Below are 72,089 nucleotides of genomic sequence, written 5' to 3'. Positions count from 1 at the left end.
CCCAGTGATCCATCCCATATACCATTACACAACCCAGTTACTATTGTGGATGCCCACAAGAGCTGGCTGACCAGAGACAGATATAGCTATAACTTGGGAGGCTCTGCTAGTGCATAAAAAATACAGAGGGTGACACAGTCAACCAACCATTAAATGGAGCACATCCAGAATGGGGGATCTAGAGAAAGGACGCAAGGAGCTGAAGGGGTTTGCAGTGGTTTTTGGCTCCTATACATTTCTTCCTGTTTCTTATAATTCTTTTACTTAGAATCATAATAGTATTCCCAGAATTATTAGAGGGCTAAATTAAAAATTGATTTTCACTGATAGAACCATTGATTCATTACTAGTATTTAAAAGAATTTAACAAATAACTTTATGGATAGATATTTATCTCTATCTTTCAGGAGAGCACAGCTTTAATTGTGTTCTAATTAGTTTGCTCTAAGCTCTTTCATTTAATGAGGAGAAATATTATCAAAAATATATTAGAAAGTTTGCAGTTCCCTCTATAGTGTTTCTTCAAACTTATTGACTTTTATTTTAATTTAGATATCTTCAACACATAGTCATCAACATATCATTTTATTATAGTGACTTCTAAATATGATCACTCTTCTGAAATTTTATTTACAAAGTTGTGTATCTATCTGGCAATCTCCTTCATTTTAGTATCATTGTGCAACTCTAGAAATAATCATCATTTCTTAGATAACACAGTCACAAAATCATATATGTTGCATTTCTTCTTATATGTGTTTATTAACCTTTAAGCTTTATACACATATTTTATATTTGTTTTGTCTTGAGATAGAGCCCTTACTGTCCTGGAATTCACTTTGTAGACCAGGCTGACCTCAAACTCAGAGATATTCTTGTCTCCACCTCCCAAGTTCTGGGATTAAAGGTGTGGTCTTACCACTACCTAAAAATATACACATATTTTTAATATCAGAATAACCACAACAATTATGTAGCTGTTAAGGGACCACTGTGAAAGATGAGGTATAGATATTCTGTGGAAGGAGAAATCAAGTTTAGTATTATTAAGGGATAAACCAGAAAACAGAAAGAAATAGGAATGTGTCAACAGATTAAAGGAGGGAATGTGAAGGACAGTTAACATTAAAAGCATTTATAAAGTCAAATAGAAAGCAGATATTATAGACTATTTCTAATGTGTGTGTGAGTGTGTGTGTGTGTGTGTGTATGTACATGAAAGTAATTGAAATGTAATGACCACACAGAAATGACAATGCCCTAACTTGACATCAACTGCCTCCCAATTAAACTTACAGTGCTAGGAATGGTTTGGATGTATCTAAGAAGACCTGTTGGAAACCAGAGTTCACAAGATATTGTCATTTTATTGTTACCATCTAAAATCTGACACCATTGCCCTATTCACTAAGGGAAACACACTTGATGAAGTTAAGTTGATAACCAAAGAGAAAGTCTACTTTTACTGACTAGCATTAATAGGACTGGAAGCCAATTTGAATATTAATATGGAAGAAAAGTAAACATAAGTATCACACAGCTACAAATATTGTGACATACAAAGTAATCCATCGGATAGATCTAATGTAAAAAAAAAAATATGAGGAAACAAGTTTTTGAATTGTCTACAGTATTTGATATTATACTCTCATTACTTTCCTTTTCCTATCCTCCCTCAAAAATCTTCCCATACATCTATTCTTGATTTTTGTTCAAATCAATAGTTATTTTTATAATTCGCTACTTTATACTACTGTTTGTATGTGTGTGTATTTAAAATTTTAATTAAGATAGATTTTTCTCATATATCTTAGTTATGGTTTCCCCTACCTCTACTCTTCCAAGTTCATCTCAATATACACTCTCATCTAGACCTGGGTTTTCTTAGAAAACAGACTTCTAAGGAATATTTATAGCACTAAAATATTATAAATATAATATAATAAAAACTAACACCTTGGAATTGGACAAAGAAAACAAAGAGAAATAGCCAACAAAAGAAACAAGAATCAGAGATAGGATGTAGAAAATTATAGTTTTATTGGAAAATTAGTAATATAAAATGCTTTAGTCTTTTTATGTTTGCAGGAGTGGTCTGTGTTATGCCCCTCTGATAAAGGAACTCACCCTGTGTCCTAGGAGAGTCTCTCGAATATTCATGCTCTACTGACGTGTTCACCAGACTGAATCCCTATGATCAAGAGAGCTTAGGAGCTTCTCTTTCTTTTCATAGCTGACTCTGTTCTACCATCTAACTAGGAGACATAAGAGATTCTCCCTTAGACCTCATTAATTAGAAATTCACTTTTATCAGCAAAAATAGACCCTCAGAGAACTCTGAATTCTAGTCCAAGGACAATGGGTAAATCCTCAGCCAGGTTCAAAGATTATCTATCCTTAAGCTACTCATAAGAAAGGTACCTGTTCTTCATTTTCCTATACCTGTAGCTTACTGTAAGTTTAAGTAGGGAAAGATTCTGGGAGTTTGACCAGTCTTTCAGAAGAAACATCAGATGGATGTCCAGCCTGAAGTGGAATACACAGAGATAAGTGTTGTCTAGAAGTATATGCCATCATCGAGGCATGGAGTACCTAGACTGTGCTCCTTTACAGAAAGTAAACAGGGATATTTCCCTTCTGTCCAACAGGGTCTAGGACATATCTCTTTTCCACAACGTTGGTAGTTTTCTTCCTCTGAATACTTAGTCAAAGCTTTAAAAGTTACTCCGTTGACCCAATGGACTCCCACGACATCCCCTTCTGGGCAAGGGCACATGGTATATTTTACCTCTGACCAAAGAGCATGGCTCCATCTGGTTAGAATTGAAAGAATTCAAGAAGAACAAGTAAATCCTGGAACCTAGTGCTGCTTTTCTTGGGTATAGTCACTGGATATGGTATAAAAATCATCCATCTGGCTCATTTCTGGTTGGTTGAACAGAATTCTTAGGATGCGATCATGCTGGGGATACCCACCCAATATGCACATGCATCTTGATATTTATACTTGACTCTTTCAAATTTGTGTAAATATGTGGATATTATATACTGTGAAGAAGAATGAGAATGTGGGGCAGTGGTAGGACCTCATGAGCCAGGTAGTCAATATAACTTTTACTCAGAGTGTTATGGAAATTTTTACACCCTCAGTCTCTCCTGTCACATGGACCTCAGAACCTTTTCTCTTCATAGAGGTACTCACATCTTCTATCTGACTATGTAGACATCAGATGTTTCCACTGACACAAAGGGAGCCTGTAATCATTTCAGTTTGTAAAAAGGAGGCCTAGACATTCATTTAATGTGAACAGACCCATACAACATCCTGATATTATGCAATGAGACTCAGACATTCCTTAATAAATGTTTCCCTGATGTTTTCGTCAGTCCACAGTAAATCTTAGGCTAAATATTGATGCCATGAAGAATAATTGACATACGTACTCTGTCAAGGAATGTGGCTATATTCTACATTGGTGTTCCCCCAGAAAGCTCCCCCTTCAAGAAAGCCTCAAGTCTCTGGATGATTAAGCACATCTCCCTCTGAGTCAAGACCAAGCAGTCCTCTGCTACTTATGAACCAGTGGCCTTTGACCAGTTCATGTATGCTGCCTGGTTGGTGGCTCAATCTCTGGGAACTCCATAGGTTCTGGGTTGGTTGTGTCTTATGACATTGCCATATGCTTCATTTCCTTCAATCCTTTCCCTAATAGACCCCATAGTTGTCTCAGACTTTAGTAAAGTGGGTGGGAATAAGGGTATGTATCTTTTCCAGTTAGCTGCTACTAGGGCCTCTCAGAGTACAACCATGCTAAGCTCTTGTCTATAAGCACATCAGAGTATCAGTAATAGTGTCAGGACTTGGTGCTCTCCCATGAGAAGGATCCCAATTTAGACCACATTTCCTTCAGTTCCTTCTCTGTTTTGTCCCTCCATTTTCTTTACAATGGTATAATTCTGGATCAGAAATTTTGATTGTGGCTTGGTAACCATGTTCCTACATTTGCAGCCCTGTCTATCTATTAGAGGTCTACTGTCTCCACTGTTGGGCATTCCTTCTCCTGATGCCTATAATGACTTCATGTTTCTTCATGTATTGAGATGATTAAGAGAAAATCATATGAATCTTTCAATTTATTTTGAGATTGGCAAAATGCAACAAAATTAACAGGAAATGAGAAAATGATGAAATAGTGTTGGTATGCTGCATGGTACCTTCAGAGATTTCCTTTTTTGTATGGGGGTGCTACAGATATCTGTATTTAATTATATAAAAATATGTTAAAGAATATAGAAGAAGGTACCCTGTACTATGAAGAAAATAAAGCTGAAATATATATTTGAATATACAGACTGGGTCCAGTAATGCACAGTTTGTGGTTATATTAATGGTTGAAGTAAAATGTGTATTTCCTACTCATTCTACTCTGATGCCCATTTGTGGCCTCAGAAAATGGAGAACTCAACATAGGATTTGTTTCAACATAGTGATTTCGGTCCTCTATACATTTGCTATCTCCTATTGTGTTATCTATCTATCTATCTATCTATCTATCTATCTATCTATCTATCTATCTATCTATCTATCTATCTATCTCTATCTCTATCTCTATCTCTATCTCTATCTCTATCTCTATCTCTATATCTATCTATCTATCTCTATCTCTATCACTATCTCTATCTCTATCCCTATCCCTATCTCTATCTCTATCTCTATCTATCTATATCTATATCTATCTATATCATCTATATCTATATCTATATCTATATCTATATCTATATCTATATCTATATCTATATCTATATCTATATCTATATCTATATCTATATCTATATCTATATCTATCATCTATATCTATATCTATATCTATATCTATCTATATACCTATACCTATACCTATACCTATACCTATACCTATACCTATACCTATATCTATATCTATATCTATATCTATATCTATATCTATATCTATATCTATATCTATATCTATATCTATATCTATATCTATATCTATATACCTATACCTATACCTATACCTATACCTATACCTATACCTATACCTATACCTATACCTATACCTATACCTATATCTATATCTATATATCTATATCTATATCTATTTCTATATCTATATCTATATCTATATCTATATCTATATCTATCTATCTATATCTATCTATATCTATATCTATCTATATCTATCTATATCTATATCTAATCTATATCTATATCTGTCTATATCTATCTATATCTATCTATCTATCTATCTATATCTATATCTATATCTATATCTATATCTATATCTATATCTATATCTATATCTATATCTATATCTATATCTATATCTATATCTATATCTATATCTATATCTATATCTATATCTATCTATCTATATCTATATCTATATCTATCTATATCTATATCTATCTTTATCTATACACCTATATCTATATCTATATCTATATCTTTATCTATACATCTATATCTATATCTATATCTATATCTATATCTATATCTATATCTATATCTATATCTATATCTAATCTATATCTATCTATTTCTCTATCTCTCTATCTCTCTATCTCTCTATCTCTCTATCTATCTATCTATCTATCTATCTATCTATCTATCTATCTATCTATCTATTTATCTATCTATATATATCCATTGTTTCTCCAAGTCCCTATATTGATAAGTGTTTTTTCTCTTGTACCAACTGCCCACTTTCTTCTCTGTCCAATTCATTCCTTGCAGAAAATAGGTGTATATATGAAGATGTGGGTTCAGGCAGTCTTCAACCTTAATCTTGGTAATAGAATAGCTATACAATGTCTAAAACCCAAAGGAGGACTGAGCACACTATGGCAATTATCCTCAACGTTCTTAATGCTAAAACCCATTAAAATAGCTCTTCATTTTGTGGTGAAACCCAACCACAAATTTATTTTATTCTTACTTTGTAAATTTTATTTAAATACTGTTATGAATTGTAATGTAAAGTATATGATATTCAAGGTATTGGATACATGTCCTCTGTGAAAGGGTACTTCAACTCTCAAAGGGTTTATGTTGTGAACCATTGCTCTATGGGTTATCCTTACAATCAGTATAAAGTGTTGTCTTTGTTTTTGCAAAACTAACTTTATTTAGGGTTTTAAAGGCTTCAACCTACCTTTTATCCTTAAACAAGTGGTAATTCAGAAGGAAAGATAATAGAAGAGTGGGTTGTGGACCTGCATAGAAGTAACTTGTGGGGGAAATTTAATTTTCTTTTTTTCTTTTTTTCTTTTTTCTTTATTTTTATTTTTATTTATTTATTTATTTATTTTGGGGGGGGTCAGGATACTAGTCCTATACAAAAACAATCACAAAACCCAAATCAGTGTTAGAATAGCACTAGTAAACATCAAACACAAATCACTACATGATCATGGTTCAGCAGAAAGTACAAGGCCCATCTAAATCAACATCAGTCAGTGAAATGGGCAGAATCAGCCAGAATACCACAAGTAGCATTTCTTTCTATGAAATGAAGACCTGTATTCTTTGTATATATTCGATATTAGCTCTCTATAGGATGTAGGGTTTGTGAAGATATTTTCCCAATTTGTTGGTTGCCATTTTGTCCTTTTGATGGTGTCCTTTGCCTTACAGAAACTTTGTAATTTTGTGAGATCCCATTTGTCAATTCTTGATCTTAGAGCATAAGCTATTGTTGTTCTGTTCAGGAACTTTCCCCCTGTGCCCATGTCCTCAAGGGTCTTCCCCAGTATCTTTTCTAATAGGTTCAGTGTGTCTGGTTTTATGTGGAGGTCCTTGATCAACTTGGACTTGAGCTTAGTACAAGGAGATAAGAATTGATCAATTCCATTCTCTCCTGCATGCTGAACTCCAATTCTTCCAGCACCATTTGTTGAAAAGACTATCTTTTTTTACACTGGATATTTTCAGCTCCTTTGTCGAAGATCAAGTGACCATACGTGTGTGGATTCATTTCTGGGTCTTCAGTTCTTTTCCATTGGTCCACTTGCCCGTCTCTGTGCCAATAGCATGCAGGTTTTAACCCTATTGCTCTGTACTATTGTGTTAAGTTTGGGATACTAATAACCCCAGTAGTTCTATTACTGTTGAGAATAGTTTTAGCTATCCTGGGTTTTTTTTTTTTTTTTTTTTTTTTTTTTTTTTTTTTTTTATTCCAGATAAATCTGGGAATTGTTTTTTCTAACTCTGTGAAGTACTGAGCTAGGATTTTGATGGGGATTGCATTGAATCTGTATATTGCTTTTGGAAAGATGGCCATTTCAACTATATTTATCCTGAAAATACATGAGCCTGGCAGATTTGGGAACCAAAGAACCCTATTAAAAATGAGGTACAGACCTAAAGAAAGAATTTTCCCCTGAAGAATTTCATATGGCTGAGAAGCACCTTAAGAAATGCTCTACATCATTAGTCATCAGGGAAATGCAGATCAAAACAACCCTGAGATTTAACCTCAAACCAGTCAGAATGGCTAAGGTTAAAACTCAGGAGACAGCAGTTGTTGGCGAGGATGTGGAGAAAGAGGAACACTCCTTCACTGCTGGTGGGGCTGTAAAATGGTACAACCACTTTGGAAATCAGTCTGGCGGTTCCTCAGAAAACTGGAAATGACACTTCCGGAGAACTCTGCTATACCTCCCCTGGGCATATACCCAGAGGATTCCCCAGCATGCAATAAGGACACATGCTCCACTCTGTTCATAGCAGCCTTATTTATAACAGCTAGATGCTGGAAAGAGCCCAGATATCCCTCAGTGAAGGAATGGATACAGAAAACATGGTATATATACACAATGGAGTACTATTCAGCAATTAAAAACAATGAATTCATGATTTCTTTAAGCAAATGGATGGAAATGGAAAATATCATCCTAATCGTGGTAACTCAATCACAAAAGAATACACATGGATTGCAATCATTGATAAGTGGATATTAATTAGCCCTGAAACTCTGAATACTGAAGATACAATTAGCATATAAAATGATTACCATGAAGAAGGAAGAAGAGGGCCCTAATCCTGGAAAGGATTGATCCAACATTGTAGGGGAGTACCAGGGCAGAAAAAAGGAAGGGGGAAAGATAGGAGAATGATTGGAGATAAAATGACTTATGGGACGTATGTGGGAGGACTGGGAAAGGGAAAACTTTTAGAATGTAAACAAAGAATATAGAAAATGTAAAAAAATGAAAAAAAAAACTAACTAAAAAATGAAGATCTGCAAAGAACTACAAAATGCAGCAAAGAATTGCATGCAGAACAAGAAAGAACAGCAAAACTTTCAAAGATAAAGCCATGCAAGTGCACCTTTCATTGTCTGTAGGGTTCTATTTGTATGCTTTACAAATATAACACACCCTCTCAAGTAAGTGTGTTCAGCAAAATAACACAAGAATTCTCTCAATACTAGCTTCTTGTAAAACATCACAGGACCTTTCAAAAGCATGCTTCCAAAAAAAAAAAAAACATTCTCTCTCAAAGTTTGATTCCTCTGGATTTTAGCAAACCCAGGAATAGAAGTACTAAGGAACAGATTTGTTGTTTGCAGGAGGCTGTGAAGACTGTGTAAGAGCATGAGGAATGATGCTTTTGAACAGAATTGGGAAAGCAAGCAAGAAGCACCTTAGTCTGAACAAGTGAGGAAGCTGAGAGAGTCTCATGAGAACCCTGCTGAGGTCTACAACAGCATTTGTATACATTGCTAATACAGCGAGGTAGCATTGATGATGTGAGCCAAAAACTGCTGACTTTTGTAAATTTAATTCTTTCTTGCATTTCTCGGGCTAAAAGTTGAGGGTGTTTGTGAATGTATGTCTGCTGCTATCCAGGTGCCAAAAGCTGATATCTACTGGCAAATAACTCCTGTGGACTACAACAGGAAAAAGAAACTTAGTTACCCTGGATTTAAAAAAAAATACTTACAATCTAGACTTTATCCATTGTTGTCAAGGTTTGCTGTGCAAACATTATATAGATACCAAGTTGGATCAGTCACTGATAACCTTTTTTTTTTCAGACTCTACTCCATTTTTGTAACTGCATTTACATTAGTTAGGAAATATTCTAGTTTGTAAATTTTGAAGATGGTTGGTTAGCTCCATGCCTTGACTGTAGGCCATGTCTATCTAGTAGAGATAGTCACTACAGGGTCCTCCTTCCATTTGTTGGGCATTTTGGATAGGATCAGTCCCACTGAGTCCTATGTCTCTCACATCCCATATTTCTGGGACTTTCTAGTGTTTCGACCCACCTCCCAATCCAAGGGCCTGTATATTTGGATCTTGTCTCTAGGTCCACTGGGCTTCTTTGCAGTTTCCGTCCCCCATTCCCAAACTTATTTCCTTTTTTCCACCTCTCTCACAGAGGCTCCCTGCTCTCCCCCCTCTCATTATTTTGTTCCCACTTCTAAGAAGAATTGAAGCATCCTCAATTGGGCCTTTCTGCTTGTTAAACTTCTTAAGGTTTGTGGGCTGTATTCTAGGTATTCTGCACTTTTGGCTAATAAGCACTTATCAGTGAGTATATAGCATGTGTCTTTTTGGGTCTGGTTTACCTCACTTAGTATATTTTCTTGTTGCTTCAATTTGCCTGCAAAATTCCTGATGTCCTCATTTTTAATAGCTAAATACTGTCCCAAAAGGTAAATGAACCACATATTCAGTGTCCATTCTTCAGTTCAATGATATCTGGACTGTCTCTAGCGTCTCGGTATTAAAAATAAGGCTTCTATGAACATGGTAGAGTACCTGTCCTTGTAATATGGTATAGAATCTTTTGGATAAATACCCAGGAGTGTTATAGCTGGTTCTTCAGGTATAACTATTTTCATTTTTCTGAGGAACCACCAGTTTGATTTCCGGAGTTGTTGTACCAGTTTGCAATCCCATCAGTATGGACGAATGTTCCTCTTTCTCCATACCTTTTCCAGGTCTGCTGTCACCTGAGTTATTTATTTTACCCATTCTGATTCCTATAAGGTGGAATCTCAAGGTCATTTTTATCTGCATTGCCATGAGGACAAAGGACTTTGAATTTTGCTTTAAGGGCTTCTTCGCCATTCCATGTCTTCTGTTGTGAATTTAGCTCTTTTCCTGATTTTTAAATTGGGAAATTTGGATTTTTAGAGATTAGGTTCTTGAGTTCTTTATATATTTTGTTTATTAACTCTCTGGAGGATGCAGGCTTAGTGAAAATCTTTTGCCATTCTGATGTTTGCTGAATTGTTCTATAAAGATTATCTTTTGCATTACAGAAGCTTTCTGGTTTCATCAGATCCCATTTATCCTTTGTTTGCCTTATAGCCTGGAACATTAGTGTCCTGCTAAGGAAATTTTTTCATTTGTCAATGAGTTCAAGGTTCTTTTCCAATTTATCTTTTATTAGACTCAGTGTATCTGGTTTTCCATTGAGGTCAATGATCCACTTGCACTTGATATTTGTGCAAGATGACAAATATGGATCTATTTTCATTCTTCTATCTGAAGACTAACACTTAGATGAGCACCATTTAATAATAATTATTTCTTTTTTCCATTATCATTATTGAGCTTTGTCCATAAGTGTGTGGGTTAAATTCTGAGTCATTGGTATTATTCCATTGATTGACCTCTCAGTCTTTATACAAAAACCATGCGGTCTTCATCGCTACCTCTTTGTAGTATAGCTTGTGTTCAGGGATAGTGATTCTCTGAGTTATTTTACTATTGGGAATTATTTTGGGTATCATAGATTTTTTGCTTTCCCATATAATATTGAGAATTGAACATTTTGTATCTGTGAAGTATTATGTTGCAATTTTTATGGGGTAGCATTTAACCTGAAGATTGCTTTTGTCAATATGGTCATTTTCATTATATAAATCCTACCAATCCATGAGCATGGGACATCTTTACATTTTCTGAAGTCTTCTTCAATTTATTTATTCATGGATTTGAGTTCTTGTCATACAGATCATTCACTTGGTTGGTAAGAGTAACACCAAAAGTTTTACACTGTTTATGGCGATTGTGAAGGGTGATTTTCCCTAATTTCTTCTTCAGTCTGATAATCATTTGTATAAAGAAAGGCTACTGATTTTTGAGTTAATGTTGTATTCTGACACATTGCTGAAGAAGTTTATTAGCTGTACATGTTTTCTGTTTGAACTTGTTGGGTAGCTTATGTACATTGTCATATCTTCTGCAAATAGTGATACTTTAATTTCTTCTTTTCCAATTTGTATGCCCTTGATCTTCATTTGTTGTCAAATTGCTCTAGAAGTACTACATTGGATATATAGGTAAAGATGGAGCAACTTACTCATGTCCATGATTTTAGTGGGATTGCTTCTAGTTACCCTCCATTTGATTAGATGTTGGCCATTGGTTTACTATGTATTGTTTTATTATATGTACATATGTGACATGAATTTCTGATCTCTCCAACACTTTTAACATGAAGTAATGTTGTATACTTCAAAGGCATTTTGAGCATCTAATGTGATGAACATGTGACTTTTTCCTTCAGTTTGTAGATATTGAGTAGTATATTGATGGATTTTCATGTATTTAGTTTTTCCTGCATGTCTAGTGTGAAGCCTACTTAATCTAAGTTAATGGAGGTCTTAATATGTTTTTTATTTTGGTTTGCAAGATTTTATTTATTATGTGTGCATTGATATTCATTAGGAGATTTGACCTAAACTTTTGTCTCTCTCTTGTGTTATTTGTCTGTTTGTTTATTTATTTATTTATTTATTTATTTATTTATTACTGGCATCTTGGTTGAAATATTAGAGTAATTGTGGCTTCAAATAGTGAAATACATGGTATTCCTCCTGTTTATATTTTGGGAAATAATTTGAGGAATATTGGTACTAGCACTTCTTTGAAGTTCTGGTAGAATTCTACATTAAATCCATTTTGCCCTGACCTCTTTTTTGGTTGAGGATTTTTAATGAATTATGCTATTTTCTGAATGGATAAAGGACTGTTTAATTTACCTCTTCTTGATTTAACATTTGTATATGTTATCTTTCTAGAAATCACCTATTTCATCTAGATTTTCCAGGTTTCCTGAGTATAGGCTTTTGAAGTAGGTTCTGATGATTCTTTGGATTTCCACAGTATATGTTTTTATATCCCACATTTTATTTTGCATTTTCTTAATTTGGATATGGCCTCTTTGTCCTTTAGTTAATTTGGCTTAGGGTTTATCTATCCTGTTGATTTTCTCAACCAGCTCTTAGTTTTGTTGGTTCTTTGTATAGTTCTCCTTGTTTATACTTGGTAGAGTTCAGCCATGAGTTTGACTATGTCCAGCAATATACTTGTCTATGTTTGCTTCTTTCTTTCTAGAGCTTTCAGGTGTACTATTAAGTAGCTAGTATGGGATCTTTTCAATTTATTTATTGTTTTCATTTTATGACATAACTTTGGGTATGATGATATTCATTTACACTGACACCAACAAAGTAGTTAATTTTTTTCCTGACCAAGTTATAATTGACTACAGAGATATCCAGCTTATTTGAGTATTTGAGCTTTCTATTATTTTTAATGTTATTGAAGACTAGCCTTATGCCATGGTGATCTGTGTGAAAAAAAATGGGATTATCTCAATCATCTTTGAGAGAATTGTAGAGAATCGGTTGAAACTTCTTTTGTATTCGATTATATGGTTAATTTTGAAGAAAGCACCATGAGGTGCTTACAAGATGGTATTTTCTTGTGGTGAAATATTCTTTTGGTATTTTTTGATCTATTTAGTATATAACTTGTGTTAGTTTCACTTTGTCTCTATTTAATTTCTGTTTCAATGTCCTGTCCATTGTCAAAAGTGAGGTGTTGAAGTTTCCCACTTCTATTGTGCGAATTTCAATGTGTGCTTTGAGCTTTAGTAAAGTTACTTTTAAAAAAGTGGATGTCCCTGCATTTGGGTTGAGACTTGAGACTTCTTCTCAGTAGATATTTCATAAGATGAATATGAAGTGTCTTTCACATCTTTTCTGATAACTTTTGATTGAAAGTCTGTATATTGGATATTAAAATGGCTACTCTGGCTTGTTTCTTGGGATCATTTGCTTGAAGGGCATTTTTCCAGACCTTTAGTCTGAGTTAATGACTGTCTTTGTCACTGATATGTGTTTCTTCTATGCAGCAAAATCCTGTATTCTCTTTATGTATCCAGTCGATTAGTCTGGGTTTTTAATTGGGGAATTGATATTAAAGGCAGAAGATTGTTCCTGTTATTTTCATTGTTGTAGATAGTAGTGTGTGTGTGTGTGTGTGTGTGTGTGTGTGTGCATGTGTGTATTTGTGATTTTCTTCTTTTGGATTTGTTGTGAAATACTTAACTTTTCCCATTATATTTGTAAATGGTTACACTTCTTGGGTTGGAGTTTTTACCAGAATGCTCTTTAGGGCTGGATTAGTATAAAGATATTATTTAAATTTGCATTTATCATGGTATATCATGGTTTATACATCTATAGTTATTGAAATTTCTGCTAAATATAGTAGCTGGGCTGGCAGTTGTGTTCTCTGAAGTTCTGAATGATAGGTGTACAGGATTGTTTAGCTTTTAGTGTCTCTGTTGAAACGTTGGGTTTAATTCTGATAGGTCAGCTTTGTATTGTTGCTAACCCTAACCCTAACCCTAACCCTAACCCTAACCCTAACCCTAAACCTAACCCTAACCCTAACCCTAACCCTAACCCTAACCCTAACCCTAACCCTAACCCTAACCCCCTAACCCTAACCCTAACCCTAACCTATTGTATAGTCTTTTTCCCTTAGAATTGTTGGTATTCTTCCTTCATCCTGTGCATTTAGTGTTTTGATTTTTATATGAGAGGACTTTCCTTTCTGGTCCTATATATTTGGTGTTCTGTAGGCTTCTTGGACATTTTCGGTCATCTCTTTCTTTAGGTTAGTGAAGTTTCCTTCTATGATGTTGAAATTGCTTTCTGACTTTTGAGCTTGGAATTTTCACCCTCTTTTTTACAATTTTTCTTATGTAAATTTTCTTATGTTTGGTCACTTCATTTTATCTGGAATTTTCTAGATGTTTTGGGTTAGGAGCATTTTACACTTTTCTTTGACTAATGTTTCAATATCTTCTACGGTATCTTCTATGCATGAAATTATCTCTTTTCTATCTCTTGTATTCTGTTGGTGAATGTAGCATCTGTAAATTCTGATCTCTTTCCTAAGCTATTCATTCAGGGTTACCGCCATTTGTTTTTTTTTTTTTTTTTTTTTTTTATTCTTATTGTTTCTATTTCCATTTTTAAGTCTTTTCTGTTTTGTTTAATTCCTTTTCTGGCTTGATTATAATTTTTTATACTTCTAAGAAATTTATTTGTTTCCTCGTTAAGGGCTTCTACCTGTTTGTCTGTATTTTCCTATATTTCTTTAAGGGATTTATTAATATCATCCTTAAAGACTTTTATCATTTTTATTAAATGGTATTTTAGTTCATAATCTTGCTTTTCAGGTGTGTTAGAATCCAGTGCTTACTGTGGTCATATGGAAGAACTGGCTTCTAATACTGCATAATTGAATTGCCTTCTGCTACTTATGTTATTGAGCTTGCCTGTTGCCATATGGTTATCTGTGTTATTAACTGCAGTGTGTATGTCTTACTAGAGCTTGTCTGCATAGAGGCATGCAACTTGGGTTACAGGCAGCCTCTTGAGTGGTAGGCAGAGCTGTCTGGGTTTAGGAGGGGCCTACTTTCTCTGGTTAGTGCAGTCATGCTGTGTAACTATTTAGGGAAGACATCCTGTGTTCCTGGTTGTGAAGAACATCCTGGTGTTTGACTTTGGGTTTCAGGGCCAGAATCTGCCACAAACAAAGAAGGGGGTGCAAGCCAGAAGTAATGTGTGCCTAGTTATAGCAGAACTTTTGTGTTCCTGGATATCAGTGACCTCTGGAAGGCAGGCAGGCTTTGGTTTGTGGAGCTTATTTGACACACAGATCTGGCCAGGGTGGAGAATTACTCATAACTTTGCTTGTTTAATTTAGTGATCCCTAGATGGCCAAATAAGAGACTCAAATTATTTACTGTCCGTGAACCATAGAAAAAAGAAAAGACAAGAAAAATAAAGAAAAAAAAAAAAAGAAATGAAAAAAGGAAGAAAAGTGAGGAAAGGAGAGGAGAGAGGACTAGATGAGAGGAGAGAGTAGGATATGAGAAGAGAAGGGAAGAGAGAAGAGGAAAGAGAAGAGAGAAGAGAAGAGAGGAAAATTCAGATAATCCAACAACATGCACAATGGATGAACCTGAGGAAGGCTTCACTGCTATGTTATTATTGTTCTTAGTTATATACTTTTTCAGGATAAATGGTCAGATGGTTTACTATTAATGCATATATTCCATAAGTTTATAGTATCTTTATAAGGCAATGTCTTAAGCCACTTATCTCAAATACTTGAGTTATATTAGAATTATTTACATGTCTTTCCATTAAGACTAATATCCTACTAAAATTTTATTATCTGTTCAATAGCCACAGCAAGTTCATCATAATTTTGAATTATGATTTTATCAGGGACAAATTGTAGCCGCCAGCGGCTACATGTGAACCAGGTTACCTGTTGAGAGAATCTTGGGGTACAGGGACACAGACAAGGGATTTGAGTCAAGCCTAGGATTCTGGTCAAGACTGCTTTTAATAAATTGAAGACAGGTTTTATAGACATTTGGGGGATCGGCCAACCCCCCCAGAAGTCGGTAGCTTCAAAGGCGGTGCTGTGAATCTTCTGGCTCCAAGTCTCAGCGGGTCGTCTGTCTACTGCCTGGGAGCTCAGGTGAACGCCGGCCTGGGGGCGGTGTCGATAGCCGAGGTGTGGAGCCCCTTTGTTTGCAGAACAAAGGCCTGAGGTAGCCATCGGAAGAGTTGGGTGCCCGCTAGCCAACTAGTTGCAGGGGGGGAAGGGTACAATTCCCCCTTAATTATTAAATTTAAAACCACTCAGTGGAAATGATTAAGTTTATCTAATGGATGACGAGCATTCATCAGTGAGTGAAAGCATTGGCCGCAGCCCCCTTAAGTGTTATCGACATCTTTTTTCAGGGGGTAGGGCTAGACCGCCTTTTTCAGGACGGTCTTACGATGTCAAACCCCCATGTAGCTGGGCGTGCTTTTTAGGGAAACTCGGAGCCAGGAATTTTTTCCCTTTCCCTTGTAGTGTCTCGCCTCGCACCTCAACTGATGCCCATGTTTGTTGTGACAACAAACACACATGATTCCGAGTATCAAGCAGCCTCATCTCTGAGGATTTCTACTGGCAGAGTAAATTCTCTGCGGCTAAGCGTTGGCTAGCTGAAAAGGCAACCTATCCTCCACCTAGGGCCATTGCTGAAGGAATTTCGTCTTCTGAGTGTTATCTGCTTCAAATATAAAAGGAGATTAAGAGAACCTGTCTGGTTAGTCTTGGGAGGTCAAACCGGTTTTTGGTTTAATTGAAATTCAGTGGCCTCAGGGAAGAGCCCTGGCCGGCAACTTAGTTTGCATGAACACAAAGGACCTATGCCTCCCCAAGCAACTGGGAGGTGGCTTGAAAAACAGCCTTTGAATTAATTATACTTACCTACAGTTTGGGGGTGGAATCCACTCAGGCAAAAGGCCTGGCTTGTAACTTAATTTGCAAGAAGACAAAGGAACTATATCTCCCCAAATGAATGGGGGGGGGCGGCTTGGAAAACAGCCTTCTGACCTAAATATACTTACCAACCGTTTTTGGGGTCGAATCCACTTGTCTTACCAATCTCTCTGGCAACCAACGCGCTTCGTCCTGTTCTTGTGAAAAAACGCATACCGCGCCTCTTCCCCATATCAAAACGGGGTCTGGGCCTTTCCAAGAATTATTTAAAGGATCCCGCCACTTAACCATGGCGTAGGAATTGGAAGTAGCCGGATGCCAATGTCTGTCAGCGGCAGACTGGCCTTCTGCATCCGTTTGGAGAAAATTTAAAACGAATAGAACAAAGGCAAGATGTGACTTTGGGGACCGAGGGGGATATAAATTTCCCTTCTTAGTTTTAATAAGCCAATTTTTTAGCGTGCGATGGGCGCGCTCCACTATTCCTTGCCCCATTGGATTATAAGGAATTCTAGTTTTAAGTTTTATATTAAATTCTTTACAAAATGAGATAAAGTTCTTACCAGTGTAGGCTGGTCTATTGTCTGTCTTAATGACCTTGGGTACTCCCATGGTATTAAAGGCTTGTAAACAATGATCAATTACATTTTTAGAGGCTTCTCCGGTATGTAGGGAAGCGAAAATAAGTCCTGAGCACGTATCAATGTAAACATGTATAAATTTTAATTTCCCAAACTCCGCATAGTGAGTTACATCTATTTGCCAAATTTGATTGGGCACCAGGCCACGTGGATTAACCCCTAAATGGGGCACTGGTGCTAAAGTGAGACAATTAGGGCATTGTTTTACGATCATTCTAGCTTGCTCCTTTGTGATTTTATGACGGAGCCTCAACGTATGACTAGAAAGATGAAATTTATCATGATCACGTTTTGTCAATTCTATGGGTGTGAGTGTCAAGACTTGACCAATTAGTGCTTTGTCAATGTACTCATTGCCCTGAGCCAGAGGTCTAGGGAGACCCGAGTGAGATCTAATATGTCCTATATAAAAAGGATTTTTTCTAGCAAGAATGATACCTTGTAATTGTGAAAACAAGGATCCAGCTGGCGTATTAAAATTAAACATGCCACAGGTTTCTAGTTGTGGTATCGAAAATGTAACATAAGCACTGTCAGTAAAGAGATTAAACGTACTATTTACAGTTTGAAAAACACACAGCACTGCTGTAAGCTCTGATAACTGAGCAGATAACCCAGGCGTTTCTACGACCACCTGTTGATTGTTAACACGATATCCGGCTTTTCTTTTTGATGAACCATCTGTGAACACTAGGCCTTCCCCCAACAACATCTCCGCATTCCATTCTGGATGGCCTGCTTGAGTGTTAGTGGCGGCGGTTCTTTTGCAAGCCTCACGCCATTCAGAACTCCAGAGCAAGAAATCTCCCCCCGACAACGTAGCTTTACACAGCGTTTTTTAATCTTGTGGAGTTAGATTTGACTCAATCACAGTATCCAACAACGCCTGTGTAAAGGGAGCTGTCGGGCCGTACTGGGCTACGGCTAGCTTTAACTCTTTTATCACCTTAAATTCTAAGGTCTGATATTGTCTGACCACATTGTCCTGGTCTTCTATCTCAAGGACTGGAAAAGCTAAGATTTCTGACGTATCTTGCCCCTCTCCGCGGGCCTGGTTTATAACTCTTTCTAATGGCGACTGGCGGGTCTCCGAGTTATTGTTCTCTCTAGTATTAGAGACCCTTTTTAGCTCCTGTAACTCATTAGTCAATTTCTGTAATTTAATTTCAAACTCTAACTTTTGTAATTGTATATCTTTCTGGATTTTGGCCTCTGCCATCAAGGTCACAGGCGGCGCGGATGGCGCTACAGGGGGCCAAGTTTCTCTATGAACTTTAATTGCTCCTTTCTCAGGATGAGCTATTTTTGTCTTAACCACAGACTCATCAGAACTGTCTCTTTGTTTACGAGACTCAGGTTGTGGAGAATTTTCTATAACAGGGATCTTCTCTACATGGCCTTTTACTTGAAAATCTTTACTTTTATGAATAACACCTAATTCTTTTAAACTCCCTTCATCTATGATGTCCTTAATCAGAGTCTAAAGGCAGAGGGTGATATTGTCTGTCTTGGCTGTCTTTAGCGAATTACCAATTCTCAGCCAAGTTCTCTCATTTAACGTTCGTTTTTCTCGGAACCAAGGACAACAGGAATATATCTGGTCTAAGAAATCTTTTAATCTTTCCTCTTCAAACCTAATCTCTTTTGCCTGAAGCAACTCTTGAATGTTGTGTGTGCAGATCTCGCGCGAACTTTCTTGTCTCATTTTTTCTTATCTTTTTAACCCAAGCAACTCTTGTGTCGGGTGTACACAGTATGTTTGAAAAACTGTATCTCTTCTTTGTACTCACAACAATAGACACGAATTCACTAGCGCTAGTTTTGACTTCTATGTTGTTTACCTTGTAGATACCATTAATTTTCACCTTTTTCTGTGAAGCTTCGCTGGATAGGGCCACCTCAGGAATTCTCTCGTGCCAGGTGCCCCACGTTGGGCGCCAGTATGTAGCCGCCAGTGGCTACATGTGAACCAGGTTACCTGTTGAGAGAATCTTGGGGTACAGGGACACAGACAAGGGATTTGAGTCAAGCCTAGGATTCTGGTCAAGACTGCTTTTAATAAATTGAAGACAGGTTTTATAGACATTTGGGGGATCGGCCAACCCCCCAGAAGTCGGTAGCTTCAAAGGCGGTGCTGTGAATCTTCTGGCTCCAAGTCTCAGCGGGTCGTCTGCCTACTGCCTGGGAGCTCAGGTGAACGCCGGCCTGGGGGCGGTGTCGATAGCCGAGGTGTGGAGCCCCTTTGTTTGCAGAACAAAGGCCGGAGGTAGCCATCGGAACAGTTGGGTGCCCGCTAGCCAACTAGTTGCAGGGGGGGAAGGGTACAACAAATCATCTGTCTTATGTCTTTTTATTTTGATGTCCAATATAGATATATTATTCCATCACTTATTTTTGTGCATTTATTTTGCACCTATAATAAGTTGCCCATTACCAGTTTATGATCATTAATTACGAAATAGTGGACTCATACCTAACCAAAACTTTAAATTTGTTCCCATTTTGATTATTTTTCTGAATGCAATTGTCCATGTATACACATGAAGGTTTACAGAGCACTATTTGTACCTTTTATTCTATATTGGCTTGAGATTACTTTAATCAATTTAGGAATTCTATAAATCGTCATTGGGAATTATGAAATCATCAATTGTTCTACAAAGAACTAATAAATGGAAGTATATCTTCATATTGATTCTGAAGGAGATTTGCCCAATATGCTTGGTTGATACCTAAGGATCATCAAGCTCTGTACTAGAGGTAGGAAGGGCATCTTAGATGCAAGTAGCACTCATGGGCTGAAGTCTATGAGGACCTAGTATTTTAGAGCACACCCATCACAACAGTGTAAAAGGGTAGGCCATCTCTAGAAAACTCACTTACCGGAGCCTTTCCTACATGACTTCTGAAAGAAGAAGTTATGCATAACATATAAATGTTTCTCTCTTACCTCAAGCAAGTAATGAAGCTGAGATGAGACAAGATGGATTGGACTCTCTGATGGTTTCCCAATTACATGAAAACAGAACAAACTTACAGTGGTAACAGTATAGTGGCTGTCATTGAATAAGGTAACATGGAGTAGGTAAAAACAAGCACCTTCAATATGGCCCAGTGGTCACCCATTGGAAGAAGACCTGCAAGAAATGTCCTTTGGTGCTCCTAGGGCACCCAGGGTTTTGGAGACATAGTTTAATTTGGAATATACAAATATATACCCTAATATATATTATTTAGCATATGAAATTACATACCCTATTATATAGGAAGATCAATGTATTATAAATATGGCAAAATTGCCAATAAACTGTGATGTAACTTGTGTGAGGGTATTAAATATGATTAAATACTAGATGACTACCATGAGATGCTGAAACAGGGCCCCTGAGTGGAATTATTTGGTAGGCAAATTTGGTTCCTGGACCCAAAATTGGGATGGTAAAGATGGAGGAACACATTATTAAGGGTCCAATTTACACTATTTAGCCTCTTCTTGACTGTTTCATTCATTTTTATCACATTAGTGGTGCATCAACTACCCGGTAGGGAAAAAGAAGGGTAAACTCTATGGTATGAAGGATGAATCCAGGTGAAGTTCCCCAGGATATTTTGAATGGAGGCTAATTCATCTGTCATACAGATCTCAATTTGAAGGCTTTGAGGTTTAATGCATTGTTGAGTGGTCACAAAATAGGAATCAGTGCCCACTATTGATCCTAACAGCTATGTTTGCTAGTCATGCAGTTAATGGTTATTTCAATTATTGAGCCAAGGTATTTAAGCGACTAGAGTCCCCGTGGCCTATTAGTATCCTGTCCATGTAATGGACAATATATCACTTGGGGGTAAGGTGTTTGAAACATTCCCCTATGAACATGTGGCAATTGCCAGGGCTATTTTTCATGCCCTGTGGCAGAAACTTCCATAGCTATGCTGGACAGGCACAATGATATTGACTGATGGTAATAAGAAGACAAACACCAATGATTATCCACAAAGTGACAGGTGACATAACACAAACTATAATTCCCTCATAAAAAACGCCTATACATATGTGTTGGGATACAGAAAAAAAAAACTAAATGAGAGGAAAAGTATTAGGTTATGGGCAAAAAAATCAAAGAACAAAGTGCTCATATTATTCAAGCCACACAAGTATAAAATACCCAGTGCCAGAGACAGAGGTCACTAGATTACAGAAGAGAACACAGAGGCAATGTAATTAGAGATGCAGTGAGAGAGATACATATCTGCCTCAATCAGGGATACAACAGCAATGGAAAACACATTACTTGAAATGATGTCTGAATAGACTTTTTTTTTTTTTAGTCATCTGATTAAAGTTGTCATTAAATTTTAAGAAAAACAACATTTCTAAGGTTAAAATAAGGCATTGCTCAACAAAACTTTCTGGTTTTATATGTAGGTAGATTTTTCCTTTTATTTCTTTGAAATTGAAATGTGTCATGAAATGCAGTCTGATGTCAACAGCTATGGCTCCAGATGTCTTGGTACACTTCCCCCTAAGACATCATGTTCTTGCACTCCATGGAACAAAAAACCATTCCTTCGACAGGCATGAACTTCTGCCCGATAAGACACTTGCTGCAGCAGGAGCATAGGAAGCATGCTGTGGATGCATGCCAGCTGAATTTTTTGTAGGTTACTCTCTGCTCTTCTGGGTTGATGGCATTGTGGCATCCTTGACACACCACAGCATGGTACTTCATGTAGCAGGGCTTGCACACAGGCTTGGATCTGACCATCACATATATTTTTCCTGCCAAGACTTTGTTGCACTTTAAGCAGCAGAAGTGTTTCAGATGCCAATTCTTGTTTTCTGCTTGGGTGTATTCATTGCTGAATATCAGCTCATCACAGCCAGCACAGCGTGGTTTCTCACTGTCGCAGTAATGTCTGCCACAGTACAGCTTTCCATTCTTCCAGAAGTATATCATGTCGACCAGAATTTCGCCACAGATGCTGCAGATAAAACAAGCTGGATGCCAGAGTTTAGTGTAGCCAGCCCTTTCAGCATAGATAGCTGGCTCTCCTTCTTTCATGGGGTGTTTGCAGCAGTAACAGGAATATTGGGACTTCTTAGACTCAGTGGACTTGTTCTTGAAACCAGCTGCTGCTGTGGTGTTTCCTATTCCAGCAGGGTTGGGCACCTTTTCACCTTGAAAATTCATCTCAGAAGGTAGCTTCACGTTACCCACTCCCAGAGCCTCACTCTTGTATTTCTTCACAAACTGCCTCATCTCCTTTACCTCTTTGGGAGACAACTGAAGGCACTTAGAAGGGTCCTGGTCATGTGCAGGGAACTGCTTTGCCAGCTGCTTCTTCCGGTATTGTGCCTCCTCTGAACATGACACTGACTGTTTCTCCTTAGGCAGCATTTGCCTGTGTTGCCTGGCGCGTGCTTTGTTCTGGACCGAGGGAGTCAGAAGAGCATCAACGGAATCATTCTCTTTTGCAAACCCTGGATTGCTTAATACCATTTCATCACTTTGCTGCTTGGGAATTCCCTCTGATTTCAGCTTGGAGATTAGGTTGGTGTACTTTGCATCTTCATAGAGTCTCCCAACTTTCCTAGTCCCCTCAGTACTCAGGCATATGCCATGCTCTTCTTGTCCACATTTGCAATTACGGCATGTTTTCTTCCAGAAGTGTAGCTCAAACCCTTCACAGTTATCTTTGCATTTTCGACAGGGGGCTCCAATTCCTTGATCATGGCCTGAGCCCAACTGTTACAGAAGGGAACAAAAGTTAACCTAATATTATAATATTTTTTTGTAATTATAAAATACCATTCTCTTAGTTTCACTCAATGTTCTTTTGATCTAACTCTAAAACAAATTTCCTATGAGCTTCAAATTATTTGGCTAACTGTGACAACAGGTATGTAAATTGAAGCTGCAAGTACTATTTTGCCCATTTTTTATTCACATTATTTTATCACGAAAGGAAAAAAAGCAAAATGAAATTTTACAGGAAACTACAAATATTGAACATTACAGAACTCACAAATTCATGTATTTGGCCTTTATGTGCACTGTATACATGTACAAGGAGAACACAGACAACAGAGACTGAAAAGCAAATAAATGTATGAAAAGGCATACAAATTATAAAAAAAGATTACTTTGTATTCTAGTAGTAGAACCACAGCAATGAAACTTATTTATTAAATACCAAAACAGTATTCTATTATACTTACTATATAAATCTTGCAAAACCTCATGCACCATTTAGGAATCAGGTACTATTTCCCTCTGTACTTTACAAACGATTTAACTGAAACTCTACAGATTTATAATTTACTCAGGAACAAAATGTTAATACATTCTATTCATGTTCTGTTCCTTAAATGTCATTACCTGAATCCAGATTCTTGAAGTGTAGCTCTTATGGAACCTAAAGAAGTTATGAATGATGACAAGGAAGAAAAGCAATGTACAGGCTTCTTCAGCCTTTAAATCTAGATTTTATAAAATATCCAGTATCATATAATACTGAAAACTTTATTTTATATGTAATAAACTTATAATTGAATATTGGGACTAAAGGCCTTTCCATGAATGGAGATTTATTCCTCTATTTCATGTTTACTGAAAACAAAACAATTATCTACAGTTAAGTGTTAAAGGAGAACCTACTGCTACTTTCATAAACCAGTAGACTGAGTCATAATACATAATCTTATAACCATAGACAAAGTATCTCTCTCTCCTCATCAAAGAAGTATCTTTGGCAGTAGATGTTATCTCTTGTTTGAAATCACAACTGGTCAAAATTCAGAGCACACCTGACTATGGCATACTCAAACCCTATGATATACCTCCAAAAGACCCACGGACAATAGTAGGAGGGACACTGTAAAAGACAGAGAACTAGTTGCCTGCTACTAGATAGTACCTTCTGTATGTGTCAAGGGAGCTGTACCCAACTAAAAATCTCTCATCTTATGTCACTTGATTGGGTAAGAATTTCTTTAATCAAACCCACCTTTCAACCTCCGTTATGACAAACACATATCTAAAAAGGAAATTTGTGATTTATGCTTCATTTCTTGTTCAGTATATGTGCCCCCTTCCATAATGAGTTATATATATAATATGGAATACAGTTCAAAAACTAGATAAAGTTGTCTAGAGATGAGACATGTGTAATTAAAATTGCTTCTCATCTGGTGTCCCTGAGGGTACTGGAAGTGCCATTCTAATTCTCACAAGTCTGATGAAGAAAAATGTACTCATTCTAATTTGTAGAACAAGAATCTTTCACATCAAAAACCTTTAGCTATTAAAGATTCATTCCATACCTTTTAAGACACAGTCCAACAGTATATGATCTGTCCCAACTCTTTTCGTTTTCCATTCAAGAGCCCTATTTTTTCAATGTGCTCTGCAATTTCTCTCTCCAGTTTACTCTATGTTCGAGATTTCCTGAAATATATAGGACCTAGTATCCTTGCCTCATATCTTTGCTTTCTTTGTCCTCCACACAGTCTACCACATTTGTGTAGACTCCTCTTTTTTATAAAAAAGTGATGATTTTTATGTTTGGACACACATGCCTCACAGACTAGCTTCTGCTAGGCCGTCTGCGCTTAAGAAAATTTGGTGAGGACTAATAGGGATGGTTTCAGGAAATTATATTCAGGATGCTTTCAGGGATATGTAGGATTTGGTGGAAGAGTGAGGAGGGGGGCTTTTCCAGCTAATTTAAATTACAAAATGTAATATATGAAATATTTAAATACACAAGCAGGCTAACAGAGTAGATGTGAAAACTAAATCCATCCTTCTGCAGCATACAAAAAGGATATCCCAACATCAAAGATAGGTATTACCTCAGAGTTAGGGTTTGTAAAATATTTTCCAAGCAAATGGACCTAAAATGTATACTGTTGTAGTAACTGTATTATCACTGAAAATTGATTTCAACCAAAATTAATTATAAGATACAGGTAAGGACTCTTTATGTTCATAAAGGTCTACCAAGATAACATTTCTATGTTTCTATGTTTCTTTTTCTATGAAACAGAAATCTTTCTATTTCAAGTCTACAAATCTATTCCCTAAATACAAGGATACTTATGTTTGTAAAAGAACATTATTTATCGTGGTAGTTTTCAATACTACTCTATTATCAATGGACAGGTCATCCAGCTAAGAATTAAACAGAAATACTGGTGCTAACAACGTGATATACCATATGGACACAACAAATATCTGCAGAATATTTCTGAAAAACCCAAAATAATACACATTCTCTTCAACTCCTGAAACTTTTCTCTGAATAGACTAAGCATCTCGACACATACAAAAAAATTGAAAGAATCCCCAGTATCCTATAATACCACTATGGATTAATATTGGATTTCCTCCTCCTCATCACCCTGATTTACCTCCTCCTCCTGCTCTTCTTCCTCCTCAACTTTATCATCATCATCATCATCATCATCATCATCATCATCATCATCATCATCAACAACAACAACAATGACAACAATAACTATTACTACTACTACTACTAAACCAACACAACAAATTATAGAGCCTTATCGAGGTGTCATTCCACTGGCAGGAACTTGATATCCACTATATGTGAACCTCGACTCCCAGACTTAAGAGTGGGAACTCCTGGGTCAGACAGAATCCACTGAACCTATGGTGGAGTGCTAAGACAAAGGTGAAGGCTATGTTTCTTCAAGAACCTGCAGTCTCCTGAGAAGCACTAGCAACCTGTGAGGTAACTGAACAGATTGAGATTAGAAGCTTTCAAATTTTCCCCCTGCCTATATATATTGGATATATTGGGGGTTATTCATTAAAAATCATAACCTTTAATTGCAGGTGTTATCTTGGACTCCATCTCTTTTTACTGCCTTCCCATACATCCTCCACTTCCCTTCCAGTTAACCCATTCCACTTAACTGTGCATGACAACAACAACAACAAAAACAACAGTAACAACAGGTGCTGACCTATTCATGGAAAATGAAAAACTTGCTTCTTAATGACTGCTGGGTCAAGGAAGACATAAAGTATTTAGATACTTTCTAGAATTCAATGAAAGTAAATACACAACATACCCAAAGTTAAGGAAAACAATGAAAGAAGATTATAAGTAGAGTACTTGGAAATTAATGCCAATATTAAAAAGGATAATGACATTTTTAGTATTAATATTATTACTTTAAAATTAAATGTCAATATTCAAAAAGATAAATGTAATCCTAGCAATTTAACAACTTACCTGAAAGCTCTACAACAAAAACCAAAAAATAGATAAGAGTAGTAAATGGAAAGAAATAATCAAAATGAAGTATGAAATGAGCAAGCTAGACAGGTGGTCCTTGCTGTAATATAACAAGATAGAGAAACTCTTTTCAAAACTAAAGGACACAAGAATATATAAAAATAAAAACAGGAATAAATGAAGCAAAAGAACAGAAGACACTGAGGAAACCCAGAGAATCTTTAGATCATACATTGAAAACCTGTTCTCCACAATATTAAAAAAAAAAAAAAACTATAACAAATGGTGATTTCTTGTTAGACAACTCTTATGAAATTTAAACCAACATAAGTTAAACAACTAAAACACCTAAGAAATTTGAGACAAAAAAATCTAGTCAGATGATTTTCCTGCAGAATTATTCCAAAATTTCAAAGAATATTTAATACCAGTATGCCTCAAATCATTCCATATTTAAGAACAGAAGAGGCATCATCAATTTCTTTTTATTATGCAACAATCAGGTGTATATTACAGCCACACAAATCTTTAACAATGAAAGTGAATTATAGCTAATTTTGATTATGAACATAGAAAAATTTTCAATAAAATACCTGCAAATGATATCACCTATCACATAAAAAAGATCATCCACCATATCTAAATTGGCTTTATCCCAGATATCCAAGGCTAGTTAAACATATCAAAATCAGTCTTTGAGTTTTACCATATAAATAAAGGCAATAAATGCACATGTTAATCTCATTAGATACAGAAAAAAGGCCTTGTAAAAATTTAACATGTCATCGTGCTGAAACGACTCGGGGAGGGTAAGGAAACAAAGAACATGTCTAAAAACAATAAATTCAACAGACCTCAAGTCTATAGTCAACATCAAATTAAATGGAGAAACACTTAAAGCAAGATCACTAAAATCAGGAAAAAGACAAGGATGCAAATCCTCTCCATGCCATTTCAATAAGAAAACTGAAGGAAATCAAGGGGATATAAATAGGGGGTGAAAAAGTATAAAGATTATCACTAATCACAGGAGGTATAATAATACACATAAGTGATCCCAGTGAATCAGGGAGTATACATTAGCAATCCCAAAATTTCAACCTAATAAACAGTTTTATTTATTTGGTGGGTGACAAGGAATATCAGAAAAAAAAAAAAAGAAATCCTTATATATGCAAACAACAAATAGATTGAGAAAGACATAGTGGAAACAATACAGTTCACAATAGCCATAAAGCATATAAAATATCTTGGGTAATTCTAACTAAGCAAATAAAAGCTGAGTATGAATAACATATTTGAAGTCTTTAAAGAAAATAGATGAGGAAAGAAAAGAGGAAATGATCTCCCAAGTTCATGGAATGGTAGAATTAACAGAATAAACATGGAAAAAGAAAATGCAGCTTGAACACAATTGCTATCAAAACTCTTATACATCCATTAAAGTGGTTGAAAGGACAATACTCAAGAGCATACTGAAAAACATTATTCCCTAAATGTGAAAAACAATGCTGAATAAAGGAAATTCAAAGGCATAAGCATCCCAGATTTCAAGTTGTAATGTGGAACTATGGTGATAATACAGGAAGATGCTGTCATGAAAACAGACAAGTTGATCAATGTAACAGATTCAAAGACTCAGAAGTTAGTTAATACATATACTTATGGACAACTATATACATATACATATATACATATATGTATATGTGTATATATATATATATATATATATATACATACATACATACACACATACACACACATACCTATATATGTATATAAACATATTCAAATACATACACACATGTATACACATATACAAAAATACACACATATACATACACACACACACACACACACACACACACACACACACACACACACACATATATATATATATATATATATATATATATATATATATATATATATATATATATATATATATATATATATATTCTGGATGCCTTTCTGTAGAATAACGAAAGAATACCTATAGTTATTACTCTTCACAAAACTGAAGTCTAAGTAGATGAAGGATCTGAACATAAAACTAGGTACACTAAATCTGCAAGTAGAGATATTAGGAAATAGCCTTGAATGGATTAGCACTGTACCCAATAAAAACATTAATTATAGCACAGGTCCTAAGATTGACAATAAATGAGAGACCATGAAATTGAAAAGCATCTGTAAGGCAAAGGGCATCGCAAATAGGAAAAAAACAAAAAACAACAACAAAAAAACCCACCAGTGTACAGAATGAGAAAACATTTTCTTTAACCACATTTATTAGAAGTCTAATATTCAAAAGATATGAGAACACAAGAAATTAGAAGGAAAGCAATTAAAAATGGGTTATGGGTCTAAATAGAGAATTCTCATTAGAATTATCTCAGATATCTGATAAACCCTTAAAGAAATTTGCAACATAGTCCTAAGTGAAATGCAAATAAAGACTATTTGGAAAAATTCCTGAATAGAACACCAGTAGCTTATGCTCTAAGATCAAGAATTGACAAATGGGACCTCATAAAACTACAAAGTTTTTGTAAGGCAAAGGACACCGTCAAAAAGACATAACATCAACCAACAGACTGAAAAAGGATCTTCACCAACCCTAAATCCGACAGAGGGCTAAAATCTAATATATACAAAGAACTCTAGAAAATAGAACCCAGAGAAACAAATAACCCCATTAAAAAGTGGGGTACGAAGCTAAACAAAGAATTTTCACATGAAGAACTTCAGAGAGCTGAGAAACACCTTAAGAAATGTTCAACATCATTAATCATTAGGAAAATGCAAATCAAAACAACCCTGAGATTTCACCTCACACCATTCAGAATGGCTAAGGTCAAAAACTCAGGGGACAGCAGGTGATGGCGACGATGTGGAGAAAGAAGAACACTCCTCCTCTGCTGGTGGGATTGAATGATGGTGCAACCACTTTGGAAATCAGTCTGGCGGTTCCTCAGAAAACTGGGCATGTCACTTCCTGAGGACCCTGTTATACCACTCCTGGGCATATATCCAGAGGATTCGTAAATATGCAATAAGGACACATGCTCCACTATGTTCATAGCAGCCCTATTTGTAGTAGCCAGAAGCTGGAAAGAACCCAGGTGTCCTTCAATGGACGAATGGATACAAAAAATGTGGTCTATTTACACAATGGAGTACTATTCAGCCATTAGAAACAATGAATTCATAAAGTTCTTAGACAAATGGATGGAGCTGGAGAACATCATACTAAGTGAGGTAACCCAGTCTCAAAAGATCAATCATGGTATGCACTCACTGATAAGTGGATATTAGCCTAGAAACTTTGAATACCCAAGACATAATCCACAAATTAAATGATGTCCAAAAAGAATGGAGAAGTGGCCCCTGGTTCTGGAAAGACTCAGTGCAAGAGTATAGAGGAACTTCAGAACAGGGAAGTGGGAAGGGGTGGATGGAAGAATAAGGGAACAGAAGAGGGCTTATGGGACTTGCGGGGACTGGGGTCCCAGAAAAGGGGAAATCATTTGATATGTAAATAAAAAATATATCAATAAAAAGAAGAAAAAAAAACAGATTTCATCTTACACTTGTCAGACTAGGTAAGATTAATCAAACATATAACAATACATTTTGGTAAGGACACATGTTCCACTATGTACATTGCTGCCTAATTTATAATAGCCAGAAGCTGGAAATGACCCAGATGTCCCTCATGATAGAAATGGAAAAAAAATATAGTGCATTTGCACAATGGAGTACTACAAATCTATTAAAAACAATGAATTGACGAAATTGTTAGGCAAATGGAAGGAGCTAGAAACTATCATCCTGAATTAGGTAACCCAATCACAAAAGAACACACAAATTATGCACTCACTGATAAGTGGATATTAGCCCAGAAGCTCAGATTTCCCAAGATACAACTCACAGACCACAGGATGAAGGAAGACTAAAGTGTGGATAGTATGATCCTTACTGGAAAGTAGATCAAAACTCCCTTGGCTCATGGCCATCCTATAGAATGACAATAGTGTCCCCAGTGGAGTAGCTAGGGAGATGACCTAAGGAACTGAAAAGTTTGTAGCACTGCAGGAGGAGCAATAATATGTACCAACCAGTACCCCCAGAGGTCCCAGGGACTAAACCACCAACAAAAGAGTACACATGGCAGGGCACTCGGATCCAACTTCATATGGAGCTGAAAATGACTATTTCAGACCCGATGAGTGGAGAGTCCATTGGTCTTGTGAAGGCTCAATTCCCCAGATAGGAAAATCAAAATCAAAACATGAGGGGAGGTGGTGAGAATTGGGATAGGGATAGAATAGTGGGTAGCATGGAATGGGGTTAAGATTTAAAATGTGAATAAAGCAAATATCTGATAAAAAAATAAAATATTCACAGGAGGATATACAGAGAAAAAATGTGGAGCAGAGATTGAAGGAAATACCATCCAGAGACTGCCCCACCTGGGGATATATCTGATATACATTTACAAAATGTAGATACAATTGTGGATTCCCACAAATGCTTACTGACAGGAGCCTAATATAGGTGTCACCTGGGAGATTCTGCTAGAGCATGAAAAATTCAGAGGGGGACACTCTTCAACAACAACTTATCTGAACACAGGGTCCCAATCAGAGGAGCTGGAGAAAAAACTGAAGCCGCTGAAGGGGTTTGCTGTGCCATAGGAGGAAAAACAATATGAACCATACAGTACCTCCAGAGTTCTCAGGAACTAAACCATTGCAAAAAGAAATCACATGGAGGGACCCATGGCTCTAGATGCATATGAAGCTGAAGATTGCCTTATTGGACATTAACGCTGTTCTTACAAACTATGACATCATAAATTTTGCAGACAAATATATGGAACTATATAAAAAAAAAAAATCAGCATGTGGCAAACCAGCCCCAAAGTAGAGCAAGATACACATTCACTTGTAAACAAATGTTAGGTATTAAGTAAAGTATAAACTTAATAAAAATCTCCATTCCCAATGAGGATAAATAAAGACGAGTGGTCTATAGAATTTCTATGAGATTCTCTATGCGAACAGGAATTAAAATAGTTTTTGTGGGTGGAATAGCACTATTTGGGAATAGGAAAAGGGAAAAACATGTTAGCCAGGGAGTGATGAAGGGAAATAGTTTGGAGTAAGACATTGTAGGTGTTGTTACTAGGCCCTTTACATTCATATTGTGGTTGTTTTGCTTGTGCTTATTGTTGGATCCTAACAGTGCGAGTGGGGATGTCTCTGCTTTCCAGTTTGTGGGATCATATTCGTAATAGTAGATTGCCTCATCCTTCCTTGATAGGAATGTATATGTCTAGTCTTATTATGTGATGTTATGTCATGCTACGTTCTTGCGGGTGGGCTCTTCATTTTTGAAGGGACACAGAAGAGCAATGGTTCTGAAGGAGATGGCAGGTAAGGGAGTAACTAGCACAAGGATGAAGGATATTCTGCAGTCAGCTAATGGTATATGATAAAAATAAAGAAAACGAAATCAATGTAGCTTTAAAAGTTCCTACCTGTTCATGGATAAGTGTGACCAATGTCCTTGACCAAAATTGAATACACATTTCTTTTATTCCCAAGGTGGCATTCCATATGCTCTTTTGAATAATAATGTCTCGTACCTTGCAAAATTATTTGAGATATCCTCAATTTATTCCTTTATGCATTAGGGCAAATCAGACCTATGCTATTATAAATAATAGAAACTTAAACCTTCAACCTTCAACCTTCAACCTGTGTGGCCATAAAGTCATTCTTATGACACAAGGGACCTTTTACCACACTGATTCATGGTACAGAGCCCAAAAACATATGTTATGTGTCTTCATAGTCATCTTCAGAAACAGTCAAAAATCGACACTTCATGCCTACCCCTATGAGATTACAAAAAGAATTTCTATCCGACTAGTAGAATTATTCCAATATTCTGTGGTCAGTTTGTGATGGAGTCTCTAAAAATATAGCAATTCTTGACTATGAGGAAGAAATAAACTTGAGTGGGGTTGGTGATATCCATGGCCACAAGGCATTATTGCCTAATACTTCCTCACTGGATAAGTTAATCTGAAACTTTTTCATTTTTTCATGAGTGTTTGCTGCTTCCTGTATGATCTTGGTCTGACACTACCCTTGTGGTGCTGGCGCAAGAGACTTTACACTTCAACTAAAAAAAAAAAAGTCTTCAGTTCTATACCCTGTAACACAAGAGGACAAACACAGTCAAGTCAAATGCATGTACCCTTGAAAAATTCCCATTTCACCAAGGGTATTCAATCTGGTTAGAGATCTTAAAGTCCAAGGATATAAACTCAGCCAGAAAATCAGGTATACCTTTCAATCATTTTTCCAGCGATAGTGTGGTTTTATTAACATAAATATTTGTGTAACTAAACACAAAAATGAAGAGGTAGTCTAGATTGGCATAGCTATTCAATCCACATACAAATAATAGAGCTGTTTCCTGTTTCTCTAAAGATCCTACTAATAATATGGACATATTAATCTGTAAATAAGTTCAAGCTGAGAGGACAGTGTTCACACTACTTCATTAAAGAATATATAAAACAGTATGACTTCTACATAAAGTGGTGTGAGATACTACCCATGCCAAACTAAACAGTCCACCATTCATGTTTTAAAATGACAACTCTAGATTCACATTTACCTTTTCACCTCATATTTCCCTTTTCCAAAAATGGTCTTATATGTCATATTCTGATGATAGGGGTATCTGACCATTCTTCCTTGACCGAATATAGACTTTTTCATAAGGAAAACTTAGGATTAGTCATCTAGTATTTATGCAGCACTCTCTAATCTCCTTTTTTAGTTAAGGTGGCATTCGGCCTTCATTATATATATTTAAAAAATACAGTTCATCTCTTGTCAATATCTACCATGTAGAACTCAGTCTAAAGTGCCCAAGACATTTTCATCCTATTCCAAACTCAGTACTACAGTATACAACTCAGGTACAGCTCAGTTCTCAATTTCCTTATCTCTTAAATTAGCTTAAAGCTAAACATTCAAATGAAGGGTATTATAGACAAAGATGATCTGCGATTCCCATGAAATTCTTAAAGAGCTCTTCATACAAACCTCTGATGCTTAGGACCTAAATTTCTTATAACTCAAATTACCTAACTCCTAATCTCTATGAACCTAGGTGGCCAGGTGTATATCTTTGCAACCCAAGAAAATATAGACAACTATGATTAGGGTTTTCTGGCAGAAGAGTAAAAAATATTAGCCCAAATTCTTCACCCCAAGCTTCAAGTTGGCCATGAAGAAAAGAAAATGTCCTTTTCTCCATGCCTACAATTGTGCAGTTGAGTCTATATTTAAGGAGGACAATGGACTAGGGGCCACTCTCTAACCTGTTAGAATAGTGATCAGACTGATGTCAATAAGAGCCATGGGAGGAATGATTATTATAGACTGGCGTGAAGAGCTGTGCCCAATGTGATATTTCCCATGTGTTTCCCCTATGCACAGCTTAGATTGGGACATTTATTGGTGTCTAGTTGGTATTTGTCCCTAACCTACCTGGTGACATAACACTTAACTCCTTTCTCCAAAGAAGGATCTTGTTAGATATGCATGTATACAAGGTGTACATTAGTTCAATATAATTGTGCGTCACTGAAACCAAAGACTGTAGATTAAACAGACTGTGTCCAGTCAACTCATCAGTTTTGGAAATGTCCCATAATTCCTGCCCAGGCACAATCAACTTAATACAAATGTAAAGAAAGTTTTACAAATTCAAATTTTTATGACAAGAAAAGAAACATTCCATTGCATAGCATGCTCAAGGCTTCAAGAATACAATCAAGAAAAAATATAACTTTAGTGCAACAAGGGAAAATACTGAATGCAAAGGTAGAAACATCAAGTACTACCATATATCTCATTGGAATCTCTTGCAGAATTCTGTTAAAAAAGTGCAGAATGCCATTTTTAAAGTTTTGAGAGTGAGGGTGTTATAAACCATGATAGCAATATACTGTAGATGTAACTTTTTTTTATTTATCAAGTAATAATAACATGTCAAGACAAATACATAAAGAATGGCAGAATAAGTTTTATTGGAGGCTTACGTGAATAGAAAACCAATAATTTATCAAGTACAGTACAGTAAATCTAACAACAATATAGCATAAGATATAATAAGCACGAAGCAATAATTTCAAAATAAACTAAAAAAAATCAATAAAAAACAAAAAAATTTAAAGAATTTCTAATGTTTACTTTAAAGATAAATGACTTTTACTCACTAATAAATAAATGAAGGCTAGCTCATAGGGCAGAAAATAGGAAGAACTCTCCTGGCGTCTGAAAGACACATGACTGATAGGAACAACCACTTATTGTCAAAGAACAAAAGTAGGATTTTTGTTCACAATCTAAAAAGTGAATATATGTGGAAACTAAGACAATATAACTATTGTGATATATGGTAACAGATTTCATATGAAAGTTATTGAAAATAGATAAAGATTTTAGCTAAATTTTATTTAAAGTAAATTTCACTAATCTATTGAGAACATTTTACTTTTAGAGGTATAAAATTACTAAATATTTAGGCACCCAAATTTATATAACAAACACTCATAGAAAAAGCCTATAGGTCCTGGCTTAATAATAATCAGTAATTTCAATAACAATTTCAATATTAGTAATAATAATTTATTTTCATTAGCTGTGCTGTTTACTGGTCTGATATATCTACTAAAGTACTCTAACAGAATCAACATTAAAAATGAAGGGTTAAAAATAATGAATGTTTTATATTGACTCACCATTTCAAAGTATGGTACATCACATCAGAAAGTCATGGTAGCAGGTGCTTTAGGCAGCTAGCAATTCTGCATATACAATCAGAAAGCAGAGGGAAATTAATCTTGCTATTCAGGGACTCTTTCCCTTTTTAATTCAGTCCAGAAACTTTGGCTATAATGTGTGCCTTCCACACTTAGAGTAAGTTTGCCTATTTCAGTTAAACCAAGTAAAAAGAAAGCAATTCCTGACAGGAACTCCAGAGGCTAATATAGTCTAAATAATCCCTCAAAGGCTTGTCCATGTGCTCCTTTTCCTCAGCATTATAGGTCCTTTTGACAAATGAAATAAATATTACATCATCCAAATTAAAACTAATAAACATGAGAGCAAGATTAGACCATAATTAGAATGGAATTAATAGATCCATATGATTTATTTTATTAATAGATATGGCAGATCCATATTTCTTGGTAACTCATTGAATCACCACTAAAGTGTACCACATTTTATTTTGCACATTAAGTATTAACAATTCAACAATAAACATAGTTTATTTTTCAAAATATACTAGAACTGAAACAGAAATCAATAATGGGAAAACACTGAAAATATACAAATACACAGATGCTGATGGATACACATATTTCACTTGGCTTTAAAGTTAGCTTACAAACAGAGATACATTGAGCCATTTTATTCATCTCTATATAATTAGAATCTCTTTCCTTTTTTATTTATTTATTTATATGCTTATATATATGTAAATATATATATATGCACATATATATATATATATATATATATATATATATATATATGTATTTATTTATTTGATCTGCTTATATCTGTGCACAACATACATGTTTGTTACCTGAAGAATTCATAAGAGGGTGTTAGATCCCATTGGGACAGGAGTTACACAAAGTCGTTATCTAGCATACGGGTCTGAAAATTGGACACAGGTCCTCTTGAAGAACAGCAGGTTCCTTTCACTGCTAAGACATCTCTTCAGCCTCCCCGCTTCTATATTGTTCATCCTCATGTACTCACATCAAAGATCCCATGACTTTCACCTACAGGCCTCCTCTTTCCTTCAGTAGTTATCAAGGGGTGGTTTGAATGAGATGTCTCCCCTGTTCTCAAGCATTTTGATATGTGTTTCCCTGTTGGTGGATGTTTTTGGGAGTCTTAGGAATATGGCCTTGTGAAAGGAAGTATCTCATTATGGATATGTGTTAAAATTTTTAAGATTCAACATTTCAAATGTATTCTTTCAACTTGTTGCTTGTGCTAAGACATGGGAGATCAGAGCACCATGCATACTGTTTGCTGCCATAGGTTCTTTCTCATCGTGATGAACTCTTGTTTTTCTGGAGGTATAAAATAGAATGATCCCTGTTCTATCACTTGTCTTTGTAATGGTGTTTGCTCACAGCAATAATACTGTAATTACTGTGCACCCTTTTATGATATTAAATGATTTTCATTTCATTATGCTTTTATTTTTCCCCTTAAAGTTTCTTTTCTCTTACGCCTAATTTTCTAGTTTGATGAATAACCCAAACACGTCCACTCTCAAGTATGCAAATATTAAACTATCTCATATCCACATTTGAGAGAAAATTTATGTTAATTCCAATCTTCCAAATCTGTGTTACTTTGCATAACATAATAATACAACAATGTACAGTGTCTCTTCAGTTGACTAAAACTCCAGTCTACATATATAGGATTTTATCTATTCATCTCATAATGGAATGAAATATTCCCATTTGTTAGCTAGTGTGAACACTGAAGTAAAAAACATGGATTGCAAGTATGCTAAGACTTAGTTTTTTTTTTTTTTTTTTTGAGTATTTTTCCAGGAGTACTAATGCTAGGCCATACAATGATTTTACTTTTTGAAAACCTATCTACAGAATTACACAGTGCTGTACCAGTTTACATCACACCAGGGATATGAATAGTAGAGGAAGTAAACATGTTCTTTAATATCTTCAGCAGAAAAGTCATATAAATACTTTCAGTAAAGTGGCATGTCATTATATCACAATTTAAAAGTGAGTAGCTCTTCTATATGCAACAAAGAATTTGCTGAGAAAGTAATAAATGAAATGAAACTCAATTCCTAAAAACATTTCAAAATCAGGGCTATGATATATTTCAATAGAGATCTCTAGTACGCAACGGTGAATGAGTTTGGCTGCTCACCGATTCTCTGAAAAGATGGAGAGTGAACACCTCAGGGAGAAGCCAGTTAACTAATGAATCCGAACCATGCTTCAGTAAATAAAGTTTTTAAAGTAATCAAGGACAAGCAGCATTAACATATGATATCTATATACACAAACACAAATGACCATATAACCACACAAATGAGCATCTATATAAGTGTTACCATATTGTGCATAAAAGTCATTAAACCACGCACAACACACTTATACACTCAAACCTACCCACAAACCAGCACATTCACACACACAGAAATAAACACACATATATACACACAGATAAACACACACATGAGATAGGGTTAGAAGAACGTAAGTGGGGAGGGAAAAATAAGGCAGTCTCCCTAATATAGTGTCTTCTTGTTCCTAGAATATCATGCCAGTAGAAACAGTAGAAAAGTACATGAGTGGACACCTAAACAGGGCTGATACAGGAAAGGAGTGGAAAGGATCCTAGAGCCCTAGTAAATATACATTTCCACATCAGTTTAATTGGCTTCCAGTCTCAAGCCTCTCCCATTAAAATGTATAAGGTTATTTATTTAGAGCTCTATAATGCTTGATATGTCTTACCTTATCAACAACTTGTTTGTTCACACCAGGGAATAAGCTTGGAGATCATCTAGCCAATAGTGGTCATTTACATTATATACATGCACATAAAATAAATCAATTAAAATATATGTATGACAGTGATAAAATGAAATGTATTTCTAAGTATTCTGGAAATAATAAGTGCGTTTTGAAAACATGAGAAAAGAGAATTAATTAATAAACTAAATGCTATGAAATATACTATATGTTTATTGTAATTATTAAATTTAATCTACATAAAAGTTATTTTATCTGAACAGCTTCATAACATAGATTTAGCAAGCAATCCTGCATATGTAGAATTTACATACTTCTTAGCCAATCACAGATTAATTAATCATCTTCAAATTTTAAGTTCAAGGTGGAAAATTGACAGTTCTTTTAAGTATTATAATTTTATAGAAGTCATTTGTACATGTAAAATTAATACTCAATATGTATTAATCAATTATCTTAAATAAATTTAGTCATTGCACCTTAAATGAAGAATGCTTCTTTGTGCTGATATTGAAATTGCCAAGCTTATTCTGAAAAGGTGTATATAATCTGAATTCATACCAATAATTTCCTGTCTACTTTTCCCTGTTGTCTTTCAGGCCTATCAGGATTTCTCTGTTCTAGGGGCCATTCAGGTGTCTGTTCTTTCTTTTACAGTTCTTCTTGAGGCAGCAGGGAGTGAAAGCTTCCGTGAGAATAATGCTTGGTTTTACTAGATATTTAGGTTTGCTGTATAATAATAAAATGTTTACCTGCTCTAAGTTTAGGTCACTTTGCTGTGGTAGCTGACCTGCCTGTCTTGAGATCTTCTGACACCGTAAACTGTTTAACACCTTAATAAAAAACAGCAGGAATACGAGAAAAGTTTTGGTGCTTGTGCTCCTTTCTCTTGTAAATCAGACATAAACCTCTCTAAAAAGGCTAATGCTTTTGAAACTAGAGATGAAGGAAAAGAAAATAATTAAGATGCTGTATACAGGAAAATATGCACAGAAACATATACATTCAAACCTTCATACACCTATACTCTGAACAGTACTGATCATGTATCACAGTCAACTCCACAAGCATTCATGTATGCTTATATGAATACACTTATACTTATACACAAGCATATAGCCATAAACAATTGGATGGATAGCTGTGTGGATAGTTTAAATCTGCCCAATCCCAGTGATTTAACCAAAAACTTGATATCATTCTTGTGCTCTTGTTTTTTTTTTTTGTTTGTTTGTTTGTTTTTTTACCTTCTTATACAAAAAAATTCTTTAGAAAATTACTTCAGAGATAAAATGTTATATCACATAGGAGTTACAGAAAGATGTTGCTATTAAGGTCAAGGTAGGGTTTCATTACACTATACTCATTAAGTTCAAATCTATAGTTTGTACATGAACTTGCCTTATCATCATGCATACCTTTTATTTTTCCCTTAGATCTAAATGTTTTTACTCTGATGCAAAATTGTCCTAAGTCTACTTCTCTTTTTAGTGTAATTTTGAAAGCTCATTATATTTACTATTATGTAGCTTTTACTTTCTATTCAGAGGATTTTGATTCTAAATTTATTACATCTTTCTAGCATCTAAGAGAATTTCTAAAACATTCCTCCTAAATTTATTTGAATCCAATCAGGAATTTTATAGAATTATTATCTATTTATCCATAGGGGTTCATCAAGAACAAATCTATCTTGTTCTGGGGAGACCTGCTTGAAAGTGTATCCTAATATATAGTGATAGTTACATATTTAATAATAACTGGAAATTCATATTGCTAGCAGGACTCATTCCTAAAATGAATTTCTCCTGAGCCATGCCTATTGGAGCAAATCAGTATTTAATTTTAATCCAAAGCAGACTCATCTAAGAAAGATAATCTGCTAGTTATTATCCTCTTCTATGATGGCTCATGACAATTCTGGTATGCAAAATAAACACTTTCAAAAATTGCACAAGACCAACGAAATTCTGATAATAGAGCCAAACATTCTTTATTTGGTTGGTTTTTTGTGTGTTTACTGATGTGTATTGGTATGGAGAATAAGCACAAAGAACAATAAATTAGCCAAAAAGAGTATATCCACAGTTATAAGAAAAGAATGGATTTCCTGGCAGTAGATAGCATTAAAATTGAAATTATTGTGATAAATTGGAGTTAAACCAAAGAAGGATATAATGAATCATTCTAGGGGATTCAAAGGAGAAACAACATGTGTCACAGCACTAATGCAATGAAACTGGGAAATAGATGATATGAAAATAGCCCCATCCTTCTGAATGATGATTATTGTCTGTGTTTCCAGCAGTAAAAAAAAATTCATGACAACAATCACATTTCATCCATTCAGAACAAAAACTTTTCTCAGGAAACCAGCAATGTATGGAACAATCAAAAATAGTTTCTCTGTAAGTAAAATAATATCTTCATACATATTCTCAATTTTACATGGTTTTAGTGTATCAAGTGTGGTAGAATATGACATTTCAAAGGATCAACCTGAATAAACTTCTAAAAAGCATTCTGTGCAAATATCCTACAGCTACTTCATTAGAATTAATTTGAATAACCCATGGAGACCCACTAATATTCGCAATTAATCATACTGTTCCCTCAGGAGAAATATATGTCCATACAAAAAACCAATCCAAATCTTGTTATAGGGACACAAAATGTAAATTGATAGACAAAGCAATTGTTTAAAGCCAAACTGCTATGTTCTAGAGATCAAACTTGTGTGTGTCCTTACTCAGTGTACTTAATGAAGCACAGATAAAAGTATTTGAAACACAAATTTCATCTGTAGGATAAAGAAATTATTACTTTGTTCTTAATCTCTGAGTGTTACCAATAATAGAATAATTTTTACATGATAATTTCTTTGCAGTAAGTATTACATAGTAATTTAGAGATGTCTTTCTTTAATCTAGGTGGATGTTCATAGTTGTCACAATTTTATCTAGAATAAATTTGATTCAGATAGGTAATCTTTAAATAACAGGTAAAATATGTGCAAAATCAATTCCATGAATTTTATTCTTCATTTAATATTGTCACTTGTTCTTTCCCTATCAAATTATGCAAAGATTACAAAACCCCAACAGTCTCTGAGGAACAAGTGTCTAAATCATCCTTTCCCATTCCCTTATGAGATTCCAACAAACATCATCTCACCACCTATGGCCTTTTGACACAGAGTCCTATCCTGATACATAAGGGACTTGGGAACACAGACTCAAAAGCATCACTTGTCCTTTACAATCATGCTGTCCCTTCAACAATTATTTTCTAGATAATTGTTCACTGGCACCTGGGAGTAGGAACAAGACTAGGTAGCACTCTGAACCTTAAGGAAGATGCCCTAGTCATCCCCACACATTCAGAAAGCTTAGATGATTGTCCTGCTACTGCAAGCAGAACTGACACTTGGGACAACTCCCAACTGACCGATTCAGGCCTGACGATAACCATTCACAGTGCCCCTCTAGAGCTTTGCTTGATTCCTGAGGTCAATGTTCATATTAATTTTGTGCACTTTGCCTTCTTTGCATATTCTCTGGAAAGTAGAACAGTTCTAAAAGTCTATGGCTTTACTGATGCTTGTGATAAGTATACAATGACAATTATGTTCCTCGCTCCTACAATTGGTAGTTGGCCTATTCTTCATTTGTACTTTAATTGCCATATTGACAAAGCATCCAAATGAATGGAAATAGGCCAATGAGTTCATATTGGACTTTACCTTTTGGTGTTTGACCACAAGTTTCCCAGCCTCCACAGCCTGGCACCCCATTAAATACCACCCTGACAAGTTTTGACACCCTACACCAATGGAGAAATCACATAGAAAGTTGAAAATCTCCATGGACTGTGACTGCTTCAGTTTCCCCAAACCAGATTATGACACCCTATCCCAATGGAGGAAAACCTTATCCACCAAAAACCTGAGGGACCTTGTGCCTCCAGGTCTCCTTTCACTGATTTGGCATAAGATCGGTTGCCCAAAGTTTATGAAGACTAGAGCTTCAAATATTATAATGCTCATATTGCAGAAAACCTGCAGAAATTCACAGCTCTTATAAAGGATTCAGACAATAAGAGGACACTAGATCCTGTTAGCAAACTGACAGAGTACAAGAAATGGACATTTATATTTCCTCTGAAGGTTCCTTAGTTCTTAAGTAACACATTGTCCAAAGAAATCAGACCATTTAATTTACACCCTGTAACAAGAAAAAGAGTAGCCTCATTTTTTATGCCCATACCTGGGAAGTTGAAAAAAAGCCAGCCTAAGTCTACTGGGTTTGAAGAATCCAGATATTTTGAACAGCTGGGTACAAAGGCAACAGCAATATCTTCAATACAAAATATTGGACATTCCACTGAAAAGAAATCAAAGATCACAATGTGTCTGGACAATCTTCCGTTGACTATGACCCACTGACAAACATGGAGAGGTAATTCTCTCATATATTCAAGGACTCCTACTGACTTCCCGCTATAGCCACAGAAAACTGCAGTCTTCCATTTCTTTCCAAAATTAGCAGTAACTGTTCTATCCACCCAAGATATTCTTGGATTGACCAAATGATTTTAAAGGGTCTATGAGACATCCCACATCAACTCAAGAATCTCAAGAAGCCCTCACTGTGCTGAAAGAAAACCATACCTTAGTTCTCTTCCAGAAGGAAGTTCAAAAGTTCATAGTCTTCCCAAGGGGTCTCTAAACTTTTCAATTGGTGAAGACACCTCTGGTCTAGGGGACCTAAAACAAGTTCCATAACACAAATAGGGCCCCAAACCTATTATTTCAAAAGTGGCACAAAGTGGTTTTTCATTTCCTGCAAATTAAGTCCTACCACCTCTCTCCAGGAGACTTTTACAACTTTGACAGTTGTAAAACATCTTTTGTTGCCTCTCAGGAAGACAACAAAAGATGTTCCTGATCTCCCCAAAAGGGACCAGTGGAATCCATATTAAAGTTTAATTGCTGATCCTACTGGTCAGGGTTATTACAGAATATCCCCGAATAATCCTGGATTGGGGTTGACAGTACTCCAGCATTAGAAAATGGACTTATATAATCCATTATAGTCCTAAGGGACTAAAACTAAATCATGATTACCCAAATTACACACACAACACTCATACTTCCCAAGAACAAAAACAACGTCCACATCTACAGCACTGACTTAAGGAACCTTCAAAGGGATTCTAATGAGTTCCATACATATCCAAGAAGTAAAATCACCTGATTTCAACCAAGGGAGTCTTGTTCCTTCTCTACAAATACAAAATATTCTAGTACTTTTGCCACTTTTTTCAGGGGTTCTAAGACATTAGCAATCTGTCAGGAGATGGTAGGATTGTTCATATCTACACAGGAAGGTCAAAGACATATTCTGAAATGAATTCTCACTCAGAAAAGAAGATTCAATCATTCTCTAGTATGAAAAGGAACACTGAATATCACCATTCTAACACAAGACTGAAAGATGCTCCCTATGAATAAAGGGACTTCACAACATCCCTACTATACCAAGAGGACTTCAAATATTCAGTCCTAGAATAAAAGTCCCTCCTGAGTTGCCATCAGGTACAAAAAAGCCAACATTATGCCACTACACTACAAATGAGTCATTAGAGCTGCACAGGGCAATGAAGTAGTTCAACCATTCATACCTGCTCATGGATCTCTAGAACATTCTGCTCTTGAAATGTGTACATATACATCAGAGATACTAGGGCATCCTGAACCTGTCCAACATTCTCTGTATGTTATCTTATCTCGTAAAGGAATTGAGGTCCTTTATGTTAAAGCAAAATCTCCACTAAATAAATGGCTCTTAGATGTGAAACATTTATAAAGATGTTCTAGGATATATTCTATCTGCACCCTGATTTCTGTATCCAACTGTATGTGAACAAGGATCTATGGGACATAGAATGCTTACAAAAAGTCTATAGCATCCTGTCCATTTAAACCTATGGATTCCTTGTATTCCACTTGCATGCATAAGTCCATAAGATCTTCTTAAATTTCGTGGGTTATGTGATATCCTCAAAAGTATCAGTGAATTATCACAAAAACAGAAGATGCAACTAAAACTTTCCCATCTGCACAAAGGTCTGTTAGTACTTTTGTACACACACATGTGTCTCCAGCACATGCTTCACATACCTCAGGTACTCTATGTTCTACTTTATTTTCCAAGTGATCCTTAGAACATTTTTTTGCTATCCAGCTGGCTATGAAAACAGGTATAAATAGGAAAAAGTTGTTTCCCTTCTCAAGATGAAGAAAGTTTTCAGGAGACTTCTACTAGCACACACAGTTTCGCTAACTTCCCTATATGCCTATAAGTATCAAAGTCTTCCCACATATTTCTATGATGCTTTAAGAGTGGGCCTATCCACACAGCGAGCTCAAGTAACTTCTCCTTCTGGAGTGATAGTCAAGTATCCTACATGTACACAAGGCATATTGAATATCTGAAAATGGTGATTCACAATTGTCACAATCTACCCAAGATTGTTTCTTCAGTATCTCTTCTCATTAGACATCTTCCCTGTTCCCAAATATTCCTCTGGCATCCAGTTTCTACAAAAATGGGCTTAAGTGTTGATCTTTCTCATGAAGGAAATTTCAGAACTTTTAAAACTGAAGAAGAGAGTTTCAACCCAAGCCTTCTGCCAAAAGTTAGAGTGCATAATGTCCTGCTTCAAAAGAATCATCAACACCTACAATTACTCCTCAGGGGATTGACACTATATATATAAATAAATATATATATATATATATATATATATCCAAAAAACTTGGAATGGTCCACATCTGACCAAGAAACTGGGACAATATCCCATGCTAAGCAATCATTGCAGCAAGAAACTCAGAGGCCTTCTCTGTCTACCCAAAGTCATGTTCCACATTTTCCCCAGGTCTTAAGGTCTTCATCTCTCTAAACATCTCCAGAACATTTTCTCCATGTTCAGGGTAATATTTATCTTTCCAGTTCAGAAGTAAATTCTAAAAAAAAAAAAAAAAAAAAAAAAAAAAAAAAAACTTTTGCTATTTGCCCAAGACTCTGAGGTAAGCTCTACAAATGTGAAAAAAAATCTAGGAGTGCTATTACAAGCTCAAGAGGGAATGAAAACTTCCATAACTTCCAAAGCATTGAAAAACACTTCGGCCATCGATCTTCTTTCAAAGCAAGATTTTCGTTTTCTCCTATGGTCATAGGCTCATTAACATATAATTAAGGATATCAAGAATTTTCCCCATCTTTTCAAAGTTCTTTAGCACATTCATTTTCTTCTCCAGGATATCTGTGCTGTTTTCCATTTGCCCAAGGAACAGTAGCTCTTTAATTACTTTAATTAGTTCATTGGTTTCAGGAAGCTTTTCCACCTTCACTGAGGTACATTGCACATTTGTCCAACGTCCCAGGATATATGAATCGTTCCTCAGTAGCACAAATAATTTTAATTCATACTCCTCACCCTCTGTTCATGGTGACTGTAAAATTTAATCTCATTGCCTGTGTAACTTTTTTAAAACATATTGATAATGATGATTCTTAAATGTTTAAACTTTTTTTTCTAGTCCACCACCCACCAGAGATAATATAAAAGAATGGAAATAATTCAGTAGTTCAGTTCACAGGTCAGCAACAGCAGCTTGGTTCACTTGCAAACCCTTCACTGATATTGTAGTTGTCCAGTTCAGTAGTGTCAGGATAGCAGCATCAGCGGCATAATGTCACACCAGAAGATTTTGTAGGCTATGTCTCCCTCTGTTCTGTCTTGATAAATTATATTGTGCTGGTTGTGCTACATTATATTGGAGAATTACCCCCACCACAATGAGTAGTGCAATTTTTGATCAGCTTATTATCTTTTCAAGTCTTTTCAGAAAGCCATATACTGAGTAAACCAGTTATTTAGCATTTCTCTAACAAAAGAGTATAGACAATAAGATACAATAGAGTCTTTAAAATATTCTGGACCTTAAATTTTGATCAGTAAGCAGATCAATTCATTACAAGTCTGTCCACCATTTTAGCAGACAGATGCTGCAAAATGACTAGGAAGCCTGAAGGTGCCTGTGCAGGTCCAAAATAGATTGTCTGGTGGTATACTTGGCTACACTTGAAACTGTTGTGCTTGTACCATTTTTGTACTTTTAGTCTCCAAGATGTATGTCAGGGGGATAATTTACCTTCCTGTCTAGTCTGACTTCTGCTTTCACCATGAGGCACATTCTAAGTCTCATTCACTAACATTGATTTTTTTTTCTCTTCCCACTGACACATTTTGTTTTCCAGGTACTTTTTTATGCAAACATTTTAAGAGAATAGTCAACTCTGCAATCTTCTCTAACAGAAGAGAATTATCAGCATTCCCATTATTTTTCCCAAAACAGTATACAAGAAAACTATGTCACAAATCCAAAAAAAGACCGCTTGTAGCAAGTGAGGATGCCACCAGGATGCTGTAGCTTCCTTACAATATTAGGATCATTGCTAAACCCTCATAACCCGCTGGTCACTCTGGTTTCATTAAAAATAGAGTTATCAATTATGCTAAGCCATATTGAACACCACATATAACATTATTTTTTTAATAAGTCATCCATGGGTATTGCTTCACCACATTTCTTGTCTCAGCACATGAATCTATCATAGCACAACTCTATGTGAGTCTGTCTCAGCTGTCATTAATCTGCCAATCCATCCCCATAGTAGTACATAACCATAATCTTCATCCCAAGAGGATGTCAGCTACCATCAAACCAGGCTATTTCTGTCCAGGACTATGAAAATTCTACTATTAGAGCCAAAGGGTAACCCAGGACTTGCTTTTTATCATACAGGGCTTCATATCTCTACCAATTCCAAAGAGAGTGTGGCATCACTTCCTGATATTCAAGGAAAATTCAGACATACCCTATCTCAATTAGGGGACCTGAGTTTGCATCTCTCTTACCAAGAGAGAGTCACAACTCCAATACAAACATGTTTCCCAACTTGTAAGCTATCAGACATAGGAGCCACACATATTCACATTCAGTATTATTCAGTCTCTAAGAACAACATGTTAATATGGGGGTTTTAGTTGTATCTTCTCCAATAAAATAGGTATAAAACTTTCCCAATCTGACCAATATGGCCTGAAACTTTCCTAGTCTCAACAAGGAAAATTAAATACTGCTCTCTGTTGCGGGCAACTAAAGAAAGTTTTAGGCTAAAATGAAGGTCCTCTTAAATATCCCATCTAACTGGGCTTCAGAAATGCTCCTTGTGACTAACAGGAATACAGAAATGTTTCCTCTATTCAATAGTGGCTCAGACCTTCAAGTTCTTAAGTGTCTATCATATCCCTTTTGTCCAATAAGGCACATGGGTATGCCCAGCCTGCAAAATGGAACCTCTAAAGCAACCCATCTCAAAAGAAGAACCTGGACCACACTCTCTCTTACCATTGCATTTTCATTTCTATGTATCCAAAAGAAAAACTCATATTTTCCCACGATGGACCCCAGGGGAAGAAAGGGATTTTAAAATGTTTCTTTTTCCTTGTCAACCATCTGTCTGACTTATGACTTCCAATCCTAGCTGACTTGGATGCACAACGAGTGATCACATAGGATCCTCTGACTAAAAACATGGCAGGCATGTTTCCCTTCTATTAGGAGTAGCTCACAGTTTTCTAGATAAAGAATATTCTATATTATTTGTTCCCCATGCAGAAAAATGTGTTTATTCTGAATTGTATGTCAATAGGCCTACTTCATCTTACCTAATGGGTGAAAAATCAACTCCCTTTATATCAGATGAACTGAGTGCTACCTATTCTGTTCTTCTGACATCATGACCTTTGTCCAAAGAACAAGAATCTGGTTCCAGACTTTGGAAAACCACAAAGTAGCCAGCAAAGCCCTAAAGCCATACATTAAACTTGGTGAGCAGAAATGAGGAGGTCATATCCTTTATATTCAAAATTAATGTATGTATTATCAGGAGATCATGCTGGGAACTGCCTCCTGGCATGTTGAAGATTAATTAAACTGCTGCCTGGGGTGCAGGATCAGGAATTATAGGTACCCATGAAAATAAGGAAATCTTTAGGCTTTCTCTACTCTCCAAATTTACCCTTGATGTTCCTCTTCTACTCACATGACTCTGACCTCCATGCTGTCCCCAACACATCATGAGACCATCTGTGACTGAAGAATAGTATCCTTAATAGTTCTTGTTTGTTTATGTTCCAAGTAGTCTCACTCTGTCCAATGGCATTTCAAATTGTGTTCCTCTTAATGTCACTTCAGATTTATTCCTTAAAATCAAGGAATACTTACAATTCCCCAAAGTCTTAAGTTGAGCTCAAATCATTCTCAAGGCCTCAACGGGTCCTCCCTGTCTCAGGCATACTCTTTCTAAACCAGGAAGCCAATTGCGTTGTGTTCATTCTCAAGTAGGGTTCATACATACCTCTTCAGAACCAAAGATTTTTCAATCTTCTGTATAGTCCAAGAGGCTTCTTCTCTGTCTATTAAGAATCAGCGATCTCAGATCTTCTTCAATAATCCAACTGGCCTTTATCTTATGTGTCTAAACCAAATGCCTCACAACATTCATCAATATTTCACATGGGTTTCATATGTATACAAGCAATATCAAAGGTTTCAGACATACCCCGTGTTGAGGCGAGCATTAATACACCATTTCTTTAAGAGCAAGCAAACCTCAGACATTCACTGATTGCCCAAATGTACCTCAGACTTACCCCTTAACGACAAGTGTGTCACATACATCCTCAATAACTGAAGGGATTCGCAGACATACAGCTTAGTAAGGAAAGAACTTCAGACCTCCTCAATCTGCCCAGAAGTCCTCAAATATAGCCCTTTTAGAATCAACATGCAATAGAATTCCTGCAGTCACAATGGGCACTCAGACCTCTCCTTCTAGAACCAGAACGAAATTTCCTTCTATCTAATAACCTGTTCAAGTCTTAGATTTGCCTGCAAAGAACTGAACTATCCAATGATATTAAGGAGTCTTACACTTAAACTTACAATGAAGAGGTCCTTAGACTTATTTCCACTCGTTATAGTAGCTCATGATATTAATGTTCTGACAAAGGAGAGCTACTGTAACAGACTTCTGAGAATACATACATTTTAATATTTTAATGTATATAGAAGTAGTCTGAGATATTCCCCTGTAATGAAGCAAAGTATAGAACTGACTCTGTGCCCTCGGAGTGTACCTCAAATCTTTGGGTTCTGCAGAAGATTTTTTAAGGCTGAAAACCTCTGACCAACATAACACAGGTACTTCTCTTTATGTTAATGGCTGACTCAGTTCTAATATCCAACTAAGATACACCAGAGCTTATCCCTTATAAATTGTCATTTAGAAAACAAAAACATTTTTGAAACAAAAATATTTAGACAGATATATGTACAGACAGACAGACAGACAGACAGAGAGACAGAAAGAAAGAAAGAAAGAAAGAAAGAAAGAAAGAAAGAAAGAAAGAAAGAAAGAAAGAAAGAAAGAAAGAAAGAAAGAAAGAAAGAAAGAAAGAAAGAAAGATAGGTAGATAGGTAGATAGGTAGATAGGTAGATAGGTAGGTAAATAGGTAGATAGGTAGGTAAATAGGTAGAAAGATAGACAGACCCGCAGAGACCTCTAGAGTTCATAGCAAATAAAAAAATTATACACTCAGTATATATCCAAAGCCATCTAACTCTCAGTTGATCAAAGGAAGTATCTACCCTCCCCATTGGAACCACTATGTCTCACTGTAAGTTTAAGGAGGAAATAGATCCAGGGACATTTAAACAACCTGTGAGAAGAAACCACAAATTACTGTCAAGACTAAGGTAGATTAGTCAACAGTATAAATTTTATAGAGTTCTCTGAAAACCTGTTTGTCCAAGGGAGGCCTGGAAATTCACTTAATGTGAGGAGACCTACACAATGTTCTGATATTGTATATTGAGATTCAGATATTATTATTAATAAATGGATCCCAAATTTTTTTCTTCAACTAAGATAAACAGTATGTTCAACAACTAAGCAGTAATAAACATCTGACATACATACTCTGTCAAGGAAGATGGCTACATTTTATTTTCTTTGAACAAAGAAACTTTAGATACACACTTTCCTTTCAAGGGGGCTTGATACAAATTATCCTGATGAAGGAGGCTACAATCTCCTAACAGGAAAACTCATTCATATTTTTATTTCTTTTCAAGGAATTTCAAATTCAACATTCCCTGATAATGGTTACCTCAGAGGATCTACCTCCATCCATAGAATTTATTCATCAAAGATTTTTAATTGAATAGTTTCTTTATTTACATTTCAAATGTTATTCAATTTATTAGTTATCACTGTGTAAGACCCCTATCTCATCCCGCTCCACGTGCTTCTATGAGGGTGCTCTCACACCTACCTACCCACTCCTGTCTCATTGCCTTAGCATTCCTCAATGCTGAGGTGTCAAGCCTTCACAGGACCAAAGACCTTCCCACTGATTGATACCAAATAAAGTCCTTTCAGCTCATTTTATCCTTCCCGAAACTCCTCCTTTGGTATCTCTGTGATCATTCTGATTTTTGATAGCAAGTATTTCCATTAAGAGGTTTTAATATGTCACTTCTGTCTTAAGTGGCTAGGAATGTTCAAATGACCAAAGGGATTGCAGACCATTCTGATGTGATGTTTTGAGGCATGACAATAAAAATTGATCTTATCTTACACCTACTTCATTTTGGATTCTTTTAAGAAATAGAGCAGTCCCATTTTGTTGTCCAAGTCTATGATACTGCTGACAGGCTTGGACAGTACACAGAACCAAGGATTACCAACCAAGTTTCAAGAAAAAATGTCCTGATTATTGACATGCACACTTAGAATGCATTGATATTCTGACCTGTGAGATCATTTGTACCTGATAAAATGTTTCCTATATTTTCTTCCAATTCCCTAGAAAAACTTTTATCTCAAGAATTCTCTGATGTTACTACTTTTCCCTATACTCTCAATGCAGTCTTACTCTCAAAAATGGGGCCCATGATCTTTCACATATGTTCCAAATAGACTTATATCTACCTAATCAGGTTTTACTCCCCAATAGACTCTATAAACAATCAACTCCAGGATTCTCGTATTTGAGGTCCCAGAGAACAAGTTTAGCAATCAGGGCATAGACACCATGACACCTGACTCAGGCAAATCAATAAAAAATTGAATGTCTTCTATATTTCTGCCTAGATCTAGGCAGTGGAACACAAACTAGAGCAAATTACCTACACAGCAGCAATCTTACAGGCATTTGGAAGGAAGAATAAGTTGCTGATTTTTCTCTCCCAGAATGAACACAAACTATGAAGATACAAAACTGAATAAGAATTGGAAACACAGGATCAGCGATGAGAACTTTCAGCATTATATAGGTACCAGGGATGGTATCTTCATATCCTGCCTGAAGGGTATTCTGTCTTCTTTAAAATGAACTCTGAGTTGTTCTCTCCTACTTGGGACTCACAGTGCAAACATTTCCACATTTTAAGATACTCCTCACTAATTTGAACACGATGTTAAAACTTTCTTAGCATTAATGTTACAGGCGTCCTCATTTACCCAATGGGACCTGAAGAATTTCATTTGTGTGACATGGCCCTCATGTATATTCCTATTCTTACCTAGGTACTTTGAGTATTTTCTCCTTTTCAGAGGTGTCAAACCACTCATTCTACATGAAAGACCATCTACATTCTCCTTAGGATTGTGGGACGACTATTTACAATCATCCAACAAATGGTTTTCAGATTTTCAGTTTTTGCAAAAGGAGACTTGGGAAATCAAACTCTGTTGAAAGGGATCTCAAAATGTGTCCCAGTATCTGCTGTATTTCCAGCTGTATAGATTTTCTTCCAACTTACTTCCTGCTGCACATCCTCTAAGACATTCCTGCTTTGAAAAAAGGGACCTTGGAAGTAACTCCTCTGACCAAAGACTTCACCGAAAAAAGATAAATACCTAACCTGTTGGAATTATGTAATTATTGGTGCCTAGAGTCTCAGGCCTCAAACCACTGCATTAGAGATCGTCAAGTCCACAAATACAATGAAAGAATGACCAGGGCTTCCCTTGTGTCCATGCTTCACACAAACACTTATTAGTTAAGTTTATTTTAAATCTATGCTCTCTGACCATAATATCCATACAGCATATATGCAAACAAAGGTCCTTCCCTTTTCTCTGCATTTACATCATAGGACAGAAGACAGAAAGCTAAAATTAGTCCTCTAGCTATCTTACTCAAATTTTGTCCTCAAAATATGCAGCATTCTTTACATGTAATCAAAGATGAATACTGCTATAAAAAAAGCTTGAAGGAGCACCGATTCTTGCATAACCACTTTTCATGTAGGAAGATTGTTGTGACAGTTGCCTGAACCATCAGAGATATCACACCTGCTATACATATTTGCATATCATAGTTGAAAGTATCACATTATGTCCATAAGTGAAGTGTATATTTCATTTTTTCTCAAATATGACTTTATACCTCTACCCTGTGATTCAAGACATTCAGGATTTTCCTTTGTCAAAGGTGGTCACAGAACATTCTCTTCAGAGAAGAGTTTCAGAGAACTCCACTATTCCAAAGATATCTGACATTCCTTGTTTTTTGAAGTGATTATGAATACTACTCTGAGTCACTTACAAGAGACTCACCTCCATGTTGGTTTTCGGAAGCCAGAGAGATCAGACAGCCTGATGTACCAAACATAACCCAAGGCCAACATCGCAGAGGTCTAAGCCTGACAGGCATTGGCCTGCACCTAGGCCCTGGGCTATTCAGGGGGCCATCGGTGTGCCAACCCACCCAGGAGGTTGTTTGCCTGGCCCAGTGTAAGTGCCACCATTTTGGCTATAGGACGCCAGAGAGTTCTATCAGGCAAAGCCAGCAAATAGTCATAGCTGAGGCTAACATAGCAGGGGGGTTGCCTAGGCACGACAGGCCCTAGACTTCCCCCAGGACCTGGGCTTCTTAGAGAACCATCTGTGTGCCAACCCGGACAGGAGGTTGTTAGACCCGCAGACTCTCCCAGCACTTTTAGGGAGCACACACACCATGCCAACCTGACAGAACTAGTTAACACTCATAGCCCGAGGGGAACTTTGCTCCAGCCTTGACTGTCAGGCTTTTGCCTAGACACTGGGCCTGAGCAGCTAGGATAGCCTTGTCTGTCCCAGCCTGGTTGGTTGGAAGATCGGCTGCCCATCAGAGTGATCATCACTCAGAAAAGATCCCACAGCATACACCATCAGCACTTCCTGAACTAGCAAACGACTACCACTTGGCTTACAGAGACAATCTAGGGCAAAGCACACTAGGACTGCAAGGGCACCCAAGAAGAGGACAGCACATCAGCAATCTGAAACAGGGGAAACCCCGCCATCCAGTGTTGCAGAAATAGCCCTACAACTTCACAGGAGGGTCGAACACCAGCCAGAGACAAGACCAACTAACACCAGAGAACAAGATGGCAAAGGGCAAATGCAGGAATGCTACTAACAGAAATCTAGGCAATATGGCAGCATCTGAACCAAACTCTTTAACATCAGCAAGCCCTGGCTACACAAATACACCAGAAAAACAAGATAAGGATTAAAAACACTGGTCATGATCCTGCTAGAAGAACATAAAATTGACATAAATGAATTGCTTAAAGAAATGCAGGGGAACATGAATAAGCTAGAAACCCGTATAATGGAAACACAAAAACCACCTAAAGAAATTCAGGAGAATAAGGCTCAAGAGATAAAAGCCAATAAAGAAGAAACATAAAAAACAAAAACAAAAACAAAAAAACAGAAAAAAAAAAAACGAAAAAAAATTTAATGCAGGAAAACTTGAGTCAACAGGCAGAAGTCATGAAAGAGGAAACACAAAAATATCTTAAAGAATTAAAGGAAAACACAAACAAACAAATGAAGGAACTGAGCAAAACCATCCATGATCTAAAATCAGAAGTAGAAACAAAAAAGAAATCACAAAATGAGACAACTTTGGAGATAGAAAACCTTGGGAAGAAATCAGGGGCCATAGATGCTAATATCAACAACAGAATACAAGATATGGAAGAAACTCAGATGCTGAACATACCATAGAAACCATTGACTCAATAGTGAAAGAAAATGCAAAATGCAAAAAGCTTGTATCCCAAAACAACCAGGAAATCCACAACACAATGAGAAGACCAAACCTAAGGATTATATTTATAGATGAGAATGTAGATTTACAACTGAGAGGTAAAGCAAATATCTTCAAAAAAAATTATGGAAGAAAGCTTTCCCAACTTAAAGAGAGAGATGCCCATGAATATACAAGAAGCCTACAGAATTTCAAACAGAATGGATCTGAGCAGAAATACCTCCTGTCACATAATAATCAAAATTCCAAATGCACTAAGCAAAGAAAGAATATTAAAGGCAGTAAGAGGGAAAAGGCCAAGTTACGTATAAAGGAAGACCTATAAGAATCACACAAGACTTCTCACTGGAGACCATGAAAGCTAGAAGATCCTGGGCAGATCTCATGCAGATTCTATGAGAACATGAATGTCAGCCAAGACTACTATACCCAGCAAAACTATCAATCATTATAGATGGAGAAACCAAGATATTCTATGACAAAACCAAATTTATACGATATCTTTTCACAAACGCAACTCTGCAAAGAATAACAGGAAGAAAACTCCAATACAAGGAGGAAAACCACACTCTGGAAAAAGAAAGATAGATACCTTTTTTCATCAAACTCAAAAAAAAAAAAAAATAACCACTCAAATATAAAAATAACATCAAAATGACAGGAAGTAATAATCATGATTCCTTAATATCTCTTAACATCAATGGACTCAATTTCCCAATAAAAAGATATAGACTAACAGACTGGATAAGGAAACAGGACCCTAAATTTTGTTGCATACAGAAGACACTTCTCAGTGTCAAAGACAAAAATTACCTTAAAGTAAAAGGCTGGAAGACAATTTTACAAGCCAATGGTCTTAGGAAATGAGCTGGAGTAGCCATTCTAATATCAGATAAAATTGACTTTTAACCCAAAGTCATCAAAAGAGACTCTGAGGGACACTTTTTGATGGTCAAAGGAAAAATACAACAAGAAGAACTTCCAATTCTGAACATCTATGCGCAAAATGCAAGGTCACCCTCATTCATAAAAGAAACTTTACAAAAGCTCAAAGCACACATTGCACCGAACATAATAATTAAGGGTGACTTCAACACTCCATTCTCCTCAATGGACTGATCGGGAAAACAAAAATTAAACAGGAAAACAGTAAAAATAATTGAAGCTTTGGACCAATTGGATTTGACTGATATGTACATAACATTTCACCCTAAAGCAAAAGAATATACTCTTTTCTCAGCACCTAATGGTACCTTCTCCAAAATCGACCATATAATTGGTCACAAAACAGACCTCAACAAAATTAAGAAGATTGAACTAATCCCATGCCTCCTATCAGATCACTATGGAGTAAGAGTGGCTTAAAATAGCAACAAAAACAACAGAAAGCCCACATACACCTGGCGGCTTAATAATACTTTACTCAATGACACCTTGGCCAAAGAAGAAATAAAGAAAGAAATCAGAAACTTTTTAGAATTTAATATAAATGAAGGCACAACAAACCCAAATCTTTTGGACAAAATGAAAGCAGTGCTAAGAGGAAAACTCATAGCTCTGAGTACCTCCAAAAAGAAAATGGAGAGAGCATACACTAGCAGGTTAATGACACACCTGAAAGCCCTGGAATAAAATGAAGCCAATTCACCCAGAAGGAGTAGAAGACAGGAAGTCATCAAACTCAGGGCTGAAATCAATCAAGTGAGAAATCAAACAAAGAGAACCATACAAAGAATCAACGAATCCATGAGCTGGTTCTTTGAGAAAATATACAAGATAGATAAACCCTTAGCCAGTCTGACCAAAGGGCAGAGAGAAAGTATACAGATTAACAAACTTAGAAATGAAAAGGGGGATATAACAACAGAAACTGAGGAAATTCAAAAAATTCTCAGATCCTACTACAAAAGCCTATATTCAACACAACTGGAGAATCTGGCAGAAACGGACAATTTCCTAGACAGATACCAAATACCAAATTTAAATCAGGACCAAATAGATCATCTATACAGTCCCATAACCCCTAAAGAAATAGAAGGGTTCATAGAAAGTCTTCTTACCAAAAAAAGGCACAGGACCAGATGGTTTCAGTGCAGAATTCTATCAAACCTTCATAGATCTAAAACCAATATTCTTCAAACTATTCCACCAAATAGAAACAGAAGGAACACTACCCAATTCCTTCTACGAAGCCACAATCACGCTGATACCAAAGCCACACAAAGATCCAACAAAGAAAGAGAACTTCAGACCAATTTCCCATGAACATCGATGCAAAAATACTCAATAAAATTCTTTCCAATCGAATCCAAGAACACATCAAAACGATCATCCACCTTGATCAAGTAGGCTTTATCCCAGGAATGCAGGGTTGGTTCAATATACGGAAATCCATCAATGCAATCCACTACATAAACAAACTCAAAGAAAAAAAAAAAAAACACATGGTCATTTCATTGGATGCTGAAAAAGCATTTGACAAAATTCAGCATCCTTTCATGCTTAAAGTCTTGGAGAGAAAAGGAATTCAAGGCCCATACCTAAACGTAGTAAAAGCAATATACAGCAAACAGATAGCCAGCATCAAACTAAATGGAGAGATACTTGAAGCAATCCCACTGAAATCAGGGAACAGACAAGGCTGCCCCCTTTCTCCTTATCTTTTCAATGTTGTACTTGAGGTACTAGCTCGGGCAATTCGACAACATAAGGAGGTCAAAGGGATACAAATTGGAAAGGAAGAAGTCAAACTATCATTATTTGCAGATGACATGATAGTCTACATAAGTGACCCCAAAAATTCCACTAGAGAGCTCCTAACGCTGATAAACAACTTCAGCAAAGTGGCAGGTTATAAAATCAACACAAGCAAATCAGTGGCCTTCCTATACTCAAAGGGTAAGCAGGCTGAGAAAGAAATTAGGGAAATGACCCCCTTCACAATAGTCACAAACAGTATAAAGTATCTTGGGGTGACTCTTACCAAACATGTGAAAGATATGTATGACAAGAACTTCAATACTCTGAAGAAGGAAATGGAAGAAGACCTCAAAACATAGGAAAAGTTCCCATGCTCATGGATCGGTAGACTCAATATAGTTAAAATGGCCATTTTGCCAAAAACAATATACAGATTCAATGCAATATCCATCAAAATCCCAACTCAATTCTTCACAGAGTTAGAAAGAGAAATTATCAAATTCAACTGGAACAACAAAAAACCCAGGATAGCTAAAACTATTCTCAGCAACATAAGAAAATCTGGGGAAATCAGTATCCCTGACCTCAAGCAATACTACAGAGCAATAGTGTTAAAAAACTACATGGTATTGGTACAGTGACAGGCAGGAGGATCAATGGAACAGGATTGAAGATCCAGAAATGAACCCACACACCTATGGCCACTTGATCCTCGACGTTAAAAACTACAAGGTATTGGTACAGTAACAGGCAGGAGGATCATTGGAACAGGATTGAAGATCCAGAAATGAACCCACACACCTATGGCCACTTGATCCTCGAAAAAGAGGCTGAAAACATCCAATGGAAAAAAGATAGCCTTTTCAACAACTGGTGCTGTTTCAACTGGAGGTCAGCATGCAGAAGAATGCGAATTGATCCATCCTTGTCTCCTTGTACTAAGCTCAACTCCAAATGGATCAAGGACCTCCACATAAAGCCAGACACTCTGAAGCTAATAGAAAAGAAACTGGGGAAGACCCTTGAGGACATCGGTACAGGGAGAAAGTTTCTGAACAGAACATCAATAGCGTATGCTCTAAGATCAAGAATTAACCAATGGAACTCATAAAATTACAAAGTTTCTGTAAGGCAAAGGACACCATCAAGAGGACAAATCGGCAACCAACAAATTGGGAAAAGATCTTCACCAATCCTACATCAGATAGAGGGCTAATATCCAATATATATAAAGAACTCAAGAAGTTAGACTCCAGAAAACCGAACAACCCTATTAAAAAATGGGGTACAGAGTTAAACAAAGAATTCTCACCTGAAGAACTTCGGATGGTGGAGAAGCATCTTAAAAAATGCTCAATTTCATTAGTCATTAGGGAAATGCAAATCAAAACAACCCTGAGATTTCATCTTACACTAGCCAGAATGGCTAAGATTAAAAATTGAGGAGACAGCAAGTGTTGGAGAGGGTGTGGAGAAAGAGGAACACTCCTCCACTGCTGGTGGGGTTGCAAATTGGTACAACCACTCTGGAAATCAGTCTGGCGGTTCCTCCGAAACCTGGGCAAGTCACTTCCAGAAGATCCTGCTATACCACTCCTGGGCATATACCCAGAGGATTCCCCACCATGTAATAAGGATACATGCTCTACTATGTTCATAGCAGCCCTATTTATAATTGCCAGATGCTGGAAAGAACCCAGGTATCTCTCAACAGAAGAGTGGATGCAAAAAATGTTGTATATCTACACAATGGAGTACTATTCAGCCTTTAGAAACAATGGATTCATGAAATTCTTAGGTAAATGGATGGACCTAGAGACCATCATACTAAGTGAGGTAACCCAGACTCAAAAGGTGAATCACGGTATGCACTCACTAATAAGTGGATATTAACCTAGAAAACTGGAATACCCAAAACATAATCCACACATCAAATGAGGTACAGGAAGAAAGGAGGAGTAGCCCCTGGTTCTGGAAAGACTCAGTGAAGCAGTATTCGGCAAAACCAGGATGGGGAAGTGGGAAGGGGTGGTTGGGAGGACAGGGGAAGAGAAGGGGGCTTATGGGACTTTCATGGAGTGGGTGGGCTAGAAAAGGGGAAATCATTTGAAATGTAAATAAATTATATCGAATAAAAAAATTTTTAAAAAAGAATTGACAAATGGGACCTCATAAAATTACAAAGTTTCTGTAAGGCAAAGGACAGTGTCAAAAGGACAAAATGGCAACCAACAAATTGGGAAAAAATCTTCACCAACCCTATATCTGAGAGAAGGCTAATATCCAGGATATACAAAGAATTCAAGAAGTTAGACCCTAGGGAACAAAATAACCCTATTAAAAAAATGGGGTACATGCTTCTGGAAAGACTCAGTGCCAGAGTATAGGGCAATTCCAGAACAGGGAAATGGGAAGGGGTGGATGGAAGAACAGGGGGACGGAAAAGGGCTTTTGGGACTTGCGGGGAGTGGAGACCCAGAAAAGGGGAAATCATTTGAAATGTAAATAAAAATATATCAATAAAAAAGAATTATAATAAAAAATTCTCAACTTCATTAGTCATTAGTGAAATGCAAATCAAAACAATCCTGAGATTTCACCTTACACCAGTCATAATGCCTAAGTTTAAAAATTCAGGAGACAGCAGGTGTTGGTGAGGATGTGGAGAAAGAGGAACACTCCTCCACTACTGGTGGGGTTGCAAATTGGTATAACCTCTCTGGAAATCAGTCTGGCGGTTCCTCTGAAAGCTGCGCACCTCACTTCCAGAATATCCTGCTATACCACTCCTGGGCATATACCCAGAGGATTTCCCACCATGTAATAAGGATACATGCTCTACTATGTTCATAGCAGCCCTATTTATATTTGCCAGATGGTGGAAAGAACCCAGGTATCCCTCAACAGAAGAGTGGATGCAAAAAAATGTGGTATATATACACAATGGAGTACTATTCAGCCATTAGAAACAATGAATTCATGAAATTCTTAGGCAAATGGAAGGAGCTAGAGAACATCATACTAAGTGAGGTAACCCAGACTCAAAAGGTGAATCATGGTATGCATTCACTAATAAGTGGATATTAACCTAGAAAACTGGAATACCCAAAACATAATCCACACATCAAATGAGGTACAAGAAGAACGGATGAGTGGCCCCTTGTTCTGGAAAGACACAGTGAAGGAGTATAGAGCAAAATCAGAATAGGGAAGTGGGAATGGTTGGGTGGAAAAACAGCGGGAGGGAAAGGGACTGATGGGACTTTCCAGGAGTGGGGGTCCAGAAAAGGGGAAATCATTTGAAATGTAAATAAATATATCAATAAATTTTAAAAAAGGTACAAATTGGAAAGGAAGAATCCAAACTATCTTGATGATATGATAGTCTACCTAAGTGACCCAAAAAACTCCACTAGAGAACTCCTACAGCTGATAAACAACTTCAGCAAAGTGGCAGGATATAAAATCAACTCAAGCAAATCAGTAGCCTTCCTATACTCAAAGGATAAGCAGGCCGAGAAAGAAATTAGGGAAATGACACCATTCACAATAGTCACAAACAGTATAAAGTACCTTGGGGTGACTCTTATAAAACACGTGAAAATTTTGTATGACAAGAACTTCAAGACTGTGAAGAAGGAAATTGAAGAAGACCTCAAAAAATGGAAAACCTCCCATGCTCATGGTTTAGCAGTATTAATATAGTTAAAATGACCATTTTGCCAAAAGCAATATACAGAGTCAACGCAATACCCATCAAAATCCCAACCTAATTTTTCTTAAGTTAGAAAGAGCAATTCTCAAATTCATCTGTAATTACAAAAAACACAAGATAGCTAAATCTATTCTCAACAACAAAATAAATTCTGGGGGAATTAGTATCGCTGACCTCAAGCAATACTCTAGAACGATAGTGTTTAAAACTGCATGGTATTGGTACAGTGAAAGAAAAGCAGATCAAAGGGACAGGATTGAAGATCCAGTAATAAACCCACACCCCTATGGCCACTTGATCCTCGACAAAGGGGCTGAAAAGTCCAATTGAAAAAAGATAGCCTTTTCAACAAATGGTGCTGGTTTAACTGGAGGTCAGCATGCAGAAGAATGTGAATTGATCCATCCTTGTCTCCTTGAACTAAGTTCAACTCCAAATGGATCAAGGACCTACATATAAATCCAGAAACACTGAAGAGTATAGAAAAGAAACTGGGGAAGACCCTTGAGGACATTTGGACAGGAGGAAATTATCTGAACCAACTGCTAGTAGAGTATGCTCTAAAATCAAAAATTGACAAATGGCCCTCATAAAATTACAAAGATTCCGTAAGCAAAGGGCACCATCAAAAGGACAAGTCGGCAGCCAACAAATTGGGAAAAAGATGTTCACAAACATCAGATAGAGGGCTAATATTCAATATATACTAAGAACTCAGAAAGCCAAATGAACCTATTAAAAATGGGGTACAGATTTAAACAAAGAATTTTCACCTGAAGAATTTCAGATGGCAGAGAAGCATCCTAAATAATGCTCAACTTCATTAGTCATCAGGGAAATGCAAATCAAAACAATGCTGAGATTTCACCTTACACATGTCAGAATAGCTAAGATTAAAAAATCAGGAGACTGCAAGTGTTGATGAGGAGGTGGAGAAAGAGGAACACTCCTCCACTGCTGGTGGGGTTGCAAATTGGTACAACCACTCTGGAAAGCAGTCTGGCATTTGCTCAGAATACTGGGCACGTTACTTCCAGAAGATCCTGCTATACTACTCCTGGACATATACCCAGAGAATTACCCAGCATGTAATAAGGATATATGCTCCATTATGTTCATAGCAGCCCTATTTATAATAGCCAGAAACTGGGAAGAACCCAGGTATCCCTCAACAGAAAAATGGTTGCAAAAGATGTGATATATATATGCACACACACACACACACACACACACACACAAACACACACACACACAAAGGAGTACTATTCAGTCATTAAAAACAATTAACTCATGAAATTCTTAGGCAAATGGATGGAGCTGGAGAACATCATCCTATGTGAGGTAACCCAGCCTCAAATGATCAATCATGGTATGCACTTGGATAATAATTGGATATCATCCTAGAAAACTGGAATACCCAAAGCATAATCCACACATCAAATGAGGTACAAGAAAAACAGAGAAGGTAGCCTTTTTTTCTGGAAAGACTCAGTGTAGCAGTATAGGACAAAACCTGAACAGTTAAGTGGGACAGGGTGGGTGGGAAAAGAGTGGGAGGGAATGGGGCTTATGGGACTTTCAGGGAGTGGGGGTCCAGAAATGGGGAAATAATTTGATATGTAAATAAAAAAATATTTGGAATAAAAAAAAAGTAAACTACTCTGGGTGAATCTGGGATTTCCCATAATTAATAATGTGGCCTTGGATATTGCTTACCTCAGCTAGGGAGTAATATGAACCAATTTCCTTGACCAAAGAAATCTTACACATTTCTTTATTTACAATGTGACATTATACATGCTCTTTTAAATAATTCTTTGCCATGCCTTAGATCCTCAAGCTTTCCCTCATATGGTTGAAATACATCCAATGTACATACTCAAAATAAGAGAGATTCAAGCCTTTTAACCTAGTGGAAGGGAAATATATTTTTATACTCCAGTTTTATATCCCATATCCTAAGTATAGAAATATTGAAAGGATCCTATGCTATGTTCTTCTATCCAATTACTAGAAATCAAGTGGACCTATTGCTACTGAATCTCACCAATTCACAATCTTCCCAGTGTCGCCTACACAAAATTTCTAATTACAGTGGTCTTGAAATCATAGTTCTGACCTAAGAGAACTCATTCGGGACTAAGGTCGCAAAAAAAAAAAAAAAAAAAAAAAAAAAAAAAAAAAAAAAAAAAAAGAATATCAAGGCATGGATAAAATGACTACTGTTTTCATTTTGGTTTTCTTAGGAAGACTGGTCCTTTGCTCCATGAAGAGGAGTCTGTGGGTGGACATATATGTAAGGAAGCCACTGAAGCAAGGAGTCCTGAATTGCAGCCTCTTAGAAGACTTCTAAGACTGCAGTCATGTCTGACAGGAACATTTAGAAGATGTTTATTATAGATTGTGATTTCAAGTTTCGAACATTTGAAGGAGTAAATGGCTGGAATGTCCTATCATTCTCAAGGTATCAATCAACCTTCAACATCTGCTCAGCATGGCTGCAGAAATAAGACTGAGAATTGCTGAGACTATTCCAGATAATCCTGAGCATCCCCTACCTGATCTTTCTTTAGAGCATCTGAGATCTATCACCTGTCCCTAATGGGGACATGCATACCATGCAGAAAAAGTTCTTCTCTATGTAAGGAAATTGGATATACCTCTAGCTAACAAAATAAGTTTGAGTATCCTTTTACAGAGTTGGCTGTTAGACTTTATGCCTCACCGTAATTATACCCCAACTCTTCCTCTTCTCACCAAAGGATCTCAGTACTGCCTGTTCTATTATTTCTACAGCCCACCAATATTTAAAGGGTTCTCAGAACTTCTAAATATTTCATCTTGCGAATGAACTTACTAGGGATATTTAACTGGGTCTCATATTCTTTTCTGACAAAGGGGATTACAAAATATTGACTTGCTTGTCAGGGAGCCTTGGATCTTATTTTGAAGAGTTCTTCAAATATGTCTTTTTGGCATTTAAGGACTTCCAATTATCCTTCTATGATACAGAGTTATCAGTCATTCCTCATCCAAACATAGGTTCCAGAATATTTCAATTCACCTCAAGAAGCGTACAGACCATGCAGACTCCACGTACCATAGCACATACACAATTACATCCCAGAACATAAGTTCACTGCCTTAAGATAGATAACAAAAGGAAGTGTCCTACATAATTTTTACCTAGACCCAGCAGCTGAACATATGTGTGTGTGTGTGTGCGTGTGTGTGTGTGTATACTTAACGTCTATGATTTGGAGATTTTATTACAGTATCCTCTTTAGAGCTGGATTAGTAGAAACATATTGTTTACATTTGGCTTTGCCTTGGGATATCTTGATTTATTCATCTATGGTTATTGAGAGTTTTGCTCCATATAATAGCCTGGAGTGACCTTTGTGTTCTCTAAAGTTATGAATGATATTTATACAGGATTTTCTGACTTTTAGTGACTGTCTCGAGAAGTTTGGTGTAATTCAGATAGGTCTGCTTTCTTATGTTGCTTGGTCTTTTTACTTAGAGATTTTGTTATTCTTTGTCCTGTGCTTTTAGTGTTTTGATTATTATATGAGATGATTTTCCTTTCTGGTACAATCTATTTGGTGTTCTATAAGCTTCTTGTACATTTCTTGTCATCTCTTTCTTTACGTCAGGTGAGGCTACTTTTGTGATGTTGTTGAAGTTATTTTCTGGTACTTTGAGCAGGGAATCTTCACCCTATTATATTCCTATTTTTCTTAGGAATATAAAGAGGGTGAAGATTTGGTTTGGTCAGTTAATTGTGTCTGGAATTAAATGTGTTCTTGATGTTTGAGTTAGGAGCTGTTTTCATTTTCCTTTTCTTTGACTAATGTGTCAATATCTTCTATGGTATTTTCTATGCCTCAAATTCTCTCTCTCCTATCTCTTGTATTCTGTTGGTGATCCTTGAATTTGTAACTTCTGATCTCTTTCTTAAGGTATCAATCTCTAGGGTTGCCTCCATTTGTTTTTTTTTTTTCCTATTGTTTCTATTTCCATTTTTAAGTATTGGTCTATTTTGTACAATTCCTTTACCCGCTTGCTTGTATTTTCTTGTACTTATAAGGGATTTATTTATTTCCTTGTTAAGTGCTTCTACCTGATTGTCTGTGTTTCCTCTATTTCCTTAAGATATTTATTATTATCCTCGTTAAAGCATTTATTATCTTTAAAAATGGGATTTTAGGTCATAATCTTGCTTTTCTTATATGGTGGTGTGGAAGAACTGCTTTCTGATGGTGCAGAATTGTATTGGGTTCTGCCATTTATGTTCTTGAGCTTGTCTGTAGCCATATGGATAGTTGTGTTATTAACTGCAGTGGGTGTCTTTGACTAGAGCTTCTCTGCTTAGAGGCATGTAACTTGGGTTTGTGCAAGCCTCCTGAGTGATAAGCAGTGTGGTCTCTGGTTAGGAGGTGACCACTTCCCTCATGTTGGAGCAGTCTTCCTGTTTATTTGGTTAGGACAGACCTCCTGTGTTCCTGGCTGGGATGATACTCCTTGTTTTCAGGTAGGCTTTGGGTTTCAGTGCCAGTATCTGTCCAGAGTGAAGAAAGAAATGAAGGCAAGAAGTGTTATATGCCTGGTTATAGCAGACTTCCTTTGTTCCTGGATACTGTACACATCCTGGAATGCAAGTAGGCTTTGGGGTGCTCATAGGACCTATGTATCTGGCCCAGGTGGAGGATTACTTATAACTTTTTTCTTTGATTTAGTGATCCCTAGCGGGCCAAGTATGAGACTCAAAGATTATTTACTGTTTGTGGAAAGTAGAGAAAGGAAAAGGAAAGGAAAGGTTCGAAATTAAAAAAAAAAGAGAAGAGAAAAAAGGAGAGAAGAGGAGAGTGTATGAGATGAGAGGAGAGGGGATGAGATGAGAAGTGAGGGGAAGAGAGAAGAGGAGAAAGAAGAGACAGGAGAGAAGAGAAGAGAGAAAAATCAGACATACCAACAACATGCACAATGCATGAAACTGAAGAACGCTGCACTTCTTCTTTATGATTTTGTTTATATATTTTCTCAGGCTAAATGGTCATATGGCTTTCTAATCATTTATATATTCCATAAGTTCATAAGTTTATAAGGCAACGACTTAAGACAGTAATATAAAAGACTTTATTTATATTAGAATTATTTACTTTTCTTTCCATTAAGACTAATACCTGACTAAAATCCATTATCTGTTTACTAGCCTCAGAAAGTTCAGTAAGTAAGCATTTTTGAAATAGCAAGATTTTAACAGGGACACATCATCTGCCTTATGTCTTATTATTTTTATGTCGTATATAGATATACTAGTTCATCATTTATTTTAATCCGTGCACCTACAATAAGTTGCCCATTACCAGTCTATGGTCTTTAATTACCAAATAGTGGCCTCATTCCTAACCAACTCTGTAAATTTGTTCCCATTTTGGTTTCTTTTCCTGAATGCAATTGCTCATGACATGTGAAAGTTTACAGAGATCTATTTGTGCTTTTTCTTCTATAGGTGGATTGAGATTACTTTAATTAATTTAGGAATTCTATAAAATCAGCATTGGGAAATATGAAATCAATTGTTCTACAAAGCATTACTAAATGAAAGTATATCTTCATACTGACTTTGAAGGAGATCTGCACAATATTCTTAGCTGATGCCCAAAGATCATTGTGCTCTGTATTAGAGGCAGGAAAGGCATCTCAGCGGCAAGTAGCATTCATGGGATGAAGTCTCTGAGAACCCAGCATCTTAGAGTACACCCATCACAACGGTGTAAAAGGGTATGTTCTCTAGAAAACTCTCTTGCCAGAGCATTTCCTACATGACTTCTGACAAAGGAGTTATGCATAACATATAACTGTTTCTCTCTTATCTCAAGCAAGTAGTGAAGCTGAGACACGATGGACTGGGCTCTCTGATGGTTTCTCAAATACATGAAAATGGAAGAACCTTACAGTGTTAACCGTATAGTGGTTATCATTGAATAAGGTAATGTGGAGTAGGTAATTACAAGCACCTTCAATATTGCCCAGAGTTCACCCAGTTGGAAGAAGTCCTGCAAGGAATGTCCGATGGTGCTCCTATGGCCACCAGGGTTTTGGAGACATAGCTGAATTTGGTATATACAAATATATACCTTAATATATGTTATTTAGTATATGAAATTACATACCCTTTTATATAGGAAGATCAATGTATTCTAAATGTGACAAGATTGCCATTAAATTGTGATGTAACTTGTGTGAGGGGCTTAAATAAAAGTTGTTTTTACTGGCTGTTAGGAATCACTGGAAATGTAAAAGTTGTTTTTACTGACTGTTAGGAAATCACTGGACCTTGATCTTAGTGTAATGTCTATTCTCTCAGAAACCATTGAAAGCCTGCATGCATTAAATGTGGTTTAGGGTCCAGCCAGGAAGGGACTTGGCCACCATAAATACTATAACATCTATGGCTTGATCAAGGATTATATATGGGATTTTTATAACCTTGATTGCCATGAGAAATAAATTCTTCCAAAATGGTATGATAGTAGGCAGCACAGTGTATGCTAGGTGCACCCAAGAGATGACTGCCGTGAGAGGTTGAAACAGGGCCCCGGTGCTGAATCATTTGGCTGGCAGATCAGGTCCGGAGCCCAATATTGGGATGGTAAAGATGGAGGAACACATTATTAAGGATCCAATTTACACTATTTAGCCTCTTATTGGCTGTTTAATTCATTTTTATCACATTAGTGGAGCATCAATTACCTGGTAAAGGAAAAAGAAGGGTAAACTCTATGGTATGGAGGATGAATCCAGGCGAAGTTCCCCAGGATATTTTGAATGGAGGGTATTTCATGTGTCATATGGATCTCGATTTGAAGCCTTTGAGGTTTAATATGGTGTTGAGTGGCCACAAAATAGGAACCAATGCCATCGATCCTATCAGCTTTGTTTGCTAGTCATGCAGATAATGGACTATTTCAATTATTGAATCAAGGTATTTAAGCGACTAGAGTCCCCGTGGCCTATTATTATCCTGTCCATGTAATGGACAATATATAACTTGGGGGTAAGGTGTTTGAAAGTTTTCCCTATGAACATGTGGCAATTGCCAGGGCTGTTTCTCATGCCCTGTGGCAGAAACTTCCATAGCTATTGCTGGACAGGCACAATAATATTGACTGATGTTAATCAGAAGACAAACACCAAAGATTATCCACAAAGTGACACTGAAAATTATGCTAAAAAATAGAGTCAATGCATGCCAGACAGGTGACATAACACAAATTATAATTCCTTCATAAAAAAAGCCTATACATATTTGTTGGGATTCAGGAAAAAACTAAATGAGTGGAAAAGTATTATGTTATGGACAAAAAAAATATATATCTAAGAACAAAGTGCTGATATGATTCAAACCGCACAAATATAAAATATTCAGTGGCAGAGACAGAGGTCACTAGATTACAGAAGAGAACAAAGAAGCAATGTAATTAAAGATGCAGTGAGAGAGAGATGTCTCTGCCTCTATCAAGGTTACACCCACACTGGAAAACACATTACTTGAAATGATATCTGAGTAGACTTCGTGGTTTTTTTTTTTTTTTTTTTTTTTTGTTTTTTTTTTTTTTTTTAGTCATCTGGTTAAAGTTGTCATTTAATTTTAAGAAAAAAGCTAAAAGAAGACTACTGGACAACAAAACTTTCAGGTTTGATATGAAGGTGGATTTTTCCTTTTATTTCTTTGAAATTGAAGTGTGTCATGAAATGCAGGCTGATGTCAACAGCTATGGCTCCATACTTCTTAGTACACTTCCCCTAAGACATCATGTTCTTGCACTCCATGGAACAGAAAACCATCCCTTCGACAGGCATGAACTTCTGCCCGATAAGACACTTGCTGCAGCAGGAGCATAGGAAGCATGCTGTGGATGCATGCCAGCTGAATTTTTTGTAGGTTACTCTCTGCTCTTCTGGGTTGATGGCATTGTGGCATCCTTGACACACCACAGCATGGTACTTCATGTAGCAGGGCTTGCACACAGGCTTGGATCTGACCATCACATATATTTTTCCTGCCAAGACTTTGTTGCACTTTAAGCAGCAGAAGTGTTTCAGATGCCAATTCTTGTTTTCTGCTTGGGTGTATTCATTGCTGAATATCAGCTCATCACAGCCAGCACAGCGTGGCTTCTCACTGTCGCAGTAATGTCTACCACAGTACAGTTTTCCATTCTTCCAGAAGTATATCATGTCGACCAGAATTTCACCACAGATGCTGCAGATAAAACAAGCTGGATGCCAGAGTTTAGTGTAGCCAACCCTTTCAGCATAGATGGCTGGCTCTCCTTCTTTCATGGGGTGTTTGCAGCAGTAACAGGAATATTGGGTCTTCTTAGATTCAGTAGACTTGTTCTTGAAACCAACTACTGCTGTGGTGTTTCCTACTCCAGCAGGGTTGGGCACCTTTTCACCTTGAAAATTCATCTCAGAAGGTAGCTTCACGTTACCCACTCCCAGAGCCTCACTCTTGTATTTCTTCACAAACTGCCTCATCTCCTTTACCTCTTTGGGAGACAACTGAAAGCACTTAGAAGGGTCCTGGTCATGTGCAGGGAACTGCTTTGCCTGCTGCTTCTTCCGGTATTGTGCCTCCTCTGAACATGACACTGGCTGTTTCTCCTTAGACAACATCTGCCTGTGTTGCCCGGCCTGTGCTTTGTTCTGCACCGAGGGAGTCAGAACAGCATTAATGGAATCATTCTCCTTTGGAAGCCCTGGATTTCTCAATGCCATACCATAGCTTTGGTGCATAGGAATTCCCTCTGATTTCAGCTTGGCATTTAGGCTGGTGTACTTGGCATCTTCATAGAGTCTCCCCACCTTCTTAGTCCCCTCAGTGCTCAGGCATATGCCATGCTCTTCTTGCCCACATTTGCAATTACGACATGTTTTCCTCCAGAAGTGTAACTCAAACCCTTCACAGTTATCTTTGCATTTTCGACAGGGGGCTCCAATTCCTTGCTCATGGCCTGAGCTTATCTGTTATAGAAGAAAACAAAAGTTAACCTAATTTTATAATATTTTTTAAATTATAAAATACCATACTATTAGGTTCACTTCATGTTCTTGTTGATCAAACTCTGAAACAAATCTCCTATTAGCTTCATATTGTTTGGCCAACTGTGACAACAGGTATGTAAAAGGAGTTGCAAGTACAATTTTGCACATTTTATATTCTCATTGTTTTATCATGAAAGGAAAAAAAGCAAAATGAAATTTTATAGGAAACTACAAATATTGAATGTCACAGAACTCACAAGTTCATGTATTTGACCTTTATGTGCCATGTATATAAGTACAGGGAGAACACAGAAGGCAGAGACTGAAAAGCAAACAAATGCATGAAAATGTTTACAAATAATAAAAAAAGATTACTTTGTATTATAGCAGTGGAATCATAGAATTAAATATATTTATTAAATACCAGAAATAAGATTTTATTATACTTACTATTTAAATCTTGCAAAACCTCATACCACATTTAGGAAGCAGGCAGTATTTCCTTCTGTACTTTAAAAGGGATTTAATTGAAACCGTACAGATTTAAAATTTGCTCAGGAACAAAATGCTAATACATTCTATTCATGTTCTATTCCTTAAATGTCATTACCTGAATCCACATTCTTGAAGTCTTGCTCTTATGGTACCGAAAGAAGTTATGAATGATGACAAATAAGAAAAGCAATGTACAGGCTTCTTCAGCAATAAATCTTGATTGTACAAAATACCCAGTATCATATAATACTGAAAACTTTATTTTATATGTAATCAACTTATAATTGTATATTGGGACTAAATGCCTTTTCATTTACTCCTCTATTTCATGTTTACTGAAAACCAAACAATTATCTACAGTTAAATGTTAAAGGAGAACCTACTGCTACTTTCATAAATCAGTAGACTGAGTCATAATCCATAATCTTTTAACCATAGACAAAGTATCTCTCTCTCCTCATCAAAGAAGTATCTCTTGGCAGTAGATGCTAACTCTTGTTTGAAATCACAACTGGTCAAAATTCAGAAAACACATGGCTATTGCATACTCATACCCTATGATATACTTCCAAAAGACCTACTGACAATAGTTGGAGAGACACTGTAAAAGCCAGAGAACTAGTTGCCTGCTATTAGATAGTACCTTCTGTATGTGACAGGGGAGCTGTACCCAACTAAAGATTTCTTATCTTCTGTCACTTGATTGGGTAAGAATTTCTATAATCAAACCCACGTTAACACAAACACATCTCTGAAAAGGAAATTTGTGATTCATGCACTCATTTCTTGTTTATTAGATGTGTCCACTTCCATAATGAGTTATATATAATATGGAATACAGTTCAAAAACTAGATAAAGTTGTCTAGAGATGAGACATGTGCAATTAAAATTACTTCTCATCTGTTTCTCCCTGAGGGTTCTGGAATTGTCAATCTCCTACTCACAAGTCTGATGAAGAAAGATATACTCATTCTAATTTGTAGAACAAGAACCATTCACCCTTGAGGTGTTAAAGATTCATTCCATACATTTTAATACACAGTCCCTCAGTATCTGGGCTGCTGCAACTCTTTTAGTTTTCATTTCACAATCCCTGTTTTTTCAAAGTACTCCGCAATTTCTCTCTCCAGTTTACTCTATGTTCGGGATTTCCAGAAATATATAGGACCTAGTATCCTTGCCTCATATCTTTGATTTCTTTGTCCTCAGCACAGTCTACTTCATTTGCACAGACTCCTCTTTTTTTATAAAATGAGATGATTCTTATATTTTGAGACCCATGCCTCACAGACTAGTTTCTGCTAGGCCCTCTGTGCTTACGAAAATTTGGTGAGGACTAATTGGGATGGTTTTAGTTAATGATATTCAGATGTTTTCAGGGATATGTATGATTTGGTGGATGAGTGAAGAGAGAAGCTTTGTCAGCTAAGATAAATTACAGAATGTAATATATGAAATAATTAAATACACATGCAGGCTAACAGAGTAGATGTGAAAACTGAATCCATTCTTTTGCAGCATACAAAAAGGATATCCTAACATCAAAGATAGGAATTACTTCAGAGTTAGGGCTTATAAAATATTTTCCAAGCAAATTGACCTAAAAATATATTGTTTTAGCCATTGAATTTTCTATGAAAATTGACTTCAACCAAAATTAGTTATAAGATACAGGTAAGTATTCTTTATATTCATAAAGGAAAAAT

At 36.5% G+C, this 72,089-nt stretch overlaps 2 protein-coding genes across 2 annotated transcripts; both read right to left on the bottom strand.

Annotated features, from left to right (window-relative positions):
* Window positions 1–21,793: 21,793 nt before the first annotated feature.
* LOC127676055 (testin-like) lies at window positions 21,794–52,938 on the bottom strand. Its single transcript, XM_052171976.1, is given in 3 exon segments — window positions 21,794–23,044; window positions 26,535–26,543; window positions 52,933–52,938. Coding segments are annotated over 3 exon segments (1,266 nt in total).
* A 15,704-nt stretch (window positions 52,939–68,642) lies between these two features.
* LOC127676054 (testin-like) lies at window positions 68,643–70,509 on the bottom strand. Its single transcript, XM_052171975.1, has 2 exons — window positions 70,498–70,509; window positions 68,643–69,866 (listed from the first exon to the last, which is right to left on the bottom strand). The coding sequence occupies exons 1-2, from the start codon at window positions 70,507–70,509 to the stop codon at window positions 68,643–68,645; spliced, it is 1,236 nt and encodes a 411-aa protein (XP_052027935.1).
* Window positions 70,510–72,089: the final 1,580 nt, after the last annotated feature.

This window comes from Apodemus sylvaticus (genome assembly GCF_947179515.1).
Source record: "Apodemus sylvaticus chromosome Y unlocalized genomic scaffold, mApoSyl1.1 SUPER_Y_unloc_1, whole genome shotgun sequence".
NCBI classification, from domain to species: domain Eukaryota; kingdom Metazoa; phylum Chordata; class Mammalia; order Rodentia; family Muridae; genus Apodemus; species Apodemus sylvaticus.
The sequence above is the reverse complement of the archived record's forward strand: the minus strand, read 5'-3'. Positions and strand labels throughout refer to the sequence as shown.